This window comes from Ixodes scapularis, unplaced genomic scaffold (assembly GCF_016920785.2).
Source record: "Ixodes scapularis isolate PalLabHiFi unplaced genomic scaffold, ASM1692078v2 PGA_scaffold19__2_contigs__length_565841, whole genome shotgun sequence".
NCBI classification, from domain to species: domain Eukaryota; kingdom Metazoa; phylum Arthropoda; class Arachnida; order Ixodida; family Ixodidae; genus Ixodes; species Ixodes scapularis.
Window position 1 is genome coordinate 19,209 of NW_024609845.1, and position 72,089 is coordinate 91,297.

A 72,089-nucleotide genomic window follows, 5' to 3' on the forward strand; every position below is an offset into this window, starting at 1 on the left:
TACGAGCAAGTACTGTGTTAGACCGGTGTTCTTCTCTGTATACTGTCTGGTTTCAGTCAACAAAGTCACCGAGGTGATAACCCGCAAGGGGAGTTCCGGAAACTTAATTTAAAACGTCTAAGTGATGATACATTAAAAAAAACAAAAATAAGCTCGGGTTTGTACGATGCAACCCAGAACACTCGCATGCACATTTTCGCTCAATGGGACAGTTTCAAATAAGAAGCGAAACATTTAGCAACCGAGCGCTCTGCAATTCTATCATATTTTAACAAGCAAGAACAGCGTGGCATTTTAAACGCTTTCGCAAAGTTCCATTAACTCGAATGTAGAAAGCCTGGTACACATAGTGATGATATTAATGTATTGCGGGCTCTACTTAAAGAACACGAACCCGAAAGGTATACTGAGGAGCTTTAATTCGTTAACGAAAGAAACGCTTCCTCTTGGGCGAACAGCCTATAAAACGATCTGTGGAGGACAATAGCGTTACGCACTTTCCCCAAAAAAGATTGTATGAATTAACTACAATGGCTCAATACTCCCTAATTCATCAGAAATTGTAAAACATTATCGTGATTTCTACGCCAACATTTTTGGAAAAACGATACTAACGAAAGAAAAGGCAGAAGTTGGACAACTTCTAGCGCTGATGCCAACACTGGACGATACGAATCGAAAGTTAATTTAGGGGCCCATAACAATGAATGAAATAAAAGCCGCGATTAAATTTCTACTTAATGGCAGAGCACCTGGACTTGATGGTCTAAGTGGGGAATTTTATAAAAAGTACTGGGACATCCTATGTCCCGCCCTGCTGGCTGTATTCCAGGAAGCTTATAAGCAAGAAACTTTACCGCCTTCATTTTACTGTGGACACACAATATTATTACCGAAAACCGAAGATCCTGAAATGCTCAAAAATATTAAAAGTTATAGACCTATATCTCTCTTTAACGTTTATTTAAAATTTTTACAAAGGTGCTAAACGAAAGATTACACTCGGTAATCGAAAAGCTGATAGGCGAACACCAGACCTGCGGAATACATGCCAGAACTATTAAAACAAACATAAATGTGACTCGTTCAGTATGTGCGTATCATATAACAACGAAGAAGTGGTATTTGTATAAATAGATTTTGCAGACCCTTTTAACCGGGTGAGTCATTTTTATTTGCACGTCTTAAGTATGTCAACGTGGGAACGACACTTTTAGATGGAATGTAACTTTGCTAAATGAATTGTTCAAGACTGATAATCAATCATATAACATCTAATAGAATTCAAGCAAGATCCTCCGTTAGGCCAGGTTGCCCGCTATCACCGCTTTGTTTCGGTTTGTACTTTGAGCCGTTACGTTCAAGCATACTTAAAAGAGAAGGTATTCATTGGTATTCGCCTGTCGAGGCATAAGTCCTTGCATACCCAGATGATATCGCATTTATTTGTGCTGATAAAAAAAGCTATTGAAGACGCACTTTGACCTTACAGCACATCACTGTGCAGTCACGGGAGCTTGGGTAAATCCATCCAAATGCAACAGCTACTGGTATGGTTTCTGGGCCACAAAACCATCTATCTTTGCTAAAATAGCGTTGAATATGGACCCTTTTACATGTCTTGAAGTACCACTCTCACAAATTTGTGGAAGTGCATTTTTCTGGACCTCCATGACAGCAACTTTAAAAAGAAAGACAGACGCGTGGAAAAGGATAGAGTTGTCAATTTTCAAAACACCTAGTTTCCAAAATGTATTTCTTGCGTCCAAGCTTATATACATATACTTCAGTGCTTCACTGTGCTAGGATGAACGTCAGAAATTCCACAAGATATTTGAGGCATTCTTGTAGTGTTTGACACTGAAACCTATTAAAAGGGATAACCTTTTCCTGCCTCTTGTATTTGGTGGTCAGGGATTATGTCACGTATTGTTTCGCCAATTCGTGTCCCGATTCTTTTTTTCTTCAAAAATACCCAATTACAATATTATAAAAGGCATGCTCTAACTGCGTATTCAAAAAGTTTAAAATAACTTGTCGTTTCAACGGGCAACACGTTTCAGGGAACCCCCCCCCCCCCCCCCCGTTTTTTTTTAAAGAAGTAGTTGACGTTGTTAATTTCCTCAAAGATCGGTTTCTATTGGTATATTCGTTTAGTGTGTCGGGAGAAATGCATTGACGAGTATAATTGTAGAAATCAGGTTCCCGCCACCGTAACTGCATTACTCAATAACTCGTCAACAATCTATTTTAAACGAGTTAAGATGGGCGTACCTCATGATCCTCATCCAGCCAAGACGTTTTTCTTTAAAATACACAAATCCATCTTAACTGTAAAAAAAATACCTAGATGAAAAATTAATATTTCTGCCTTGGACAGTAAACTGTGTGGGATTTCCCTTGCTGCTACCCGTCTCGGAGAATGTCACAGCACACCGGTTCAACAACACGTAAACATTTAATGACCGCTATCGCCTGCGCCGCGATCCCAACAGCCCCCCGCGCATCCGCTGCGACGGCCTTTTATCAGCGGCGGAGCAACGCTCGCGTGGCCAGTTGCTCTTGGCCCCCTCGTGGTCAAGATGACCACTTATGATTGTCGGTGGGGCAGCCTGGGCCAACCGCTTGGAATCGCCAGGTTGCCCACACATCTCCCCCTTTCCAAAAACGAAAACAGAGGACGTCTTTGATGGTCTTCGGGGGGGCCTTCCTTCTGGGTCAACAAGGGTCTTCTCAGATGAGCGAGAACTGGTCCGACGTCAGTACTTCCGGACAGTACCGATGCAGCCATGGGGGGTGGTCTGATGATGGGAGCTGCGTCGCCGCTGTCTGGCACGAGGAACTAGAAATTAAAAACAACATGAGGCCATGGCGCGGTAGGAAAAAGTAGCCGCGCACACGAAAGATGCCTGTCCCACTGTGCATGCGGGAGCGCGGAACATTTCTCTTCTCCCCCCCCAAAACACCGAAGAGGGCATGAAGATAATACACTTAGAACTCGTGCTACTCCCGGTCGTCTTCACCGCCGTCTCAAGTTGTACCGCGGTAGAGACGGTGCGGAATCTTCCGAGAGGTGGTCCGGATAGTCGTCATCTGGAACCTGCGACACATCCACAAAACCCAGTTTGCTGCCATCCTCCCAGACGAGCAGCATATCACGTTGGGCGCCAGTGTGGGATTTCCCTTGCTGCTACCCGTCTCGGAGAATGACACAGCACACCGGTTCAACAACACGTAAACATTTAATGACCGCTATCACCTGCGCCGCGATCCCAACAGCCCCCCGCGCATCCGCTGCGACGGCCTTTTATCAGCGGCGGAGCGCCGCTCGCGTGGCCAGTTGCTCTTGGCCCCCTCGTGGTCAAGATGACCACTTATGATTGTCGGAGGGGCAGCCTGGGCCAACCGCTTGGAATCGCCAGGTTGCCCACAACTGTCGACTATGCAACAAGCCGTAGACAATAAAGCATTGTTTCATATATTGCACCGATGCATATTTATGCGGAGGGCAAGTTCATCTGCTTCTTGCGCAGGGGGTAGCGGTGGCGTCAGAACGCCGATCCCTGATTGGCTGATCGCGACCCCCTATCTGAGTGTCGTCTGCTCCTTTGCAACGTCGTCTGCTCGCAACGTCGTCTGCGTCTGTCTTACCTTTCCTGCGACTTTCAGAAGCGCAGAGGCCAGATTCACGAAACGATCTTACGCCAAAAATGCGCGTAAGACAAAACTTGAGAAAAAATTCGCATTCACGAAACAAAATTTTCGTACGTTTTGCGCAGGTTACGACGAAATCCTACGGCAGCTCCGAAGCTGTCTTACGCACTTCTTACCATGAAATCAGCATGGCCGACAGCGTCCCGGTCGCGACGACCCACGGACGTTTATTTTTCTACCTGCGCTTCGGACGCGTCCCGACTTCAAGCAGCAAGAAAAAATTAAGAAGTATTTAAAACAGACCACGACGAACAAGAATGCTGGATCCACAAACACCCGGAAAAAGCTCCAACGGCCACGATTCCACCGAACGCGACCGAACGAGCTGGGCAGTTAGGCCTAGCAGGCACTCCGCGACTCGGCGACCGTTTGCCCACGACCAGCTGGCGTGCTGAATGGAATATGCCCGCGCGACCGTTCTGAACCCTTCCCGTATTATACTTTGATCGCTGACCTCAATTTTAGATTAAGAGGACAATTTCTTCCTCTTCCATTTCTTCCTTGGTAGGTAACTTGCGGACACTAACACGCTCACTCTCGGTTCTAAGCGAACAAACCTGGGCGCCCCGGGACACCTCGCCAGTGAGTCCTTTGACTTCCCTCCTTGATGCGCGTCTGCAAGTTGTTAGACAAAAACAACGTACCGCTCCAGTTATTTCGTCTGCCCTCTCTTAAAGGCGAAGTCGAGTTCGCTCCGAAAGTCGCAGGAAAGGTAAGACAGACGCAGACGATGTTGCGAGCAGACGACGTTGCAAAGGAGCAGACGACGCTCAGATAGGGGGTCGCGATCTGCCAATCAGGGCTCGGCGTTCTGACGTCACCGCTACTTCCTTTCTCATGCGCAGAAGACGAAAATGAGACCACTTGCGAGGCGTATTCCCATGTCTAGGCCTAACAAAGTTCTAAAAGGGGCGAGCTTTGCGTAAGCGTAAATTTTTCTAGAGCCATTGGTCAACACGTTGTTGTCAGAGTCTCATGTATATAAATCAGGGTGTCGAACCGGAGCTGAACCGAACCGAAAACCAGAACAGAACCGTTATTTTTAGCCGAACCGGAACTGAACCGAACTAAAATCTTCGCCGCCATCTTGGAACTGAACCCGAACTGAACCGGAAAGAAATATAACGGTAACCGGTTCAAAACGGTTCACCTTAATTTTTTTATCACAAAATGAGTGTTTGAGAGTAAACTTTAGCAACTCCATTTATAAGTAGTGATCAAATTGTCATATACCGAATTGCAATGTATGATAAATTGTGGGTTTTCATAGCGCTTTTGTATTGACACTGCGATTAATCGTGTGTCATGTGGTCACCTGACATCATGGTGTCAAGACATGCTGTCAAATAATGTCACTTCACGTGGCCCCGCGACGTAGTCGCGTGACTCACCGCGTTAAGTCGACTAAAATTCAGAACGTGAATATAGTCCGTTGCTACTCAAGAAGGTAGGGCGAGGGAAAGGAAGGCCGGGAGCAGGAAGCAAGCAGAACGCTGGAGAGAGGAGGAGGTTTCCCCCTATCTTCTTTAGCGTTCCGTCTGCTTCCTCCTCTCTCCGCGCCCCGGCCTTCTTTTCCCTCGCCCTACCTTCATGAGTTGCAATGGACTATAGGTGTATTAGCGTTGTTGACACCGTGGCGTCACGTGCCATCACGACTTCTCGCCGCGAGTCATGGGATACCGTGACGTACTCGACTGTCATAGGCCCGTGTTGAGTGCTCCGGTTCTTGACAATCTGCATCGCCAAACATTCGCGTTTGCTCTTGTTCAATAAAAAATATGAGAATAGCCGAACTCTAACAATAAATAAAGTTCAACCCACGCGTTATTCTTTGCCAACCCCAGCGCGTGACTATGATTAACACTGGCGGTATGCAACTAGCGTCAGATTACATCGTCGTCTAAATAGCAAGTTGAGGAGGGGGAAGTGGTTTCTTTTCTTTATTTTTTCTGCGTCTGCCATTGAGCGCAGAGGAAAACTAATGGGTGTTTTTGCAAGCTATCAACGCCAGGGATTACTTTTTAGCGGTATTTACTGAAAGTACAAAAATTGTTGCATGAACAATTTTACATGTACACATCATTGAGACACCCAAACATGTTTTCGTTTTTGCTGAAGTGTCTGAGAAAGTTGTCCCGAGAATAGAAGCATTGAAAGGATTAAATGTGGCTTTTTAATCTGATGTTAAATAAAACTACAAGTGTGCACGGCAGGGATGCCTGAAAAGAACGATTCTAGTGGCCTTGAAGAGACAGCCGAAAGTCAGCACCCGCTCAAATTCTCGCAGCCTTGTTTAAACTTCGCAGTTTTTGGTTGCAAAATAAAATAACTGGACGATTACTCTTAACAAATTGCACAAATAAAATCGGCACCCCCAAACGGAGGAGGGAGTTCCTTAAAAATTAAAAGTATTCTCTGGACGAGCCTCGTCAAATGAAAAGGGGGGGGGGGGGGGGGGGGGGTTAAAAACATGCTGTGTTCTAAAGGTTCCTCTGCTCCGCACCCTCGGCACAAAGCGGTCGGCGTGATCTTGCAAAACTACTTCGTTTGCAAAATCACTCCTGCCAGAAAGGGCGTTTTTGTGGTGCCAGTCGCTCGCGCCGTTCCTCACGACGCTGCACCACGCGAGAATAATTTTTGTTTCTGAATACAGGGGTTCCACTGAGCGCGAACCTTCTGCAGCGTGCATTTTGCACCACGGGATATTATTTTTTCAGCAAGACGAAATCTCTGACCACTAGGCTTCCTTTCAGCTAAAGTCCAGACGCAGCCGATGATAAAAGCGCGAGCATGCGGCCCTGAGCAGTGCTTGCAGTGCACGATCGCGCGTGTTTGACAGGGATGCTGAAAGCCCGGAGCTCGTGCTTGAAGCATCGGCTTCGTCTGTAGTTAGGGTGAAACGAAGTATAGCATATAGTGCGATGACATCACGTGCAAACCATGTTAAACAGTTCAGTTTTCTGGTGAAATACGTAGTTCTCAACACAATATTTCGTTTCACTCTAAAGGGGTCATGAAACGATTTTCCTACTTCCTCCTTAGCTTTAATCCTCAACTCAAATGCGAATTGTGAAATCACGTGGTCGGGACATTCCTTCGGCACCGGTGCAATGACTCCTAGCTTCCACCGTGATTTTATGCACACCATAGAACTTGTCATTCCCCAGTGACAATAAGTTCCGTCAAACCACTCATTGGCCACGAACGCGCATCCAAATATTCGTCGACGGATTGATTGTTGACGATCGCATACGTCCGAGTGACGCAGTTCTCGTGTCCAATGCGTGAGCTGGGCTCTGCTGACGTCAGTTTGGCGCCGGTGACGTGCTTTTGGAACCGCGGATGTATCATAGTGAAAAGGCGGAGAGCTTTCGAAGGCAAGAACGTACAAAATAGTCCGCTATATTTTCAAATGCTCGTAGCGAAAAGCTGGCTTTTGACTTTCTAGCCTCTTTCTTTTGGCCAACTAAAGGATATGCGATTAGTAAAGTCCCAATTTAAAATCATTCATCCCAACCCAAAATTCGCTTCATGGCCCCTTTAAGTGCGAGCGTAGCAGAAGCTAAAAGAGCGGGCTCCGGGCTTTCAGCGTTCAAGTACGCGCGCACCTGCAGTGCAAGTGGTCAGGACCACATGCTCGCGCTTGTAGCATCGGATGCATCTGGACTTGAAGGGGCAATCGATTTGCATCCCTTTTGTTCAATTTGCTGTTTTGTTCTTTTGTTCAATTTGCTGTTTGCTAATTGCAAATTTGCAATTTGTAAAACCAGCAATTTGCATCGCTTTTGTTCGAACTAGTGACTGGGACACTAGCAACACATTAAGCATAAAATAAACAATAAATCTGGTGTATTTTGAACATAACAGGTAAAAGAGGATCAAAATTTTGAGCACATTTTCATTTTTTAATGACGTCCTTGGCATGAAGTTGAACAATTATAAAATCGAAACTACAAGAGTGTGCTACAACCGCTGAACGTCCGGCCACTAATTGTTTGGGACTTGGTTTGTGAAGGTCTGTATTTCTCAAATTTTCGACCCAACAAGACGGAGTTTCGTCAAACCTGTTTACGTTAAAAACATGCATCTCTATGTATTTCTTTTTGCAATAAGTCGTCCTGTATGGTATTATTAAAAAAACTATCATTTATTATATTTCTTTCTGCACATTTCGTGTATTTGCCTACAGGTATATAACGTGAGCACACAGCTATTTCTGGCATACCCCGCGGCCCGGTGTTTCACACTGCCAAACAGCAAACAAGAGAGGACGTTCCGCAGACTCAACAGATGGCGTATTTCCGAGTATCGTCCTCCCGTGTTGATCTCAAGTGGTTGTGGGAACTTCAAACAGTCGTATACATTGATGACAATAACAAACATTTTATTACTGCCTGCAGAATTGACAACATAAATAACGGGCCGATCAACCTAAAAATATACATCCTAAGTAAATGCGCCCCCAAATTATCTTAAATGTGCTCCGCAAATCTTTTCCGGTTTTATCCTCAGAGGCACGTGTATAAATGATTTGGGAGAAACTTAAACAATTGTATCAATTATTTTCTTTAAAGGGGTCACGAAACGATTTTTTAACTTTTTCATTTTAAGCTTCCCTTCTCAACTCACAAATCGCGCATTCTACCAAACAGTTCAAGAAGACGGAAAGGAGGGACTCCCCTCTTTCTCGGACTCTCGTTTGTGTACCCGGGACACTACCATTCTCCCCCTAGAAGATCAGCCCGTCGCTCAAAACTCGGAGAAAATTTGCTCTCCCCACCCCGTTTGCCCCTAAGCTGACAGTGCTGGGGAAGCTACGTGCTCCTTGGGCAAGCCACACTTGGCCACGTGATCACGCTCTCTCCAGTATAGAGAATGACGTCAGGTGATGAAAGGGAGGTGGCTGATTGGTCCCTCAAGTGCATAGCTTCTACCGCACTGTCAGCTTAGGAGTGAAGGGAAGAAATGAGGTCTCGGTGTTGTGTGACGTGCGTTCGGGCCCGGTGACGTGCTTTGGGTGTTGTATTCTCACTTCTTCTTTCATTGCCACTTCTTTGCCACATCTATAATTCTCGGCCACTAGATGCCACTTCGTCTTTCTCTCTTTCTCGAGCTGGGTCCTTGCGCCCTGAATAAACATCATTGGCCTGATGACGGTGGTTCAGTCACGACGTCCCTGCCGTTGTCCCTCGCTGGGACACGACATCCTTTTGGCGACGAGGATGGGATTGACGGCGAACGGCAGAAAACTCGGCAGCACCAGCTGCATCCATGTAGCGCTGGAACCGCTTGAACCATTCGTCCCAAGGTACCGGAGGTCGTCCAGGCGCATCCAGAAATGGCTTTGGTGGCGCGATGTTTGAAAAAGCCATCTTCGGGTAAGAGCGGATCAGCTTGCGACAATCTGACGTACTGGTCCGATCTATCAGGAGGCTGCGTCAACGTTCTCGGAGCTAGGCCTATGTCCGAACGCTGCGGTAAGGCCTAACTGCGCTGAGTCCAGAATTGAGCTGCGGCAGGATCGCAGATCGGCGGACCAAGGTAGGCGAGGACGCTCAGTCCCTCGACGAACTTGGAGGCTAGCAGGGACCGTCAAGCATCCTCGTCGCCAAAAGGATGTCGTGAAAGGAAGGCGCCCCACCTACAGTGGGGCGCCTTCCAAATTCACTGAGTGCTGACTACAAGCATCTTTTTGTTTCCGAGCTTGGTCACGCTAAAGGCTATGTACACAAGGTAAAAGTCCGTCTCTCTGTTACACCAGTACAATGCAAATTGCGACGGCTTCCGTTTACGGTTCGCAAGCAAGTTTCAGACGAGCTTAAGCGCCTTGAAGCAAATGACGTGATTGAACGTATTGACGCGTCTGAATGGGTGTCGCCAATCGTCGTAGTTCAGAAGGATGGAAAAATTAGGATGTGTGTAGATCTCAGGGAGCCAAACAAGGCAGTTGTTATTGACAGCTTCCCTCTACCACACACAGAGGAACTGCTTAATTCCCTGGTTGGTGCAACCCACTTCTCAAAACTAGATCTGGCTTCTGCATACCATCAGGTAGAACTACACCCAGATAGCAGAGACCTGACAGCCTTTGTAACACATGAAGGCCTGTTTCGATTTAAGAGAGTATGTTTTGGCCTGGCCTCTGCTCCTGCCACATTCCAACAAATGATGTCTAGAATTTTACATGGCTGTGAAGGTGTGCTATTCTACATAGACGACATCATTGTCTTTGGCAGATCCAGCGAGGAGCATCTTGCTAACCTCCGAGCCGTTCTTCAGCGTATCTCCAGTGCGGGGCTACGCTTGAATGACAAGTGCGTCTTTGATGTCAGAGAACTCTCTTTCTTGGGTCACCAAGTTAGCAGCCAGGGAATTGCTCCTCTCAAACAAAAAGTGGACACCATCAACCAGACACCAGTGCCAACGGACATTAGCCAGCTCAGGTCATTCCTGGGACTGGTGGAATACTATTCCAGATTTATTCCCAGACTTGCGACCGAAGTGGAACCACTTCGCCGGTTCCTGCGCAAAGACGTTCCATTCATTTGGGACCCAGAGGCCAACGAAAGTTTTAAACGGTTCAAATTTCTCTTGTCGTCCAGTCAAGTGCTTCAAATGTTCGACCCCGCCCTGCCGATAATCGTCGCAACAGATGCGTCCGCATATGGGCTTGGGGCTGTCCTCCAGCAACGAGCGGGGAAACAAGTCCACACTATTGCTTTTGCCTCTCGTACGCTCACTCCAACAGAACGAAAGTATTCTGTTGGGGAAAAAGAAGCCCTGGCATGTCTCTGGGCATGTGAGCGATGGCATAACTACCTATGGGGTCGCCACTTTACATTACGTACCGACCACCAGGCACTGATTGCCCTTCTGTCAACACGCGGTACAGGACATCGTCCGTTGCGCATCACGCGATGGTCCTCACGTCTGCTGATGTACCACTTCACGGTTGAGTATCAGCGAGGATCTGACAACCGTGTGGCGGATGCTCTGTCACGCTTGCCAGTAGCTGACACGGAAGGTGGGACATCATTTGAAGAGGAGATCGTGTCGTTCGTCACTCCTTGCGTGACAAAAGAACAGCTGCAGCAAGCCACGACAGATGACGCCATCCTAAGTCAAGTGATGGATTATGTAGTTTCATCCTGGCCGTCGCAGAAGTTTTTGTCCAACGACATTGTTCTCTTTTTTCATGTTCGTGACGAACTCTCAGTCGTAGATGACATGCTGATGAGAGGAGAAAATGTTGTAATTCCTACGACACTGAGAAATACACTGATTGCGATTGCTCACGAAGGCCATCCAGGAATCCTCAGGACCAAGAGTCGGCTCCGAGACCTCTACTGGTGGCCTGCCATGGATCGTCAAACCGAAAGTGTGACTAGAAGCTGCCCGGTGTGCCAAGCGACAGACAAGCCTGTCAAAGCTTCACCAACACCCTTGCAGCCAGTTCCACTTCCGGAGCGGCCATGGGCCAAAGTCGCCATCGACATTGTCGGTCCATTTGAACGAGCAGAGCCAGCATGCCGGTATGCCATCACTCTTGTTGATTATTTTTCTAAATGGCCAGAGGTTCAGTTTTGCCACGACGTGACAACCTCTCGAGTGATGACATTTCTGTCATCAGTCTTCGCTCGGGAAGGTTATCCAGGTTGTCTCGTGTCAGACAACGGGCCACAGTTCACGTCCTTACAGTTTAACGACTTCCTAAAAGACCGAGGCATAAACCACTTCCACTCGTCGGTGTACTATCCGCAAGCCAATGGGCTCGTCGAAAGGTTCAATCGAGTACTGAAGAGCTTCATTCAGCTCGCTACCGCTGAAAAGCGTCGGTTACAAGAAGCAGTCACCGACTACCTAGGGGTGTACCGGTGTACCCCACATGCCACAACAGGCCTGTCGCCAGCGCTCCTCCTCCACGGAAGGAAACCGAAGACGCGTCTCCATATCCTGGGTCTGTCACCTCGGGAATTTCTTCGCAACCCAGTAAAGGAGATGAAACGTCTACGAGAACGAGTGTGCCATCGGCAACAGTCAAGCAAGAAATACACTGACCAGCGACGAGGAGCCAAACGACCGACATTTGTTGTTGGTCAATTCGTTCGCTACCGGCTTCCAAAGAAAACGCGCTACGATAAATCCAAGTTCAGCGAGCCGTTGAAAATAGTGGAACGAGTTGGACGTTGGACATTCCGCCTAGAGGACGGAAGAGTCTGGAACGCATCCAAGTTGACCGCTGCCCTTCCACCCGAGAAACAGTCGACGCCCTTAAACACGTTTCAGCATCGGCCATCAGGAGGCCTGACAGTTCACTGGGTTCCTGAATCGCCACCTGTCGCGTATGACAGTCAGGTTCCTGCCCAGTGTACGCCATCAGGCGTTGTTGCACGGGTTCCACCGGTTCAGCCTAACGGTGATCAGGACACTTCCGATCGAAGATCCACCGGTAACAGGACTGTGCAGGGGAACATAGGTGCAACGGCTGCATCTAACACCGCCGCAACAGCGCCAGCAAACGAGACTGTTAGACGCTCTAGACGTGAGCGGCGGAAACCTGTGAGGTTTGGAGATGCTGTGTGAATGTTAGGCATGTTAATGTTTTGTATCACTGTGTGCGATTATGTATTGCTATTGGTCACTCGCGTATCCAATAGATTCTTAGAACCGGGCCCGGAATTTATTTTTGATAGTATGATTTACAAATGCCTATTGTTTAAAACGTTTCGTATCTTTTGTGTGTGTCAATTTTTGTACTAAGCTTGTAATTACTCCGTGTATATTATTATGTACAAACCGTGCTGATTCCTATTGTGGTTATTGTACATTTATTTATTATTGTCTATCCTACTTTGTATATTGCATTGAGTCCTATGTAATTTGTGTTGCATTTGTTTTGTTTCTTCTTCTTTCGTCTTTCTCTTTCTCTTCTTTTCTTAACGGGGGGGAAAATGTTGTATTCTCACTTCTTCTTTCATTGCCACTTCTTTGCCACACCTATAATTCTCGGCCACTAGATGCCACTTCGTCTTTCTCTCTTTCTCGAGCTGGGTCCTTGCGCCCTGAATAAACATCATTGGCCTGATGACGGTGGTTCAGTCACGACGTCCCTGCCGTTGTCCCTCGCTGGGACACGACATTGGGTACCGCGAATGTATCACAGTGAAAAGGCAAAGAGCTTTCGAAGGGGAGAAGGTACGAAATAGTCCGCTGTGTTTTCAAAGTTTCGTACCGAAAATTAGGCTTTTGACATTCCACCTGCGTTTGGCCCACTAAACGATGTGTTATTAGTAATATCCCAACCTAAATTCAATTATCAGAGCCCAAAAATCGTTTCATGGGCCCTTTAAGCTGATTTAAAGAAATTGTGTTCCTGACGCATATTCAACTTTTGAAACATATAGAAGTATCTTGCTTCTTTTATTTGATAAACAACAATTTTATGGGTCAGTGGGCTAGATGAAAACAAAGTCCACAGAGGCGCGTGGTGGAACTGTGATGATTGCGCACGCAGACCGTCAGAAAGTGACCAATTAAGTAGCTGTAATGTCGAGTAGACTATGAAATACTACTTCATTCCATTTAACAAAAAGAAATAACAAAGGTGATGCTTCTTTGCAAATTGAATTGACCGGCATCTTATCAAGAACAAACCTCAAACCCAAAGCTATGTCGAATATGTTCGCTTCGGTACGCGCTATTTTAGGCCAGATCCGATCTGAGTACGACGGTCACTCTTTTCTGCATGATTCTTCGCCTGCATCACGGCGCTGAGTGTGAACAATATTGGTCAGAAAAGCAAGCGTTGTGCTTGCCGCTCAGTGTTTCTTTAAAAGGTAGACTGAAAGGGGTTGTCCTAAGACGTTCCTGAGATTTTGAAAATATTTTTGCTTTTAGCTCGGTTGCGTCGTCATCATATACAGTATATTGTGAAACGTATTTTATAAACTATAGATTTCGGGATATATATGGCGCGTCCATTTTATGATTTCATGCACTGTAATTAATTTATAAGTGCAGGGCAACTGCAGGATTCGACTTTTAATTCTGCGACGCAAAGTTGTATGAATCACCCGTATTTTAGGCGACCCACCTGACCGATAACCTTTAGATTCAGGTAAAATATATGCAGCTGGGGTAAAAAAATAGATATTGAGTCATATATATTAATTTAGCTTTTCATTAAGTGTTTCATCAAAATTAAATGATGCAAGTTATTTTTGGTACCTGAAAATAAAAGTGGATTCTAGGAAAGATAAAAAGCTACATAGTTACTCGTTTCACACTTAAAATAGCGCCTATTGCCAAAGGAACGCGGAAAATATATTTTCAGTTTAGCGGTTCAAACCGGTTCGAACCCGTTTGAACCCGTTCGAACCATTATTTTTTGCTGCCCGGAACTGAACCGGAGCTGAACCGAAAGCCGTGAACCCGAACAGGAACCGAACCGATAAAAAGTTCGGTTCGACACTCTGATATAAATATTATACCCGGTTAGCACATGCATAAGACGCCGAATGTGGGGGTTGTGCATGACATTGTTGGGTAAACATGTTTTGGCAGTGAATGTGTAACTCTTTTCACATGAGGAATGTGTGTGTGCTCTGTTATTTTCAAGCTCTCCATCTATTAAAGAAAAGAAGAAAAAAAAACAGACCGGTGACCAAATGGGTCAGCGCACACCAGCTTGGAGCACCTGGAGCGAAAGCTCGCGCTGCAGAACCCAGAGATTCTGGGTTTTATCCCCCCTCCCCCCCTGCCCGTTTTGATCTGGATGATCATCGTACCGGCGTGCGGTCGTGCATAACTTCTGCGTAGTGCACGTTAAAAGGCCCCAGGCTAGCAGTTGTACCGCACTGGCTAAATTGCTCATTTATAGTGGGTAATATTGTAGCCATGTTCTGGCAGACCAAACGCCTGCTGTATAAACAACTAATGACTAATTTGTTTTGTTTCGTTCTGAATATTGTTTCTATATTAAAAAAAAAATAAGTCCATTTTATTTTGTTTTAAACGTTTATAATGAATAAAACGTGTGTATATATTTCATTTGCATCACTTTTTAAACAAAGACAATGTGACATCAGTTGTGGTGTCGTTTCGGTTTCAACTCTGCCCCGTGGCGCACATCTCAACTGGGGTTGTTAGGCCCACGTGCCGTGTAACACCGGAAAACTTAGTTGAGCTCATGGACAATTGGGAGATGCCAACGATCGTTGACTTAATGACGGTTGAGAGCGCTCGGATAACTACACTCTAAGAAAAAATGGAGGAAAAAGGTAGCAACGGCGCATTTTCCTCCCTTCTATTGACGCACCCCCAAGCAGACACGAGAAGAAGGGAGGAACGAGACGTTTTCCTCCTTCTCCAGGCAGACGGGAGAAAGCTTCCGCCCTCCCGACTCGTCTTTTTTCGGTTTCATTTTTCAAGCACGTCGTACACGTTGTTTAATAAAAGTTGTTGCGTTGATTGCGCTTCAGTGGCAGCGAAGGCCACCTAATTTTACCGCTAATTTTATCAAACGAGCAAACGAAGCCGCTAGAAACAGCGAAGTTCCGGAGCAGTGCCAGCAGCGCTACGTACAGTGGGCTAAGATGGCCATCTCCGGATTGCGGAACCCACGCAGAACCATGCGGACCACACGGGACGATGAGTCCACAGTGGATGTGTCGACGTTGACGACGTTATGGAAATCGCGGAAACTGCATCTTAGACAGGCAGGATTTGCTGCCGGGTGCTTGGGTTCCTTCTGTGCTGAGTTCGGTTCTGTTTTCCAATGCCGAGTGCCAACCGGCAATCAACGTGGTCGTGTATTTCTGCGTGTCTGCAACGTGGCAGCAACATCGCGGTGGGAGTGTTGTGCGTTCTGAACAGAATACTGGAATTATCACCGATGTGACTGTGTGTTCGCGTATCAGTGGTGTAACAAGATGACCTGTAGGACATTGATGCCGCTGGTCGGGCCGTGATCGGAAGGGGCAGGGTGTCGCAGGTTGGCATTCCGCTTTGCATTGAAGAGTTTAAGACCACTTGAGGGATTAGGTGCAGTCGATCGACGTGCGGATAATCATGTAGGAACGCTGGTCTGAACCTTAGCTCCTATTGTACAGTGGCTAAAAGACTGTCGGTTGTCTCCTCCCCGAGAGCGATTGCGCTCTGGGGAAAGGGCTGAACAATATGAAGCTATGACGAAAGTACGTATGTTTACAGTTTGAAATTTTAGCATCAGACAAAAATGGTAAGTAAAATGAACAAAAAAAAAGCTATCTTTTATTTTGCTGTTTAAATATACTATGGTTACTGAAGAAACTTCCCTCCAAATGGCGTCGTCACGGCGTAGCTCCGTACACTTACCACCTGCCGCAAGTCGTGCCTTTGACTGCATTCAAGTTGATCGAAAAACGATTTCTCTGCCCGTAAAGCATCACTTCCAGCTGAGTGAATATCCGCTCTACAGAGATTAATTCAAGACGGCAATTGCAGCCGCACACGAACAGCACAAATAGAATAAACAAACACTACGATATAAATATTTGCTACGACGTGCCGTGCGGGGAAACAAACGAATGGCTTCGAAGAGCATTGGAGCGGCTTGATTGATTGGCTTTCAAATAATTACGGCATGATCGAGCATTTAATTTGTATTAAGAGATTCATCCCCTGAGCCATTCAAAATACTCTCAGAGGTATGACATTGCTGGAAAAAAAGCAACATGCTGGGAATATTTTTCATTGCTTAGGCAGTCATCGAGAAATTCCGTACGTTCAAAACGACCAGAATAAAAGACGGAAACGCAGAGCTCGGGAGTAGCGTTTGGGTATAATGAAGGTTCCTGAAGATCCCGAAGGGCAATGGTGGCGGAAGCAAATGAAAATATTTTTTGTGTTGAACATGAATTGGGTGTTACCTAGCGCCACCTAGCCTAGCTACTTGCAATTACTCTTTTTGATCCTACCATCTGATTGCAAGCGATTTAACCTTCTTTCACGCTATGCGATAATTTGTGGTTACCGTGACACAGCGGCTTCGAGTTCGCTCTTTTGAGAGCGGCTTTTGGTTCCGCGTATTGGTTTACCATCCCCTCCGTGATCTGCGGTCGACGAAGGAATTGTTACTCGAGGAATAGGAAAGGTAAGACGTAAAGTGCACGAAGTAACTGGGTATCGGTTGTCGGTGCTTAACATCGCAGTGCTGACGACGAGAAGACTGAGTGTCTGCTTTAGAAACAGAAGTCTCTTTGCCTGCTGGGGGAAGCCGGCTTCGGAAATAAACACAGTTCCCGGAAAGCTCGTGTTACACTCTTATCTGCTGCTCCTCTCGTCCCGTACAAGAGATGTAGCGTCCTCGTTAAGCCTTATTGAGCTCGATTTGTTCGATTCGGGGCCGCCATAATGAGATGCAGGCGACGGAGGAACTTTTGCTCCTCTGCTTTAGGGATGAAAGTTTCTCCCTTAATGTAGGAGCATAGGTTACAAGGCCGTTCCTCCTTTAGGAAGGACTATAGACACCCTTTTTTCTAAGAGTGTCGGCTATTAGTGCCCGCCGATGTTCTCGTTACGAGCTGCCCTGCATACGGGGCCGTAATGATTATGAGCACGGTGCGCGATGGGCTCCACAGGTTCCAGTTGTCCGTCTACAAGAATCGTGATTTCACCAGTCATCTCGTGGCACGCTCCGAATAAGCGTGCTACAGGGCACTCCTGTTGATCGTGAACGCGGCCGTGCCGGGACACTGGATAACTTTGAAGAAAGCAAAGCCCACTGGCTCGATCAAACAGTCCAACAAGAACCTTGATTCACGGTCAGCTCGATATGCGGCCGTGAAAGTCGATCACGGTGTAAGATATATATAGGCGTGGACACACAGCACGGGGACCTCTGTGACGCGGTCGAAATGCGCATTTATGGAATAAAACGATGTGTGCAGATAGTGGTACTGTGTACAGCTACGCACATAGGTCTTTACTATGGAATACTATATATGACTAATTTCTAGGCAATTGTGTTTCATACGGTAAACGTTCCAGCATCATACTGTTCAGGGGTACTCTGAGTTTTCAGGTGCCTACTTCTACGGCTTTCTCCATTAGGTAGTTTAAAGGGAACACTGAGGACTACCCAAACAAATTGCATTTTCTGAATTCCCGGACTTTAGTCTTCACGGTATGCAAATATAAAACTCGCTTGTACAAAACAATCCACTACTACGAGGGACCCTAATGAATTGATGGTATTCAAAAAGTATCGCAATGCTTTGACATCGGAACTCAACAAAGCTAAATATAACTTCCACAAAACTTTATTTAATGACTGTGCACAAAAACGTCCAGATGTCGTCTGGAAATTAATAAATGAAATCCTCCTGCGCGGTACTCAACCAAATTCTATCAGAGAACTCCATGTCTATAGAATATTGATGCCTGGTGCCTCACTAGCTGAGTGTTACTTTTCTTTTTTTTTTTGTAAACTTGACTTTGAGCTTATATTGCGAAGCTGCAGTAAGCGACATATCTCAGAGAATTAGCGAAACTATGTTTCTTAATCCGACAAACGAGCATGAAGTGTTTCGCGTATTTATAAGCCTAAAAAAACGCGAAACTTGCAATATTGACGACCTTCAAATAAAACCAATTAAATTTATCCTTCATATAATAACGCCATGCATTGTACTCATTTTTAATTTTTGTTTGTCATGCGGAGAATTCTCACCAAAAATTAAACTTGCAAAAATGTCTGTGACATATATCAGTGGCGATAAAAATGTTCTGTCTAATTATATAAGCATTTCTGTATTGCCTGTTTCTTCTAAGGGACTCGGAAAGAATATTTTTGTCGTCTTGAAAGGGTTTTTTTCGCAAAAACCTTGTAATTTCAAAATCCCCATTTGGTTTTAGAAAAGGAAAATCAACCGAATTCGCTCTTTTATTGAAACAAAACAGTCATACTACAGTATATAGAAAACAAACGTTTGACACTTCTGATACTCATAAATTTTAGCAAAGCAACGCCTGAATCACAAAATACTTCTTGACAAACTATTCAGGTATGATATGCGTGGTCCATCACTTTCCATCTTGTCTTCTTACTTAAGTGAACGTAAAGAATCTCTAATCATCAACGGTAAATTTTCATCCCTCTTACAGACACAGTACGGCGTGCCACAGGTAGCATTTTGGGCCCGTTGCTCTTTAATATTTATATGAATGATCTTGTGAACAATTCTGAAAATGTTTTTTTTTTTCTTTTGTGCGGATGACACCAGTCTGCTCGTCAGTGACGGGGATCCGGATGATTTAATAACCAAACAAAAATTTAACAACGGGCTGAAGTTGAGCTAGTTGGTACATAATGCAAAAGTAAACGGTCAGCTAGAACGACAGGGACAAAACACAGACAGGGAGAAACAGAGACATACACACCGCTGATTATCAACTGAGATTTTATACATCTTCTTCATCACTTTGACCAAAAGATTTCCACCTAAAGTAATGTCAATAAATCGCCCAAAATCCTACATTACACTACTAAATTCAAATCCTAAATTAAAATAAATTAAATTAAAATTTATATTTAATTTTTATATATATTTTATATTTTTTTAATTTGTTTATTTTTTTTTAATTTTATTTATTTAAATTTAAATTTTCGTGGTAGCAAACAAATGCTCTATATATTAATGAAACATAAACAAAGGCAATTGTATTCAAATCATTCAGTAAACACGTAAATACAAGTGAAACTCTCCGTTTTGAATCCATTCGGATTGAATTTGTAAAAAGATATAAAATATCAGGTATTACCTCTTCGGAAAATGTATTGTGGGATCAACACATACCCCAGGTCGTTAGCAAATTGCGTAAAATTGTTGTTGTGCTTGCAGGTTGTTGAGCCATTCTCCCCCAAAAATTAAACCTACAAATATATCAATCGCGTTATCTAAATCACAAATATCTTATTGCCATATTCTTTTGAGCACGACCACAAAATCAAATCTTAACCAAATATTATTACTGCAAAAAAAAAAAAGAAAAAAAAAACGTTTTGCGTTTTATTGGAAACGTTCATTTCACAGCTCACGCAAAAAAAAATATACCTTCTTGATATAAAACCTTAAATATACATCGAATGTATGAGTACCTCTGGATTCAGACATTTCGTTTCTCCTCTCCTGAAATCATTACCTTTGTTAAACAAACAACATCGGGATTAATTAAAAACAAACCCACCATCCTCACCCGTCGCCCCAAGGAATCGAAAGTGTTTCCTTTCCACACAAACTACACTTTCCAGCCTTTAAAGCATAATTTACCCTCATCAAATCACGTAACTTTTGAATGAGAGGAGGATTAGTTCTGAAGCTTTGGTATCTGGTTAGAACGGCTAGCACTAACTTTTGAGGAGAGAATGGGCGTTCAACGATACGTGTAGTTCATCTTTAAATTAAAAAAAACAGGTTTTTCTTTTTTGGTAGAGGGACACGTTGTACAAAGTGAACTGTTTGTTACTGAAACTTGGTTCTCCCATTTTGACGTTAGTGAGCAGGTGGATGCGCGCTCCACGCATTCTAGTGCAAAGGCAAACGGTGACGAGGTCATGTATGTGCTCGCACACACATATGCAGCATATACACGTATACTCTCTTTCTCTCTCACAGACACACACACACAAACACACGCACATATCCAAAGGTCCACGTCCACACTGCGCACTCGTACGCGCACCTGCAGGAACTTCAAGCATTAAGAGAACGTGCCGAATAATAGACGTGCTGGTCTCAACTGATTCGACGAAAACCTCGAAGCATGAAGGAAGGAAATGGTCTGCCTCCCGCCACGAAAGTCACCTTCGCTGCTGCGGATGACGACGTCGTGGTGACGCTGGACGACATTGAACGCCTCGCAAACGCCAGCCTGAATCCGCGGTACTTCGTCTACTACAACTGTGGTGCAGAGCAGGAGCAGACGCTTCGGGAGAACAAGTCGGCTTTCATGAGGTGTGTGTGTGCCCGTTTCTTAACATGCTCCTCGTGTCTTTTGTGGGCAATTGATATTGAACATGGCGGTGGGATATGCGGAAATCGGCGTTATTTGACTGGGCTATAGGCACTGTGCATCTTTACCAGCGACGTATTTTTACGACTATAATTCCCCCCCGGTGTACAGTCCGCATGGAAAATTTTTGCCGGAAAAGAGCTGTTCTTCCTTACAAACTCCACACCTGGTGCATACAGTCGTGCGTTTACTTCGTTCTTGTCTTACTCCTAAGTATGGCAAGTCGTTCGTTCCTCGCTAAATAGCATTCCGTGCTAACTACTATTAGGATACCAATGTTAATACGTTTTCTTTTCATAGCTATTATTGTATGATTGTTTGTATTGTTGTAGCATAAAGGAAAATGAGCCTGAACACGAGCTTCTTCATTTCAGAGGCATAGCCTTCGTTGTTTTCGAAAGAATATAGTCACTTATTTACCAGTATCAATAATTGAGCACCTTGAGCACCCAGTCTGTTTGTGCTCAAGGTCGAGTTTGATTCCCATCGTCTACTTGATGCACACGAGAGCAATGACAACACCCTGTTTTTTTTTTTTTTTTTTGCAGAACAGACGCGTTTTAACAGCTGAACGTGTGCTAGGGAAGGGGCCAAAACAACGTTACTAAAACACTCAGTTGGGAAACTCGCCGTCGAAACCTGGGCCGCTGGCGTCCACCGAGACCGAGCTAAATGCGACAACAGCGCCACTCTTTATCATTTGTCTGTACTGTGGTCACCTTGAGCTTTTTGAAAGCCTGTTTTTGCGTAAAAACAAACGAAAAAGACTCTTTTTGTATGAAATTTATTGGAGTTTAGTACAAAAAGAGGGGCGCGTTATGTTTTTAAAATCTTTAGTTTGCAGGGCTTTGCGGCACAATTAATTTTGTGTTTATACAACCATGCCTCAGCGGGCCGTCCCGCCCTAGGTGCATTTTAAGTTCGGTACTTGAACGCGGCGCGTCCGCCGGGGAGACCGGCGTGGCACCCTGTAACTTCTACCGCTGTATCTGTTCTTAAAGCCGAAATAGATGTCACGTGCAGTTCCTCGAGGGGCCGCTGCGGGAGAAATGGTGGCGTTGTGTTCGTCATTACCTCGGTGCTCGGAGACTGATTGGGGCCACTTTTTCTAAGTTGTCTCTATGGGAGTTTCCCATCTGAGTGTTTTAGTAACGTTGGGCCAAAACTACCGTTATTTACGGCCAAAATACCATCAGCCGCCATCGTCTCCCGCTCGCCGTCCTCGGTAACCGTCCCATAGTATGTCGCCGTCAGCGTTGCTCTGTTTAATGTCACGAGCGGCCTTACCTCCAACAACAAACAACGAGTGCGAAAGGGACACCAAATACAGTTGAGAATAATACAGGAAACTCCGGGGTAAAATGGGAGACGGAAGTAGAAAGCGATCCTGGCGGTATGGAGTGGACAACTCGCCCCTTTCCCCGGAAATGAATCAAGTGGGTCTGACTCACTAGTGAAATTGATAGTCTATGAAATTTTCCCATTTTTTGATGGAGCATAGGGAGCATAAGTTCGTGATATTGGACCTCTTGGTATTGTGATGTCAAAATCAACGAGCTCGTTGTCAAAATGCAGTGTGTTCTATAGACCAATCAGGATTTGTATAGCCGATTTTGTACAATCTAAATAATTATTAACCTATTCTGAGCTTGTTGATTTATTTGTTTTATTCGTACCGAAACGTCCTATTAGATGCCCTTGGCTCCAAGTGACCATAATCGGCAATAGGCATCAATTTTTTATGAGACCGACTTGAACAGGCTCCAAGTGCCTAGAATTGATTGATAATTATGTGATTTTTTTGTTTGCTTACTCTTATGAACGGCTTCAAGTAGCTTTTCTTGGCTATTAGCATCTTCTTTGACCAGATTGACCTTAAATGGCTGCCAATGGCTATTGATAAGATAATTGACAATTATCGATTTCGGCGTTGGTGAATGCATATGGTTTCAACTGGCTATTATTGGCTATCAACCTCCACTTTTATATATATTTGATAGATATGGCTACAAATATTAATGAGTAATGAAAACTGAGCTATTTCTGTTTATAAACTGTGATGACTTCAGGGGGCTATTGTTGGCGATTAGAATATATTTCTGACCAGATTGGGCTCAACGGCTACTAATGGCTGTTAGCCAGTATAATAGCAATTATCTGCTGTCTGAGTGTTTATGAATGAGAATGGCTTCAAGTGGCTATCATTGGCTATAAGCACCTATTTTCGTATAGATTGACTGCAAATGGCTACAAACCGCTATTTGTAGATCACTATTGCTTGAGCTATTTTTATATTTACGAAATGAAATGGCTTCAAGTGGATAATGTTGGCTATTTGCATTTATTTTTCACCAGATTGAATTGAAATGGCTGCTGCTGAATATTGGTGAGATTATTAAACAATTATGTGCTACTTGGGTACTTAAAAATGAGTATGGCTTCAAGCGGGTATTATTGGCTTGTGCATCAAATTTTAGATAAATTTGATTGAAATGACTACAAATGGTTATTAATGACTATAATGTTGATAATTATGCGTGTTTTAATGTTTACTAACTGGAACGACTTGAAGTGGCTGTTGTTGGCTATTAGCATCTATTTCTGGCCAGATTGGCTTCAAACGGCTAGCAATGGCTATTAGTGAGTATAATTGCAAATTATGTGCTATATCAGTGTTTATGGATTAAAATGGCCAAAGTGGCTATAACTGGCTATAAGCATTTAATTTTATTGCAATGGCAAGATTTGGCTACAAATGGCTATTAGTGGCTAGTGTTGATAGTTATGAGCGATTTTTGTGTTTACCAACTGAAATGGCTTTAAGTGGCTATTGTTGGCTATTAGCATATATTTCTGACCAGATTGGCTTCAAATGGCTAGCAATGGCTATTAGTAAGTATAATTGACAGTTATGGGATATTTCAGTGTTTATGGATGAAAATGGCCACAAGTGGCTATTACTGGCTATAAGCATTTATTTTTATTGCAATGGCTTGATTTGGCTACAAATGGCTATTAGTGACTACTGTTGATAGTTATGAGCGATTTTTGTGTTTACCAACTGTAATGGCTTTAAGTGGCTATTGTTGGCTTTTATCATCTATTTCTGACCAGATTGGCTTCAAGTGGCTAGCAATGGCTATTAGTGAGTATAATTGACAATTGTGTGCTATTTCAGTGTTTTTGGATGAAACTGGCTACAAGTGGTTATTACTGGCTATAAGCATTTAGATTGGCTTAAAATTGCTACAAATGTCTAGTAGTGACTAGTGTTGATTCAAATGGCTTGCAATGGCTATTAGTGAGTATAATTGACAATTATGTGCTATTTCAGTGTTTTTGGATGAAACTGGCTACAAGTGGCTACTACTGGCTGTAAGCATTTAGATTGGCTTAAAATTGCTACAAAGGGCTAGTATTGACTAGTGTTGATATTTATAAGCAGGTTTCATGTTTACTAACAGAAATGGCTTTTATTGACTATTGTTGGCTATCAGCATCTATTTCTGGCCAGGTTCGCCTCAAATGGCTTGCAATGGCTATTAGTGAGTATAATTGACAATTCTGTGGTATTTCACTGTTTATGGACGAAACTGGCTTCAAGCGGCTATCATTGACTATAAGCATTTATTCTTTATTAAATTGGCTTGAAATAGCTGCAAATGGCTAGTAGCGGCTAGTATTGATAGTTATGAGCAATTTTAGTGTTTACTAACCGGACTGGCTTTCAATAGCTGTTGTTGGCTATTATCATTAATTTTTAACCAGATTGGCTTCAATGGGCTAGCAATGGCTATAGCAAGTATAATTGTGGATATTCATGAATAGTCATTCATAGCCATTCAATGGATATTCATGAATAGCTATCCATAGCCATTCAATAGATTTTCACGAATAGCCATTCATAGCAATTTGAAGCCACTCTGGTAAAAAATAGATGGTAATAGCCAAAACTAGCCACATGAAGCCATTTCAGTTTGTAGACAAAGAAATAGCTGCTAATTAGAAATACTAGTCACTTTAAGCCATTTGTAGCCAAGTCAAGCCGCCCAGGTCAGGAACAGATGATTATAGCCAATAATAGCCAATGCAAGCAAACCAAGTCAAGAATAGATGCCTATATCCAATAATATTCAGTCGAAGTCATTCGAACCTATACAGACTCCAAGTGCATAAATTGTAAATAATAGTTGATGATTGCCATGTATAGCCATTTCAAGCCAACCTAACAAAAAAACATGCTAATAGCCAATAATACCCATTTAAAGTCATTTGCAATCGTAATCACCAAAATAGCATAGAATTGTCAACTATATTCACGGATAGCCATTCGTAGCCATTTGAAGCCAGTCTGGTAAGAAATAGATGGTAATAGCCAAAACTAGCCGCATGAAGCCATTTCAGTTTGTAGACAAAGATATAGCTGCTTATTATAAATACTAGTCACTTTAAGCAATTTGTAGCCAATTCAAGCCACCCAAGTCAGGAACAGATGATTATAGCCAATAATAGCCAATCCAAGCCAACCAAGTCAAGAATAGATGCCTATAGCCAATATTATCCAGTTGAAGTCATTCAAATCTATACACGCTCCAATTGCTTAAGTTTCCAGCTGATAGACATGTATAGCCATTTCAAGCCGATTCGGCCAAGAACTGCCCATAGCCAATAATAGTAGACACTTGAATCCATTCATATTCAAAACATCATGAATACTATGTCACTAATTGTCACTAATGTTCATTCTGAAGCGATTTAAGGCGATATTGTTAAGATTATATGCTATTGCTAACAATAGCAACTTGAAGCCATTTTCATTCATAAGTATAGAATAGCAGAATATTGTGACCAATAAGCACTAATAGCCATTTTTTGCAATTCAAGCCAACCAGGTCAATAACAGATTCCTATAGCCAATAATAGCCATTGGAAGCCAACTTGGCCTGCATAAAATCAAATAAGTCAAAATAGTGACTGATCATCATTGATAGTCACTAGAAGTCATTTGGACCTCAAATCCGCCATATAATTTATAAACATGATGATATAGCCAATAATAGCCATATGAAGCCAAATCAGTCTGCACACAATCAGGTAAGTCGAAATAGTGACTAGTAGCCATTGATAGTCTCTAGAAGTCATTTGGACCCCTAATCTGCCATACAAATAAAAATATGATTGTATAGCCAATAGTAGCCATTGGAAGCCAACTGAGCCTGCATAAAATCAAATAAGTCGAATTAGTGACTGAGAGTGACTGATAGACACCAGAAGTCATTTGGACCCCAAGCCCCACAATCATATACGCAACAATAGTCACATTAGGCCAACTCATTCTGCACAAATCAGGTAAGTCGAAATAGTGACTAATAGCCATTGATAATAACTAGAAGTCATTTGAACCACGAATCTGCTATAAAAATAAAAATATATATTATTTTATAGCCAATAATAACCATTGGAAGCCAACTCAGCCCGCACACAATTAAATAACTCAAAATTGTTACCAACAGTCATTAATAGTCAGTATAAGTCATTTGAACTCCGAATCTGCCATATAACTTTACATATGAATGTATAGCCAATAGTAGCCATTGGAAGCCAACTCAGTCTGCACACAGCAAATAAGTCGAAGTAGTAACTGATAGTGATTGATAGTCACGGAAGTCAATTGGACTCCAAATCTGCCATATAATTTATAAACATGATCACATAGCCAAGAATAGCCACATGAAGCCAACTCAGTGTGGACACAATCAAATAACTCAAAATAGTGGCCAAAAGTCATTAAAAGTAACTAGAAGTCATTTGCACATATCTGTCACGTCAAATTTTTATAAAAAAGCCAAAATTAGCCATTGAAACGACGCCGTGTTGTTTGCACACCGGTGGCGTCGCTGCGTTTCCATAGGGGCTAAGCCTTTTTCTTTCTTTACTTTTGCTCAGGTAAGTTCGCTCTTTGCAAATTTTACAAACAAAAAGCACCATCTGTGGGCAACGCTGCACAAAGTCGTAGCGCAATAGGTTAAAGGGGCCCTCCGGAGATTTCTGCGATCGTCTGTTTATGTTGTTATATTGCGTAGTAGGTGCAAGTTAATATGTATACAAAGTTTTAGATTACAAAACCATTTATTAAGCAGATGGCAGTCGAAATATATCGGGACTATTTTCTCTAGGAAGACAATCCCCCATTCCCTGCACATCGCTAAAACTTGACCAATGGAAATGCTGCATCTCGCGGTGAATGCGAACGTTGTTATTGCGACATTTTTTAAGCTTGTTGTAAATTAGAGTTTGAGAAAAACGTAAACTGATTGTGGTGCGGGGAACATAGTCCACAATTATCGCTCCAAAACCAGCGAACTATGTTTTCTCCCCGCAAGCCTGTTGCTATGGGGTGATGCGTCGGATTGTCTGCTTCCCGGGGCGTCTGCAGGCGTGCGTTTGCGGGACACGTGTTCCTTCTTCTCGTGGCTCCGGACTCCGAAGCCAGCTTTGCGATCCTTCCACGTCAACGAGTCAAACTTTTCCTTGTCATCTGTGGGATGCGACTGCGTATTGCAGTAGCAGCGCGACGGTGCGGTGCGACGAACGACGACTGCCGAGCAGAAAGGCCGGGTTCCTTGACGACGGTCCGCGCGTGTTCGAAAGATTCCTCCATGGGTCGGCGGTAGGCCGCGTTGGTGACGCGCAGTGACGCCGGAATCCTTCGCTTGCTATTGGCTGACGCGTAAAGAGATGCCCCTCCCGTTTTCCGGGGTCATCTTAGAAAGGGGAGCGTGCCGGGGACTTTGATAGCAATTTTATTAGGGAAATCCGCCGCACATGACCGTAATTTTATGATATTTGGCATCCTTAGGGCCTGTAGATTGGGTTACCGCCATAAAGAGACCATCGCAGAACGCTCCGGAGGGCCCCTTTAAGAAACCGAATTTTCCGGTGGATTTAAAGAGCCTGGCGTCTCCTTGTTTCACCCTGGAGAAGGTATTGCCGGAGTGCGCTCGTTTCATGGAGAAAAGCGCCCCTGTATGTCTGAACCTGGGTGTATGATAGTAGGCAGGTGGGAAAAGGAGTGCCGATTGGGCGACCTCATTTTGTCCCCGCTTCAGGAAGGTTCTTGGAACTCCACATATGGCGCCACGCAAAGAAGAAAAAAATAAAAAAAAAAACACAGCCGCATTGAGTTTGCAGGGAACGCGACCCACTGGCAATTTTTTTATTTTGTAAACTGTGTATAAACCACGCAAGTTTAATGGAGCAAGCTGATAACATATCTAATATATAGGTTCTCTGTGGACCGTAGTTTTACGTTATAAGTTTGAAACTTCACTGAAGACACTTAAGACTGCTTACGTGTAGGAATTGGAAAGCATTCCTACACGTAGCACGTTTTAACAAGCAGCGGGCCACGTCTTCCTGTTTGCACATGGCGCTCCGGCGTTGACATCACGCTCCCCGACTACGCAGGAGCGGCGCCCCCGCCGGCTCCACGGCTTCCGTGTCGAAGCAACTCCGTTGCTGTGCTTTTCTTTGCGTTTTATTTCTTAGGCGGATCCGCTTTGTCTTGAGCGGCACGCGCTTGATGACGTACTTTTATGGCCACCTTTCGGGCACAACGCCGACGCCTTTTTGCGTAATGAGGCAAGTAAGGCTTGCGCCTTATTAAAAGATAAATATTCGTCCCTTCCTCACGCACCGTGGCCTTTGCAGTGGAAACGCACGATGTATTGTGTGTTGCTTCGCGTTGATGCTTCCCAGAGGAACTTGGACCGCATTTTATGCTTCAATGACGTGGACATCGTCGCGTGTAGCCTCTCTGAAATAAAACCCTGCCAAAAAGGAGCCCACGAATGGGTGTGGAACACGAAGTTTGCATCTGTAGCGGTCGCACATCCCAGTTTTGGCCTTGTTATTTGGCAACTCAAGATCAGCTTAGCAATGGAAAACCGTGATCTGTATCATACTCCGATCGTAATACAGGGTTCACTGGCAAAATGAGGTGGCGGAGCATTACCCACAAAAAAGAACGGTGTTTCTCTTTACTAGGGACGTAGCCAGGAATATATTTGGTGATGGTGGTGGTGGAGGGGGGGGGGGTTATGATTTAGGGTACGGAGGGTGACAGAGTTGTGGGGTAAAATGCATGTGCATATGATACGATTGACGGATATCGCAGCGAGCTTATAGGGCTGAAGCTACTCCTTCGTTTCACGAGTCGTCGCCAGGCCGCGCCATTTTTCGCTACACCCTCAGAGCGACGCTAGCTCAACGCTTTCCCTTTCACATCTTTTCCGCTGGAAGGCCTCGCCTGTGCTGGAGTTGCGTAGTGACCCTAAAGTAGCGAATACACGCACGAGCAACCGAGGGTTTATAGCCAGTAACTTTTCTGGACTTGCGCGCACAGGTTACGCCTGCGTCCACGGGTGCTAATGGGCGTCGCGGTGAGGAACACGGAGGTGACCCTACTCGGAGACCAGAAGCTCTCCCTCCCCGTGGGCATCTCGCCCACAGCAGCTCACACGGGAGCCCACCCGGATGGTGAAGTGGCTACCGCAAAGGGTGAGCAAGCTGCCGTCACCGAGACACTTTTAGAAGGCTTCCTCCGAGTATCGCACTGGATCTTTTTCTCTCGTAATTCTACAGATTTTCCGACTTCGTTATATAGAGCTTCCACAATGAACCCCTGCGCTTTCAAACGAGCCGTAAATCGGCGACTGAACGTTGAAATTTGAAACTTTCACCGAATATGCATTTAGGTGGTGACTATTACTCGGTGCAACTTCAAGACGTTTCTCTCGTTCTGTGGAAGATGAGACGAACAAACTTGCCAAGGTCAACAGAGGACGCGCTCACAGACGGCACAGTTAGCGATGGTTGTCATTCGTGGCTCCGTTTCCCGCTCTAGGTGCAGGAAGCAGATGTCACTCTCTGTGTTCAGCTCACTGCGCCCAGCGGAAGATGGTGGGGCGGCACTCAGTTCGCCGAAAAACCTTTTAGGGAACGCCTACTTTTCATTGAAAGTACCTTTATCGAATGGTCGGCCGCCGCGAAGCGGCGTTCACGGGTGGGCCAGGTGGGCTAACATTTTTTGCAATGAGCCGCCGCAGACTGTCGCCGCGAAGCGGTCTGAGTGCAGGCGGGGAGGTGGGTTAACACAGGCCCCAGTTTTTCGGTAAAACGTGGATTCGCCCAAATGACCGTTGTTCGGTAAAACGTCATTCGCTCATGTGATATGGACCCAAGATGGCGCCATACGTTACAATCATCACTAACCCCGTCGTTTGCGAACACGTCAGACGTTTTTTAGTTTGACAAGTTTTTTAGTCTCATTTTTTGCATAAAGAGAGCTACGCCTTGAATATATTCACAAAGTCCACCGCCTAAATGTACATACGGTGAAAGCTCTTTATGTGCAGGCGCCGATATTTACGGTTAGTTTAGAGCGCAGGTATTCATTGTGGACAATCTTTTATACTCCATCTTACGAATGTATACAGTCCAGCAGATAAAGACGCAGGCATGTGAGTCTATAGACTAACGCGCCGTTTACAAACAAGCCCACACGAGGCAGGGGCATTGCACCTGCGCAGGAACCATATTCGCGCCAAGCGTGCCCCTGGCAATAGCAGCGCCCCCGCAGCACCGTGACGTCAGTGTCACGTGTTTGTATATACAGCCAATACCACCTATAGGAGACAAGGCCTATGACGTCATTGTTAGTGGCACCCCGACCCACCCCAAGCGGCAAACACGTTGAAGCTCGACTAGAGCCTCCGCAAAGCAGCAGACGCGTCCGTCTTGGCGACGCGTACCGCTCGATGTGACACGCTGCAAGATGCGCTGGCTGCGATTCTGACGCAAGGTACACTCATAGAAGAAAGGGTTTATGTAGTCCTACCCATAGGGAGGAACGCTCTTAGCCTATGTTCTTTCAGCTGTGCCACACACCCTCTCTTTGCTGCTTCGCTCCTGTTTAACCCTGCGAGACATGGAATAGGCTTTGTTCGGAGCCGAACACACCACCTGAACTCCTTCCGTCCAGCAACCTTTTTTAACTCGTGGGTCATCCCATGAACATAGGGCGCTAGCACCACCGCATGTCGAGTTTTTCTTTTCCTTTGTAGTTTTATACGTGCAACAAAATCCGCGCTTGATGATCCTGGAGACCTGCTCGCAAATCGCTACCAGGATCGAGGCTTGTGGAACAGTTCACAAGTTTCAATACGCCCTGTGTGAGAAGGAGGTAGTCTACCAGATTCCACTGAGATACGACCGAAATTACATTGGACAAACCGGCTGATGCATCAACGATCGGACGAGAGAGCACGCTAGTGAAAAATCTGTCAGAAGGAGGACATTTCTTAACCCAATGTCGTGCATATCAATGTTCAGCACTCTTCTACAATGTAAACATCGTGGCAAGGAACAGGACAAAACTGGGACGTGAAATCCTGGAGGCCCTTGCCATTGAAGAAAAAGGCGGTGAATGCATTAGTGCAGCTTCTCTCGCGCTACACAAGAAAGAAAAAAAGGTCTCTTTGGGACATAAATATTCGGTGAAGTAGGAAGGAAAAACATGAAGAAAAGAGAATATTTCCTCGTGTGGGGTTCCTAGTAGAATAGGAGGAAAAAGAAAAATCAGTTGTTATTCCAGCGGTGAGTATGTTTATTCTAGTGCAGCTGGCCTTAGCTGAAGTTTGAACCAACTAACTCGGCGACAACATTTCTTGGCAATGCAGTAAAGAGGAGGAGAGCCCGCGCACAGCTTTATTCAGCGCTCAAAATGGGAGAGGGAACGCGTGCCTGCACCCTCCACTGCACTGCCAAGAAAAGTTGTCGCTGACTGTAGCTCAGCTTAAGCCTGTTCCTTCAATGCGCCTGCATCCAACGAAGCGGCAGCTGTGGATGCGGGCGATCCGGGGGAACAATGCGGACTGCTCGTAAAGTCGGCTTTCATAGGAATCTCGCGTTTACAGTTGCCCCTTCAAGGTGTAGAGAGCACTAATGTAGCAACCCAATTGTATCTGAATTGTGGCACCACTTTTCGGTGATGATTGTATTTATGAACGCCGTGCGTAATAAACGCGGGGCGTTTTTCAACTGGCACACTATAGGCTGGCGGGTCTCCTCACTCTCGGCCGCCCCGGCCGCTCGCGCCTGAGCCCCGTGCTTACGGGCTCTGGCGCCTGGCTGTTACGCGACCACTTCATGGTGTCCGAAGCATGGTCGGAAGTTACTCCACGATGCCGCTTCTGCCAGCAGCCTCTGCCTTCTCGCTCCGGGCTCTGCCGCCGTTCAAGTTCGACGAAGCCAGCCAGTGACCTGTCTGGCTCCATTAATTTGAAGATTACTCTTTTGCATCGGGCCTGTCCGCCGTGTCTGAAGAAACCAAAGTGCGCACCGTCCTATACTGCCTGGGTCCCCAAGCTCGCGTGGTCCCTTCGTCCATCGTGCCAGATGACGAGGCCTGCAGCTCGTATGCCGACATCGCAGCAAAGCTCACGGGCTACTTCGTGCACCCCATCAACTAGGTGTACGAGTCGAGTCGCTTCCACAAGCACAGGCAGTTGCCGGGCGAGACCATCGACGAGTTCTTTACTGCGTTGCATAAACTCGTCAAAAAGTGCGACTATCCGGACCCGGTGGTGGAGGACCGGATTGTACGAGACCGGTTCGTTGTTGGGCTGAAAAACCCGCGCCTGTCCTATCACCTTTGCCAGAATTCGAAGCTGACGCTCCGACAAGCGCTCATGCTGCTTCGCCAACACGAGGATGCGGAAAACAAGAGAAAACTTCAAACAACGTCTTCGCAGTCAAGTGCCCTCAACGTTGACGCTGAGTCGAAAAAGCCAACCAAGATGGCGCCCGTCTCCAGAGTTTGAGAACTTTCTCGAAGCCGGCACCACGGCCCAGCCAGCCTCGTGGATCGAAGGTGTCGTGCGACTACTGTGGCAACGCACCGCACTCACGTTCCGAGTGTCCTGTCAGGAGAGCTACGAGTAACCGTTGCCGAAAAACGGGACATTTAGCGTCCGTTTGACGCTTGGAAACGAAGCGTCTCAGCCATATACAGTTGCACTCCGTGGAATCACCGCAAGCGCCCGGCCGGTACGTCGTCGTACACGTCAACGGCTGCCCCCTCCAGTTCAACGGGAACTCCGGCGCGGACGTTTCTGTCGTCCACCGCTTTTTTCCGGGACGTCCTGCCTCGTTGGACAAACCCAGGGGCGAGCAACTCGTCGGTCCGGGACGCTGCCGTCTCAACCTTCTCGGGACGTTCCCGGCTACCCTGGCATGGCGAGGTCGGACAGTGCACAAGAAGCCGTACGTCGTCGGCGGCGTAGACACTCCTCTGCTAAGCAACGCTGCGATAGTCGCTCTCGGGGTTGTCGACTCCGTAACCGACGCCGACCTGCTGCAGACGACTCCGTCGCCGTCCGTTCCGACGCCGCCTGCTGCCGCTGCTCCACTATTCGCGGAAATTGGTAAGATGCCGGACGTGTACCACATCCGCATCAAACCCGGAGCTGTGCCCTTCTCGCTGAGCGTACCAAGAAGGATTTCAATTCCTCTCAGATGGGTGGTGAAAGACAAACTCGACAATATGGAGAAGGAAGGCGTCATCCGTCGTGTTGAGACACATACGGCGTGGTGCACCGGCCTCGTCAGGGTACCCAAGGCTGCGGGTGGTTATCAGCTCTGCGTCGATCTAACCAAGTTGAATCAGGTCGTTCTCCGGGAGAGGCACCTGATGCCGACCATCTACCAGTTTCTGGGACTACTGAGGAGGGCCATCGTCTTTTCGAAACTCGATGCGACGTCGGGGTTTTATCAAGAGCATTTCCGAAACCAGCCAATAATATACAACGTTTATCGTGGCCTTTGGGCGTTACTGCTACAGACACTTTCCCTTCTGCATCACCTCAGCCCGAGAGGTGTTCCAACGCCAGATGCCACGTATCCTCGAGGGCCTCGACGGGTGTGTCAACATGGTGGACGACATCCTCGTTTTCGGCAGAGACAGATCGCAGCACGACGCCGGACTCGACGCCGTCCTCAAGAAACTGCAGCAAGCGGGCGTTACGCTTAACGCGCCCAGTGTCAGGTTGGCGTGTCGTACCTCAAGTTCCTGGGTCTGGTCGTCAACGCCAAGGGCATAGCACGTACCGGACCCAGACAAGGTCTCCGCCATCACGAGTATGCGATCTCCAACAAATGTGCACTGGGTGCGACGCCTCCTGGCGTCGCACCTAGTGCCTATTTGGGAGCTATCCGGAAGCCTGACACAAGAACGATAAAGCAGCGGGTCGAGGGTGAGAACATACAGCAGGGGGGACAAAAGGCAGCCCTGGCTGATTCCCCTCGTGACCGGAAGAAGTGCAAGAAGCCACCCATTTACCTGTAAATGACTGGTTAACCCACTGTAAAAGAACTGCAGTAGACAAACGAACACGTCCGGGAAGCTAAACGCCCACAGAACCTCGAGCAGAGAAATGGTGTTGGACCCTGTTAAATCCATTTGCCTTATCAAGGGAAACATAAGCCCCCACAGATGGGTGAAATTGACACAGACGAAGAGGTCGCGTGTGAAAAAAAGGACGAAAAATTTTCCTTCCCCGCAAAGAACATGTCTGAACTGGCCATACCAAGTGGGGCAAAACTGAACACGGGCACGAGATAAGTAGAGACTCCACCAACTTGTAATCCTCGTTCAGCAAGGTGATTTGACAGATAGCCACGTTCCTTCGGGAGGAGAATTACACGACCCCGCCTGAAGGATGGCGGCACTTCACCCATCTCTAGGAAAAAAAATAACGAGGTGGACTAAAGCCGGGGTCACACCGCTTATGCATCCTTCAAAAGACAGTCTCCATTCAGATTCGAACGCGAGTCACCGTGACGTCCGTGCTTCGAATGCCGCACGGCAATGAGTTCAAGGAAACAACTTGGCACGCGGCATTTGAAACACGTATATTACGGTGACCCATGTTTACAGTCTGTCAGCGAGGATGTCCTAAAATGTAACGTAAAACTCGGCTGGTAAGGAGATTTCCACATGCTGCATGCAGTCGAGTAGCGAGGAATTATTTTTGGGGGGTGGGTGGGTGGGGTAGGGGGGAGGGGGCTGAGGTGGCTGGGATGTCCATGATTTGGGGCGCGGAGAGGGGAGGGGGGTCAAAATTCATGTGTATATTATAGGAAGTATTCACTGGCGGCCATAGCTGTGTGCACGACTGTTGAGCGCGTGCTGATGGCGAGCGTCCACAGCTCTTTTGTAACGTGCATCCCGCACCCTCAAGATTGCCGGTCATAACAGCCTATTAATGTGGGCTCGTTCAGAGCATGCGCTCTAGACATCACTCACAAATATGGCGCCCAGTGAATGCTCCTTATTAGCGCCGAGATATTTCGGTGGCGCCCTCTAATGGTGTCATCCGTGACGTCATGACTGGGATTTGCCTCGCCGTGATGTCACCAGTTGTTACCCTGGCTACTTACCACCGGGTGCGACCACGAGTTCGATGGTGTGTTTAAAAAGCACCGTGGAAGCTAGAACCCATCGCAACCGGAACTAACACCGTCAAAGTTGACAATCTGACAATGCTCATATGCCCATGGTCTGGCCAATCGTGGAAAGCTGACCGCAGCGACGCTTTTGGTCGCGCACATTGCTAATAGGGTCGGCTAAATGTTCGGGGGCGCCCCCCCCCCCCCCCCCTCCCCCTTCTCCCTTAGCTACGCTGCTGCCTGCATGCTAATGCTGAACTTTGGAGTGGTAGCCAGGCCGCCAGAAAGGTATAGTACGAGGCCGGTCGTGCTCCAACTCCTCGCCAAATCTAGGCACGCACTTACAGCCGCTGTAGGTTTGTGTTTCAACGGTTGCTCTCAGTAACTTGAATGGATGCAATGCAAGCGAGCACTGACTTAATTTTTATGCAGTGCTTAGATGCACTACTTCGTCAACGGACCAATCGAAATCGAAACCATGCCACTCCCCTCTATGGCCAAAGAGCTCACATAATGCAACGCGCGCATTGTTGCATTCAGGGATTTTTGGGGTCGCCTGTTTCAAAGAAACCAGTGGTTCTAACAGAGGGGACCTTTATCAAGCCGTTACCGTGTTCAGCGTACCGCACTTCCGGAGCCTTTGAAGCATGCTTTTCAGCGCGCGCCCAGCAGTCGCAGTATTACCCGGGCGCGCGCTTAAAAGCTTGCTTCAAAGGCTCCGGTAGTGCGGTACGCGGAACACGGTAATGTATGTAATGTATGCACAAAGTGTTTAGAGGCCATTCTCCGGCAAAACTTATCTCGGTGGTGTCAGTCGACGTGTGCCGCGAGCCGCCGTCCGTGCAAATTCGAGAAAACACCACCACAAACAAATGCTCTGGATTGGGGCATTTGGTGCTGGGTGTCGCCATTTCGTTGAACCTATTCGAAATAGATCGAGCGAAATTTCTCCTGTCAAACTTATTTACACAAACACCCTAGTACGTATAACCATTCGTTTCGTCCCTTTTATCTTCTAAGTAATTTTAATTTTAAAATTGCCTTCAAATGCGCTCAAATCGATCAAAACGGTCATTTTTATGGATTTCAATCAAAACCTCTAGCGTATTCAAAGGAAAATCTAAGGCCTTCATAATGATCTTTAAAAAAAATCAGTAACTCAGGTTTGTGTAGCGATATTTGTCCATTGAGGGACGAGCGGGTGAATCCCCCTTAAAAAAACTATTTTTGCGTTTACATCTTTTACACATTCGAAATCATTAAAAAAAATAAGACCAAATAAACTACTTTCTAAATGATTTGTTTTTTAAAATTTGAAACCTTCGTGTAGAAGCCACGCTACACTGTCCATAAGTCGAATTTCGTCGAACTTCGCAAAAAAGTTCAAAGGTTCGTCGAAGCAGTCGAACCTCGAGGTTTGACGTCGAATCTGAGGTTCGACAAAACTTTGCGACATTCCTAGTGAATGCGGCGGGTCGCATTTTTCGGAGGCACAATGGGGGATAGCGGGTGTATCAATGGAGCGCGCGTAGCCCCCTCCCCCCCCCCCCCCCCCCCCTAACACAGCTGGCGGCAACAGTCTGCGGATGGCTCATTAAAAAAATATTAACTAACTTGGCCCACCCGTACACGCTGCTTCGCGGCGCCCGCCGGCGGCCCAAGCCCCGCTGTACCCCATTGCCCCTCCCAGGTGGCCACGATGCATGTACCGGAAGTCGACCTTTTGAAGCGTTGCAGAGGATGGACGGTAGGGTGCTGAAGACACGTTTTATGCTCGTTCACCGTCATTAGGAAAAAAAAGGAAAAAAAAAAGAAATTTGTCCATTGCTTAAACTCGTAACAAAATCGAGCGACACTGGCGGCGCATACTACACTCAAATGTTGCGACAGCGGTTGGGACAAAATGCCAAAGTTTCGAGTCACGCAGTCAAAGTTGAAAGCTAATAAAACAACAACAAAAAAAACTTTTGAAAATGTTTATTAAAAGAGAGAACACAGCGAGCAAGTACTCTAAAGTGCGTCTTGGACGCATCGGAACGCGAACAGGGGCACGCCAATCAAAGGGAAACACAGGCAAGGCAAATATATCGCGCGATGACTATGCAGTGAATCTCACGCCCCCATTGGTTGAAGTCGAGGGGAAACAAACGAACGAGGGGCGCAAGAAGCAGATGGACTTGTAAGGTGCGTAAAATACCTATCTTCTACCAAACATTTCATTAAAAAAATAATTAAAAAATCTGCTATGATTTTCGAATTAGGTAGCGTTACATTTTGAAACTTTGCCGTTTTATCTTAAACGATAGCGCGACAGTAGTACGAGTATTGGACGATGTGCACGCAGCGAGAAGTTGAGGGAGAAGATAAGGCCCGGTGAGAGTGATCACGTACACGACGGAGTCCCTGCAGCTGCTCCTGAGCGGAAATTTCGGCCTTGACTTCCTCCTTTGTTGTCACGTGCTTGCTCGTCTGGTAGGATAGTAGTGCAGGGACAAGGCGCCTTTGTCTCTGCACGCTCCTCACTATACAATCGGCGCGAGCAAGACCGTCGTCCGTCCTTCGCCCAGGGCGAGCAGTGGCGTCAGGGCCTGCCGTTCGGCGCAGCGAACGCCAGCGTCATCTGCTCGTCGTAGCCATGACTGCTTTGACTTTGGAGAAAGGGGAGAGGAAATACATCGACGGGCACGTTGCTTTCTCTCGCGTTCCAACTGACGGGGAAATCGCGGCTTAAATGGCGTCTGCTCCGGACCCAGGAGAAACTGCGGCGACGGAGTTTTGCTGCACGCGTGATCACCCTCTCTCACCGCGCCTCATCTCCTCCTCTCCCGCAATTGCTCACCGCGTACGGTTTTCTTTTCGGTTCGATGCACCAGGGTCGGGCTAGAGTGAAAAAGATCACTTTCTTGCGGCCATCACACGGGAAAATTTTCTCCCTAGCACCGCATCACGGTTGGGTCGCTGCGACCTCACTCCTGCTCAAGTGGAGCTCTAACCTCTCCTAGGGTAACTAAATGGCAGAAAGAGGGTATCTTCTTTATTTTTTTTTTCTTTCGCTGTCAACTCCTGATTGGCGGAGAAGAGGTCACATACGCCAAATTTGTTTTTCGCGCTTGCGGGGAAGCCGCCTTGAGGAGCACCGGGTTTGTAGGCGGTACGTGTATTTGGCCTTGCGCTCGCGAAACGCCGATATTACACGGAGGTATAGCGAGTAGGAAGCTTCATAAACCTTCGGACATTCTGTGTTAGATATGCGTAAGTGCGTAAGTGGCCTTGAGCAAGCAGGCGACACAATGACCACGACGACCAAGCGCGCGATCGCGTGCTTCCGTACTTTTCCCGCAATACTTGAAGCAACAAATTCGAAACCGTTGTTATACTCTGCTAAGTAAGCAGAGCATGTACGGTTACTCTTAGCGCCCCCTACGGCGCTGTATCTCCTTATAAACAGGCACCAGCCCCCCCCCCCCCCCCCCCCTTTTATGCGGGTTTATTCATTCCAGGGCCCGAATTGAAGCAATTTCCAGACCACTCAGTGCCATGGACCTTGAGGCCGCCTGCCTGCAGAGACTTACGCGGATCACCTCTTTTTCTTCGTCTTCTCAAAAAAAAAAAAAACTGTTTTCTATAAACAAGCGATTACTTAAAAAAAAAAAAAAACTAATCAACGCACTAGGGTCGTGTAAGATGAGTACATTAGAACACATTTTTAATCACTGTGGGCAGAACAGATCTCGAGTGTACTTCAGCTAGTGTTGGAAGGGGTACCGGGATCGCGGCCCAAAAATCCCATTGTTGCTAAGCGAGAGCAAAGGCCGCGAGGAAGGCCTCTTTCCCGTCCAGCCGTGGGTGAACACTTTAAATTTTGCGAGTGACTGAAGATCTAACCTTACTGCTTCTTGATGTCTTCGTTACCAGCTGCACAGAATGCGAGGACCGTAATGGTTCTGAGCACCTTTTGTGGCACCTCCATCGAAGACGTCCGGAGCGCGGTTCCCGATGGGCTCCGCTGGTTCCAGCTGTCCATCTACAAGGACCGCGACTTTACCAGGAGTCTCATGGAGCGCGCCGAACAAGCGGGCTTCAAGGCACTCGTGATGACCGTGGACGTGCCCGTGCCGGGACTCTGGATAAAAATGAGAAAGGCAGCGAGCAACAGGTGGGTTGACTGGTGGTCAGCTCGGTGTGCGACACTGAAGGTAGTTCGGACGCACAACCTTCGGAAACGATGCAAAAGTTCTGCACGACCCCTCGGTAAGAGTCTAAAGCCACACTTGCCCATACATCACACAACCGGCAGTCTGCAGACATGCTTGAAGATGTATGAAGCAAATGTGCTTTGAACATTCTTGATGCGCGGATAATTTTGTCATCATGTCCGCAGCAAACACCGCGTCTTTTTGTATGATGCACGAGCAGTGTATTTTTGGAACCTCACCAGTGGGAATACTGAACACTCTCCTCGTCGCTGGGTGATAGAAAGTATCGAAGAACTCCCTTCCAAGGGATGGCGCTAGTGTACTCGCCACGCTCTGTAACGAAAGCCTGCTGCTTCAGGATGTCTGGGTGAGGTATTCCCGCTGGTATATGGTGTCATGGTTACAATGTGTACACTGAAGGTATACTGCATCTAACGAATGTTTGCAGAGCGGAGGAAGGCACGGGCGTGTGAGCTACGCTCAGTAGAAGGCTCTGTTTGAATAACTCGCGCACAAAAGACATTTCTCAAGGCTACGCGCTCGTACCTATACATTTGTGAGCACCGCAGATGTTAGCGAAGTGGAGTATAAGTAGTGTCTCAAGGATATGCATAGAGGAATCCAAACTACCGTGCCGGAAAAATTTTTCAGCCCAGTTCTTTAAGTGGGCTTTAATGTTCCTGTGGCACTTTTCACTAACAAGAGATTGACGGTTCAGGCAACACGGCTGAAATACTCCAGGCTGTTGAGGATAATTGTCTCGCTGTTGATCTGCGGTCGCAGATTGACACGCATGTTGTTTCGATAATGTCGCGGACATCGGAAAGTTATGCCGAGACCATTGTAATGAGGATTCGCAAGAATGTTCAGCTGAAGTGTATTTCCCATTGGTGGCGGATTTAGACGCGGATGCATATCTATGCTCGCTCTGTCGACAAAGCACGAACCGAAAATAGACCCCACATTCACCGAAAATGCTTATATTGTTCATTTGGATCTATGCCCTTGATTTTTTTTGTCTAGAAGGAGTTCAATTTTACAAAATGCTTTGGAGTGAGCGCAATATCATGGGTGATATTGCGAGTAACTCATTCTCTCTTCGTTTACTCAACCAGCTAGGTCTCTTCCTTCTTTCAGGCCACTATCCCGCAGCGAACACATTCAACAAGGCGGTTTTTTTTTTTGGTTTTTTTTTCTAGCTAAAAAACAAAACAAAAAGAGAATAAAATGAGTGACTCAAACAACCATCCATAAATTAAGGTCTGAGATCCGTGGCAATGCCGAGAAAAAACTCACGTCTCGATAAAGACTACTGAATCATTTAACGGACAACGCTAACGCAAAGCGACCTGATGTAGTTTTCGAACCGATTTATGTTGTTGTTTTTTCTCCAGCATTATCACCGTATTGGGCGCGCCCGGGATGCCCCGTGCGGAAACTTGGAATGGCCTTTATCGCGATGTTCTCGATGCCTCCGTGACCTGGGATGACGTCACCTGGCTCAAGAGCATCAGCAAGTTGCCCGTGATTGCGAAGGGGATTCTGACAGGTGCACACGCGCTTCTTTCTGTCATTTCAAAAATGTCGCCTTCTGTGAGCCAGGCGGAGTGTTCAGTACTTCGCATGGTGTAAGAAGCACATTCAGGGGATGTTTCAATCCGCGGCGACAAAAACAAAGGGAGTGGTCAGATAATGTCAAAAGCTAGGGCTCTACAGACAGCTTAAGAAATCGAGAATTTGGCAAGTTTCGAGCGTCCTTTATGGTATTATGGTCGCTCCGCAACCAGCCCGAGAGCGGTATTCGCCAATAAGAACGCAGAAAAAGGAATTATGAAGCAAGGCGTTAGAACGTATCTAAACCCGCCTTGCATTTATAATCTGTCGATGACTCTATAGTGACTGATAGCTTTAAGACACGCAGGTTGTTTCTTATAAAATTCCTAGCTACGTCAATCTGATTGGCCGCGAAATAATATTTAAATTCTAGCGACTTGCCAAGCACTTCGTTTATTAAGCTCTTCGTAGCAACAGTTTCGAACTCGCGGTGCACCAATGAAAAAGGCATTGCAAAAATAAGATTAAAAAAAAAAGCGCAGGCTCAATAAAGCATCAGTTTTGGTGGTGTGGACACCCAAAGCGTGCACAACTATCGGTGAATGCGCATGATGAAGCGGCATTGCGTGATCATGTGAAGAAACCGGCTCTAGAAGGGAAGAAACTGGCAAAGCTGCGCTCATGATAGACTAGACTTCATTTCAGATTAAGTCAAGACGCAGCCGACGTTACAAGATAATGGGACCAATCAAGCAGGGTCAGAAGAGCAAGACACTGGGCCTTTCTCTGTTAGCAATGATTGACCACGCAGAAAAACAAGGCGAACACAATGATTGTGCCCTTTTGACGTTTTCTGATTCGTCCCATCAGCTGGTAGCGTAGGCTGCGTCTGGTCTTAAGGTAAAGCGATGTTCTGAAAATTGGTCGAAGGACAAAGGATTGCCAACCATAGGTAAACTCGAACAGAGCCCAACCTCTGCACTGCGTCAATCGGGCCCTTCTTCTGTGGGTCTGGCACTTTTTTTGCGCGCGGATAGATGGCGCCAAAAAACAGAGACGCCTGCTTTGGAAACATTACCTACGAGCTCAATCGAATGGAGGGTAATTGCCCAAATGTCTTTCTTATGCCATGGTTCTTGATGAATTCTCTCTACCAACAAAAGGAGAGCGTAGCCGCGATATCTTAATTCCTAGAGGCGACGCAAATGCCCTGTGGTTGAGAGGAGCTTCCCGGAGCTTTGCAGACTTTCCCAGTATAAGAATGCAACCAAACGAGGCAATGAAATAGAACACCGATGTGTCTTGAATTTTTTTGTGTAAGAATACTGTTTTTACAACACAGTTGTAAAAACTAAGAAGAAGGCTTCGTTTTAGGGTGCTCTCGTACACGCACGATCAGGCACCCCACTTCGTGGAGGGGTCAGACAGCGAGCTCTAGTTTCTTGTTACCTGTATGTAAAGATGCATTCAATATCTCTCTCTTTGTCCATTTTTCTTTCTTTCGCGAGCACTCGTAGTATATTCGAGAAGTACTCTTATGCAAGGCACAGCGGAGGTGTTCTTGTTTTCTCAACGAGATGAGAAAGATGCACAGATTTTAATTCATTCGCCTTCCCTACACTCATACTTTTTAAAACAACACTAAAAAAAAAAAGGTTAAAACGAAAATTTCAAACAAAATTTATGGGGAATTGCTATGCAATATTGTTGGATACCTGAAAGGGTCTTGCATCAAAAACGTTTAGAGATAGTCTGAGTTTCCAGATGCTAGACGCCCACGTTTACAGCGCTCATCGACAGATGATATAACGCCTGGCATATGTATACATATTCCAGGCGTTCTATGATCTCTTGATAGTTGTTCCTAGAATGAAGCGATACCACCGCTAATCGGGCTGATAAACCTAACGATCTTCCAGAGCCTTCCATACTCCCGAGCTTCTTTCCCTCAGTGCGCACAGGTGGTCGACCTCCTCCACGCCTCTCTCATCCTTCCTTGCTTACCCCTTGGGTCACATGACCTCCCCATTAACCATTCAACGTCGAGCAGCCCACTCTCCCTCTCCCAACCGATAACGATGATAATCAGTTTCGAGCCGACGCGGCCACTCTTTTATCCAGCATTCACTTCAGTCAAGGCTTCACGAATTGCCCAGCACACTAGCCAAAGAACGTTTCACGTTAAAACAGCTTGGACTTCACTGAATCAAAAAGTTGCCCTCAGGTATGCACACTGCGGCGTAGGCGGTCGTCGTGTCTTTTTGTTGTTACGTCGTGAACGGGTTTTGCTAATTTTTCCGAAGTTTTCTTGAACGCTTCAAACATTCCAGCCGAAGACGCCGAGGAAGCTGTCAAGCACGGGGTCTCGGCCATCTTGGTTTCTAACCATGGTGGACGACAACTGGATGGCGTCCCGTCAACAGTATGTGTCAACCATACTCTTATATAAAAAAACAATTAGCTAGTAAATTTTGCATCCGATGGCAATAGGAAATGAATCTCTTAAATATATGAGTGAAACGTTTGCCGTTGCTGAAATGCGTCGGATGAAGTAAGATAAACAAGGTATGTTCATGACGAAAAGGGAGACGGTATGCAGGACAAAAAATACTCATAAAGCAAATTTAAAAAATCAGGAAAATAAAACATGAGGAACGCATGCGATGAGCTGCACGCGGTGGTCGTCGCTAAAGTCGTCGCCAAAGAACGTAACCCTATCAACTGCCCATGCAGTGTTGTACGTATTAAAAATAAAAATAAAAAAATGGTCACACGGCATTTTAACAAATACTGAGGTTAGTGATGCAAACTCATCTGATCAGGTATCCCTTATTAAGGGATAGGTGTGCGCGTTAAAACTTTATTTCTAAAAGGACGCCCCGTCCGCTAAGAAGAGGGTCTGATGGTCCTCGTCACTCTGCGATCTTGGCTGTTGACTGGACGTAAGCGACCAAGGAAAGCCGTAGAACTTAAGTGTATTCAGTGCGCAACCGAGACACGGATGCAAAATTTGCCCAAAATGTCGGTGGTAATAACATCGCAGCTCGTACAAGACTTTTCACCGCCTTCATTTATTTTCACCCTCTATGGGCTCACACTTGTGACCACACACGACGTGCGCTGTCCAGTTCTGCATGCTTTGGGTCGTGACAGAGTTCGACTATAGTCGGCGACAACATCATCTTTTCTTCGTCATAAGCACACCAGGCAGTAGCAATAAGAGCTTTTGTAAGCTCTTCACCGATGAACGCAAGCGGGAACATTTCTTCCTATCTGTCTTTTTGTAGCGAGGACCTCCCCTGATTCTCCACTTATCAATTCGGTCATTTTCAGCTGCGAGTGCATGCAAGAGAAATATACCCTTTTCAAAGCCCCATCAAGCAACATTGGCGGTAGCCAGTTCTTGAGCACGAAGCCCTCGACGGTGTTCGAGTCCTTGCCAAACGCTGCCGCAGCACTCGTGTCCAATCCATGCTCAGAGAACGTATAAAAGCAATGTGGGAATGGGATAACTGGCGCAACAGTGACTAGATGACGGGCGTTCCTGAAACAGAGGTCCACTATGAAGGGAAATCGCGATCGGAGGGTTGTCCTCGTGGATTCGGAGAGGATGAGGGACTGCACCCCGTGTCCCGTTTGGTGCGCAGATCGAAGCCCTCCCCGAAGTCGTGAGGGCGGTTCGGGGTCGTGTCGAGGTCTACGTGGACGGAGGCGTGCGTCGAGGTACGGACGTCGTCAAGGCGCTGGCCCTGGGAGCCAGGGCGGTCTTCGTCGGACGACCCGTCCTCTGGGGGCTGGCGTACAACGTAAGCTATGCTCTGACTCTATCTAAGATTCGAACGAAGTATGCTAGCTTTGTTTGAATATTTTTACGTCGTGTACAGGTATGTCAACTTCGTTTGAAAAAAAAAAAGACGTACCAGATAATCTAAGTGGCTCCTCAAGTTAAGTTGAAGCTGTACCGTCGTATACCTCTCGCCGAAAATAAAGGCGTACGATTTTTTTGCTTTTTGCACGATCTGACCCGGATAATGTTCGTGCGCCAAGTTCCACTTCTGCGCTATATCACTGATATCCGTGGGATTTATTAAATGCGTGTTCCTCCCGCACGGACGATATAGGATGGAGCCTGCGTGGAATATCGTCAGATTCGTGACACACATTGCAGGGTCAAGCCGGCGTGAGCAGGATGCTGGAAATACTAAGGGAGGAGTTGGATCGGGCACTCGCGCTGATGGGTGAGCCTGAACTTCATATCTTTCAAGTTGCATGGGAAGAAGTATAGGGCATGTCACAAGCGCATCTGACGTTTAAAAACGAGCCAAAAAAATCGGCGCCTGCGCATGGAAAGTTTCAAGGTTCGCCGAATATGTACTGTGCAGGTCGGTTTTACCATGTGAAAATTTAGGCGTAACTCTCTTCCTGTAAAAAAAAAAAAAAAAAAAAAAAAGCAAAAATCATTAGAGTAGCAACCTTACCAAAGTCAATGTCGAGCGCTAACGTTGTGCTACGCAGAGCACCGAATTAGTGACGCTATTCACGTGTAGCGCCATCTCCCGATAGATGCAGCGAGCAGATAATAGGGAGTTTTAGTAGATCGTTTTCAAAGGCCCGCTACCACTACGGGCGCGCGCTTCGGAGCATGCATCGAAGTGGCAGCGCTAGCTCCCGCTATGAACAGCGCGGCCCGAAAACACGATCTACTAAAACTCTCCAGTATAGTGCGTCTTCTTCTTCCTGCGCCTATCGGGGAATGACGTCACAAGGTAATATCGTCTGTGAACACGCCTGACGTTGACTTTGGAAAATTTGTTGCCCTTATTTTTAAAAGGAAGAGAACAAAGCTTTAAAATTTTAGACGCTAAAACTGACTTAGTACACAATCGGTGAAAGCTCGAACTTTCCATGTGCAGTGACCGATTTTTCTGGCTCCTTCTACAAGTCCCACTAGCTTGTCCCACTTACGGGCCATGCTAAGAAACTAATAGTGCTGAAGAGATTTTGAAAATACTTCTCACTCGTGTATATTAGTTCAACAAGACACTGATTTGAGTTTCTTTTTTTTAATAAATAGGACCCCTCGCCATTCGTTTTTCACCACTTTTCTGTCGTTTATTAATGCCTTTCCTCTTTGCTTTCCGCTGCACGCTTCCGTCGCCTTGTTTCTGCGGCAGCTGCCAAACAACGCTTACGCTCTTCCTCTGTCTCGGCCTGGGTCCCTAAACTCGTCAAACACAAATTTGGCGCCGAAGTTGACGGAGCGCACCGATCGGCCAATCACAATGATGACTTCGCGCTTTTTTCGCCGACGTCCAATCGGCGCGCTCCGCGAACTTTCTGCTCAAACTTTGTGTTTCACGAGTTTAGGGACCCCGACGTCACCAACGCGTGTCCTCGGCTTTCTTCCGTCGTCGCTCTTCAGTACGGTCAGTCATATCACTCGTGAAAAGAACCATATCCATCACCGGTGCGGCAACTGACCTGGCCAGTATTGCAAAACGGCGCAGCGCCTGCCCGTCCCTGGTTCGACGCCAGCTGTGCGACGCTCGTATTGGACTGAAGCGCTGATGTCAGCACACGTCAACCTCTCTTTCTCTCCCCGCCGCCGTGGTGAGACATTGAATCTGTAAACACGATACCTGCAGAAAGATATTAAGGTCTATACGTTATAAGTTATAGACTATTTCCATACTTTTTAAACTGATTTAAAAATTTGTTTTTCATGGTATATTTTATATTAGGTACCTAAAACGCATTTGTGTTCAGCATTCTAAGGGCCCATAGATTAGTTTACAGTATCTTATAGCGAAGATTTCTAAAGTAGTGGGGATTCTGTGCAATCAGCAAATGCTCAGTACTCATTACTGGTTAACAAACTGCATAACTTGTAATCGATTACTTTTAGAGTAATTTTGTAATAATTTGATTACATTTCTGGTAAAGTGATCGCGAGAGTAATCTTATTATTTTTGAATGTAATAAAATTTCTCGTAACTGGTATATTCCCCCTTCCGTTTCTTGACGTCCTTTATTCGTACAAAGTTCCTACCGTGGAATTCCCGGACCAAATCCCCGACCGCAGGATATTTTACCAAGATTGGTGGATTAAGAAAATAAGGAGTTTATAGTTCGTTGATTTTAATTCACAACTGGAGAACAATAAAGACCCGATTTCAAAGCTGCAGAAAACTCTGTCGTTTCGAAGATCCGAAGTAAATGGAGAAGTACCGGTTACTTTTTTTTCAAGTAATGGCCAACTATTTTTTTTTTGTCTCAAGTAATCGAGTGATCTAATTACGTAGTTTTTTAAGCAAGAATAATTGATAGACCATTTCCGAAATTCAGTCTGGCCACTTTGACCACTATCATCATCTGAAAAATGGGATATGTGCCGTACTAATGGCGGCCTTCTGTTTACTCATGAAGGAACAAGAGGAAGATACTTCTAAGGCTGTGGATTCGAGGCCTGTACATTCGAAACTTTAGCACGTTGCGAAGCAGGAATTGAATGAAAGAGCTGCGTAGGCGTTCATTTCTATAAATCGGGCTCAGTCAATCTGTTAGTAGCCGAGAACCCACTTGAAAGCTCCTTCATATATAGAACTTTATAGAGGCATCTATCTGAGATGGCGCTTCGTTCTGACTGGTTGCATCGACACTGAAAGAGATGATAGAGAACTAATTGTGCGCCGTTGACTTGCGAAAGTGACGGTGCGCGATAAAATACTGCGGGCTACAAGTTCATTGCCGCCATTCAATACGGCAAGAACTAAACCGCCATTTCAGCCGCCAGATGGCACTCAACTTCGGAAAGGGTCTATTGTACTCGATTACGTTTTTCGGGTAACGTGTACAAGGCTGGCTGTCAGTCACTCGAACTCTCAAACGTGATGAGGGCGGGGCTGCAATGAGAGAAAGACAGAACCAAGCTTGAAACGAATCACAGCGTACCATATACGCTGCCTGAACCCTGCTCATAGCATTTGCTTAAAGACCGACGTACAACCTCGGTTTTCTGCAGAGAAGATAATCGTCCTAGAGCTCCCCTCTCCTAAGTTGCGCAGGGAGACAAGTCGGTGCAAGGGCAATGTAAAACTGGCCAGTGAAAGAGAGGAAGCACGGAAATATGACTGTAAAAGCATTAGCATAAAATTGCAATTTAAGTCGATTTTTTTTTAAAGCAGTTTCGTGTTATTAGCGTAGGCTGTCGAACAAAACATGCGCCAATGTTTCACTTTCCAGAAAATCGATTGGCCGCGCATGAGCAGTGGTGAGGGCGAACAGGTCATTGTTTATGTGTTTAATGATAATAAAAATGAGTTTCATATGATCCTCTAAGGCCGCGGTCACACTGAAAGTACATCCAACAAAAGACATTCTGAAGACACTGTTTGAGGCCTTCCTTGTGTGACGTCACATTAGTCATACAAACACTGTATGCAGAAGCTTGAGGCGTGCCTGCAGAAGATGACGTCATCATGTGTGCAGCTAACGCCGTGTCTTTTGCATGTTGTATATGAGCCTGCGTGGCTACGGCTTAGGTCTATCAACTTTTTTTTTTTTTTTATTGTGCCGCGCAGGCTGTTCTTCCGTCGATCAACTCCGGCCCGAGATGGTTGTCCACCAACAGTACTACTCCGATCTCCTGAAAAGACCGCAGATGCATCCGTGACGGTGCTGATAGAGAAGAAGTGAAAGCTCGGGGCTCGAAATATTTGTGTCGTTGAAAGAGAATAATAATAATAAAAAAAAATCTGGAACTCAGGTTTTTGTTGGATCTCCTCTTCTTCCATTTTCGAACGTCAGCACAGAATGCACACAAAGAAAAAAATCTTTCTTTTCGTACCCCGAGAAACGTTGCAATACGGCGGAACAGACAAAAACGTCGCGAAACGTGCACTTGTTTAGCTGTATAGTCTTCGAGAGCTTAAGAAACATGGGAGTGGCTTATTGTGTCTGGTGTTCAATGATTGGTTGTTTTGGCGTAAATATCGGCTAATGTCGCAACTTCATTGGCTGCGGTGCAATAAGAGGATCGTGACTCGCCACGCCCTGCGTTCCTTAAGCTGTCAATGATAATTGATAGACCTGGTTTGACGTAAATAAACATTTCATAAACTATGATCTTACAGCTTCATTTTGTCTCGTTTTCAGAGGTGCCAAAAGATTGAGTGGTATTGAATTGGTATATCCACATGTTCTGCAGTAGCCTAGTTTATTCTAGAAAGCCTGTCAAATCGCGAAAGAACGTGACAGCTCTAAAGGGGAAAGGATATCAGGGAAGAGGGCGCTCTCCGGGGGCCTGTCAGGCAGCACCAAAGAAAGCCCTAGCGGTGAAATCCGGAAACACGAAGGACGCACACTCCTTTTTCCTTTGTTTCTTTCGGGAAATGACACTTAATAGAAAGGGAGAACCAAAAAAGTGAGACCACATTCGTATCCGCTCCCCATTTTTTTCATTTTGTAGCGCCGTGACCGTTGTTGATCTCAGCCGTGTAATCGGCCGCTACCGCTCAAAAGAACGCCCTGGCATTAGCACCCACCACAGATTCGCGGGTAAAGTGGGCGTATGGTTGTCCCATGAAATGTTCCCGAAGAACTCGCTGCTCTAGCGGAGAGCAATAAGTTGAGGCGGTGGACGTCCATTCGAAGTTGGTTGGTTTCGCAGCAGACAACAATCAGTTCCTCGGCTCTGTTACACACACGCTCCCGTGACGTGGTGCCACGTATTTCGCTCAGACGCTCTTATTGGGTCGAAAGGGCCGTAGCCTCCACAGTTCACTGAGTTATCGTGAAACGGTAGCAGAGTTGCTCATTCAGCTTCGGCAGGTGGCCGTAGCGCCGGCTTTCCTGCACAGCCCTGGATGCTTTGCTCATCACGTGACTGAAATCGGGCGATTAGCGGCGTTGCGGCGCATGGAAAACAAAAAAAGGAGGAGAAGGAGGCGGAAGCAGGGGAACATATGGCGGGGCGCGTGCAACGTCGGCAGAGCGACCGTAGCGGTTGCGTTTTTACACGGCACTGGATGCTTTGCTCCTCACGTGATCGATCTCGGTGAATAAGGGCGTAGCGGCTTGGAGAAACCAAATGCGCAACTCTACTCTATCCCTTCGGGGGAGATTATTGAGTAACTCTAGGGCAGTGTTCCAAATCTTACCCAAGTAACCTGTCTCCTACATCAGCAGGTAATACTACTTGACATCGCGACTAAACGATACTACTCGGATTGGCTTCATCTTGGGCTAGAGCACAAAGAAAACATCGCAGCGATGGCAGAAAATAGAAGACAATCTCTTTTGATGGTGGAGAAAACACTCGAAGAGACGATAACATTAACCGCTGTGAAGTTTTTCTTTGACACTGATGATGCTGTGTTTTCTGAGGTGGCTCCATCAAGTCCTTTTGTTCGCCTTCCTTTTGGCCTGTACATTGAGATGAAAATCACTTATTCCTTTTAGTTAGAAATCCAAAATTTGTTTTTATTAATCAGCGTGATCGCTTTAAGTCTAGTCCAGGCGCCCTAAACGCAAACGTTCCAGGCGTCGTAATTTGCACCGATTACGTTTGGTGGAAATCGCTTCCACACAGCGTAGCGGCACAGCGCAGGGGGATTTCTTAACAGTGACAAGTAACTTACAATTGCTTTTACCAGACAAGATCACAGAGAGAACTTCCAAACCGCTATATATTTATGGTGGAGGGAGCTGGGGTGGGGTCGTTGACTGGTCAGTTACATAAAAGCTTCGAAGCCTTCACTGCTTTACAGGCGCACACACTCCGGAAAAAAATTAAACAAAAAGCTTCACATCATTTATTGCATTCAAATATTTTCAGCCTTGAACCTACAAATACGAGTTTTCTCCAACGCCGAGGTCGAGGATGCGTAGAAGCTCCTGGTTACGCTCGCACTCTGATAAATGGTGCATGGTCCGGAAGTGGTGCACAGTCAAGTCCTGCTTTGAAACAGCGAATCGAAATAACCACACATATATGACTGCACCTCAACCTCTGACCTTTCGAACGTCTGCCGCCAAAGCCAACGGAGCAAACGAGCTTTGACGGCAGTGGGCGCAGCAAGCAGACGACGAGGAGAAGGCGAACAGATCACGTGACATATTTACTCGATTTGATCCGACGTTACCCCCCGATCGAGGAGGGTAGCGTGTGTAATTACTCTTGAGTAAACAACCCGCTTCTGGAACGCGAGTTCTGACGTCATAGAGTAAGCGCGAGAAGTTTTGAAACGCCACGGGTCGAAATCTTTACTCCGAATTCGGATCGAGTAAATTTTGGAACACAGCCTAGGTGGTGTGGCGCGACGCCAAATGTTCTGGCGTCACCACCCAAAAATAAGAGACGCGTGCCCTAGCGGTGGGAGCATAAATCTTGCACTTTCCCTTGTTTTGCGGAGTTGAATCTAACCGATTTTTGACCTCCAAAGGTGTTTTTCCGTTCTTCAGCACCACACAGAAAGAAAAGCCCAGCCACCGTGCCCTATGTAGGGCGAGGCCCAATCAGGTGAGGTTGTACTACCCAAAATGGAGCGCCACAGTTTGTCAGACAAACCCAGCAGGCGGACAACACATGAAAAGTGATCTTCACAGCTTTCCCGGCTCTTTTGATGCAGCTTTTCGATTTTCGACCTCCAAAGGTGTTTTTCCGTTCTTCAGCACCACACAGAAAGAAAAGCCCAGCCACCGTGCCTTATGTAGGGCGAGGCCCAATCAGGTGAGCTTGCACTACCCAAAATGGAGCGCCACAGTTTGTCAGACAAACCCAGCAGGCGGACAACACATGAAAAGTGATCTTCAGAGCTTTCCCGGCTCTTTTGATGCAGCTACAGACTCACTGTTTTAACGGGAAGGCAAGTTTTAGTCTGATTTCTTACAAAACAACCCAGGAATGCCCGTGCCGCGTGGGGACTGCCGCCCACACCTCCAGAGCAGAAGTGCACCCGAAGCACAACTACCGTTTCGTTACGCAACTCCTTGCCCCTATTCCGCCAAACCAAAAGATTTAGACTACGGGAACGCTGCCATTGATTCCATCGGCTCGAAACGCGGGCGCAAAACGAGGAAGCTTACGGCAGAATCACCTTAAGAGAGAGCACAGTCTGCGAGTGCATGCAAGAGAACGGTCGGAGTTGCGCCACCGCGCCGCCAGGGACATTGGCAGATATATGCATCATAAGCAAACTTGTACGCGGTTCAACTATTCTACTCAAGTTACTCTAGTTTAAGTACTTTTCACGCTAGTTTAGTAACTTTCAATTACATTTTTATTTCGGTAATCAGTAGTTTACTTTAATTACTTTTTCTGAGTAACTTCTACTCAAATCACAGATTACTTTCGAATTTTAGTGGTAGGAATGCTTGTCAGCACAAATTGCTGCACAAAAAGAAATAAGATGTTGAAAGATCAGCTGATATTTGCAATGAGGGGGAAGCATGCGGCATAGGCTGGAAGGGGTGGGGGGGGGGGGGGGGGGGGGCACTGCGGCGGTTAGCGGAAGGACACGTCGCCAGTGAGGCCGAGTAACTGCAGGATTAGCGTCGAAGACTGGCGTTTCTTTGAGCCCCGAAGCTCACGGGGACTTGATTCATTTGAAGAAAGGTCTGGTCCCGGCTTCTCCTCAACGCAGGAACTCTCGCCCACTACTGGAGGTGTACCTACTGCATCCTCACTCAATGGAGACAACAAAATGCAGCATCCACTCTGAAGCTCATCTGGTGCGTCGGATGTTTGTATTGTACTCGAAGAATCACGTGATCAAGGACAATGCAAAAATGACCTCTCTCTCTTCGCGTTGCCTTTCCTGTCAACAAATCCGAAAGTGCTAAGCCTAGTTAAAATGAAACATTCGCAGTACATCATTGACCAAAAAAACAAAAAAAGTACAAAACAATTCGGCACGCAGAAGCAGAACCAGCTATTAAAGCATTTCTGTGAAAACACAAGCTTCTTTTCATTTGGCCAGCAGAATTTCGCTAACGGATCGAAATTTATGTACTTTGTTGTTACCATAAAAAAAATATAAAAGTAACTTCAAAAGTAATTCGCAACTTTTTTACGGTAGGTATTAATTTACTCGATTGGTTGCCATTTGAATAATTTCTACTCTACTCAAATCTATTTCGAGGTCAATAATCAGTAACTTAATTACTTTTTTGTGTAACTTGTATATGCCCGATAATAAATAAGTCCAGAGACGAGGCAGATTGCATTAGTGACCTTCCTAACACGGCGGCTTTCATAAACTGGCGGATCCGCGGGTTCCTCAGATTAAATCCAATTTATCGACGGATTTAACGCTTTTTTTTTATAAAACAAATTTAGCACAATTATAGTGGCATCTAATGGGTTTCAGCAACATAGTTATCGCAGATTTTATTTTTTGCGTGTCTTAACTCATTAAAAGCACCCTGCGGGTGCGTATATATCCCATCTCAAAAATAGAGGGCTTTAGAATAGGGGGCCCAACGCTTTGCGTCCTCCGAAGAGCCTGGGGCGTCGCTATGCGCAGGCGCAAAAGCTCTGCGCATGCGTAGTGCGACATCACCTCGGGAGACGCAAAGCATTGGGGCACCGGCTGTACTCTTAAACTCTATATTTTCCGCAGGCGCTGGTGGCTTTCGTACTGCTCTAAAGGAGGAAAAAGGGAAGGGGGTGTCGCCGAACGGCATTTGGGTAATTTAGGGGTTCCGGGCCTGAAAAGTTTCCGCAACTTTCTGGTCTACGTACAGTATGGACAAAATCACGTGAGCCTAGCTCAGTTTTCAACGAGAGGAACACATATCAGCCGCTGCCTAAAACGGCTATTTTCTATTGGAAGCTCCCGAAGATCGGAATAACTTTTTAATCAGATGGCGTCACGCTTTGAAAGATTAGGGAGTTTTCGTAAGCCGCTTTCCTCCTTGTGCTAAGCTATCCGCAACGAAGAGACTGGTACTGCGCCTACAGCCTTGACTCAAGAAACCCGAATCTCGTAGCGGGTTGCGGATCGCGCTGCGGGACGGCGGAAACGATCTACGAAAACTCCCTAACGTCATCTCATCCCAAACACTACCGCTACGTTCGGCCGGAGGATACGGCAATGTGTACAGGCCAACGCGCTTTTTCCAGCCAAACCCCCCGGAGCTGTGGCAAAGGCGCAGTTCCCACACGAGGTGGGACCTGTACCACTTGATGTGGGTGCCAGAGTGTGCAAGCACATTATGAATGAATGAATGAATGTTTATTTTTCCGTAATCAACCGAAATGGAGACAGGGACTAAAGGCTCAAAGCCTGACAAAGGTCTCTGTCCCCAAAGCAGCGCTTTCCAGCAGCACACAGTTTACAAAGTTAACGCTTAGTATTAAACATTATATTCATTTTTTGAATGTACTAGAAAAACAACTAGTTATTACATACAAATTCAAATAATAAGGGGTTATCACTGCCCACCATGAGTGTCCTGATATCCCTTTTAAATTTACTAAAATTGCTATTAAAATTTATGTGGTCTTTAATGTTATTCAGAGCTTTACTGACTTGATAATCCATTGTTTGTGTTCCATAATTTGTACGCGTCTAAGGGGGCCGCCTATATGTGTGTCAAAGAGGGTATGCATGCGTTACGTCACTTAAATCCGTCACATATAGTTTCTGTCTCTGAATCAGTTGTAATAATTTAAAATAATAAATCTGATTGACCTTAAGAATGCCATATTTTTTAAAAAGTGGTGCAGTGTGCAAGTCTTGTATTTTATCCTTATAATTTTCAAGTAAGCGCAACGTTTTTTTCTGCAGTGTGAGCAACAAGTTATAGTTTGTGGTCGATGTCGTGCCCCACACTGGAAGACAATAACAGAGCCTAGAGTAAAAGAGCGAATAATATAAGTTTTTCTTTAGCCATGTTAGTATAAGGTTCCCTATTTTATATAGACATCCAACCGACCGTGAAAGCTCGGAACTTAATTTATTCACGACTGTGTTCCAATTTAGCTCTTGATTAAACCAAACTCTCAAAAATTTTTGTTCGTGAACTTGTTCTATAATTTCATCTTTAAAATGTATAACTACGTTGATACTGTCGCGTTTGTTTTTAGGTGCAAATAGTATATACTTCGTTTTTTTCGTATTTAAATCTAGCTTGTTTGCTTGAAGCCATGTAGCTAGGTCGGCAAGATAGCTATTTGTCAATAGTTCTAACTGGGCTTTGGATGAGTCTGCAAAAAATACGCTGGTGTCATCCGCATACATAATAAGCTCATGAGATCCCGTGATTGCTGTAATATCGTTTATATGTAGAAGAAAAAGAAGGGAACCTAAGATCGAACCTTGTGGGACTCCGCATTTGATTGCCATTGTACTTGAGACAATGTTATTAATTTTAACAAATTGAAATCGATTTTCAAGATAATTTTTATGACAGCCAAAGCTATTCCACGTATTCCATATGTATGTAGTTTTCTGACCAGTATGTCGTGTTGTATAGTGCCAAACGCTTTACTTAGGTCTAAAAAAATTCCCAGCGTATTTAGTTTATTCTCAATATTGTATATTATTTTGTCCTTTGCCTCTACGAGTGCTTGCTCCGTGGATTTACCTTTCTGAAATCCATATTGTGATTTGTTAATCACGTGATGCTTAGATAGAAATTGGTCTATTCTGCTTTGTATAACGCCCTCAAATAATCTGGAGAATATAGGCAAGACCGAAATTGGCCGAAAATTTTGTAAGTATTCTCCGCCCCCTTTGTAGACAGGTGTAACTTTAGCGATTTTAAGTTGCTCAGGAAATATACCAGTTTCTAACATACAATTTATGATGTGCGATAATACGTTGCTAATATCTTGGGAAACCTATTTAATATTAACTGGTTTAATGTCGTCGATGCCAGCAGCTACATTATTTCTTATTTTTGTTATTAGTGGTTCTATTTCATGTGGGGTGACTGGTGATAACATTATCGAGTTTGTTAAAGACGTCGTGCTAGGTGTGTCGTAATATGCTTGCGTATCTGCAGTACACTCGCCAACTTTTACAAAATGCTCGTTCACTGCGTTAGATAAGTCCAAACAAAGGTTTGGATCCGATCCCGAGCCCGACGAGGGACAGCTGGAACGCGGCCCTCCACTGGAGCGATCCGGGAAGCCAACACTGGTTAGTATAGAGAGCGACGCTGATGCAAGCCGGGATTGAAGCGCCGGACTAGGGGCACCCAGCCAGAACTGATTCCTCGATCAAGATCACCTATTTCTTTCTAGTCCCCCTATCCCCTTCTTTTTTTAAGATAAAAAATGTTTTTACCAACTACAACAACAACAACAACATGAGGCCTGGGTACTGCAAGTCAGGGTTGGGCAGTGTCGCGATACAAATGTATAGCGATAGCATTTTAGAACTACATTTCGTATCTGCATTTCTGTATCGTAATACTTTTTTTTTTTTCACCAGCATCTGTATTCCTGTCTCGAAATACATATGGAATGTTTCTTTCTATTGCGATAGAATCAGGACGAAATGTATTTCGTTACATTTCTTGAGAAATACTTACCCCCCCCCCAAAAAACAAAAAAAAAAAAACAAAAAAAAAGAAACATATAAAACCAAACGCTTTTTTTATTTTTTTTTTACTTTTGAGGGCACCAGGGTCAAGGAGATGCCGGGGCATTGTTACTATGCTGACCAAGGTTCCTTCCGGTTCTCCAAACTATTTTTCTATGCGTCCTCTTCTCTCTTCTGAAAAGTGCTGCGTAGTTGGGGATTTGAACCAGGTGGCGTGCCAGGAGTGTAGTCAGTAAGGGCCTTAGTAGTCAGAGCATCTTCTGCCGCAGGTCCTTAGCTAGGAATTTCTTGAGTCATTGATTGCTGGCATCCAATGCCCACTGCTAACCGTCTCTCCTGCCTTAGCGTACACATTACACCCAGCTGGCAAAGCTGAGTCACAGTCCGTTGCTGCACGAGCCTGCCGGTGGTTGATTTGAAATAGCAGCATCACTCACGCAGTGAAGTTCAACACATATTCGAATGCGTCTGCAGCTGCGCCCATAATATTGCACAGCTTAAGGGTACGTCATCAGCCGATGTGAACGTGACCCGTTGCTCTGGTGATCCGAAACCCAGGAAGGAGGCCACACGTGGCCTCGCTGTGCCGACCCAGACTTCATATACTTGCGACTCGTCTCGAACGCGCGGTAGGGCTCGCACCTGTGCCGGCAATATCAGGTCGCAATCCACGGGGTCTCTGTTTGGATGATGCTAGGCGAAACTTCAGGACTGCAATTCATGCGTCGGTGGCGGATGGTCAGCAGGAAGGACCTTCACAACAGGGATGCCACCGTATAGTTTTCTCAACCATAATGGAAGATAAGACATGTGTTCCAGGATGCTTCAGGTGGTTCACTATTCTCAAAAATGCCAAATGACACTGCCTGCACAATCTTCAACGAGGTTACCTACAACGAAAGTACGTACTGTTCTTTCATACAGCAGCGCGGTAAAGTTTCATGATCAAGGCCACACCTACAAGTAAAGAATACTAGTTCAGTCCACCGGTGACTTCACGTGATCAATGTTGACAGGGGAGTCCTTATTGGACAGGGGCGTGGTGACGTTTTGATGGGATTTAGGGTGACATTGAATTTATTTCGAGGTCGAAGTCGTTTCGCATCTTTCGTCAGACAGACAGGATGTCAGGGAAGGGACCGCGGTCAGTCCTTGATCATTGATGGAATGTTTTTTGAGCTCATTGAAGACTCCTCTTCGTCCGAAACCACTACCTTCAAGGCAAAGTGCCAAGCCTACGGGAAAGTAATTTCGTGATCAAAATTTTCCACTTAAAACTTTAAGCTTCATCTCAGTTGGCGTCTCAAACAAATTTGAAAAATGTATTGCAGTATCAGTATTTCTGTATTTGTAGCAAGGCATGTTGTTGGTGGTACAAACTGTTTGGAGGGAAGAGCGCAAAAAGGACGTAGGACGAGGTCGAAGAAACACACAGACAGGGCGCCGTCTGTGTGTTTCTGCCCTCCCTAAAATCCATTCCTGTATTTGTATATCCAAAGACTTTTTGCCTCTATTCAAAATGTATGTCCGATAGGTATCGCGCTACATTTTTACAGATATATTTTAGTATCAGTATTTTAGCTACTATTTTAATGTATCCCAGTATTTGTAGTTCCAAATGCATTTTTAAGAATTTCTGGCTAACCCTGCTGGCGAGTGCAGAGATACCAGACTCGCGAGGAGCATCTGCGCCACCAGGGCGGTGAACAGGAGGCGCTTCGGTCGGTTGCTAGTCAGCGCGGCTGGTAGCCAAAATGGGCAACTTTGGGAAGGTCTAACCACCGAACGATTGCTCGCGAGCTTTGCGTCGGAGTTCGGCAGGGCACACGGACTTTCGTGCTCGAGATCGGATTGACGACCATGAAAGTTTGTTTTTGAATATATCATTGGGGTGGGGTTTCACTGTTTTACTTTGAACTCTTTATAGGCCTCCAAATGCGGCCGACTAGTTCCTTGATAACTTATACGATCATCTTCTAGCCCAGCATCCGCGCAATGTTATTGTAACAGGCGATTTTAATTTGTCCGCTATCGATTGGAATCAACTGGCCTATGAAAATTCCAATTGCAGTGATAGAATCTTAGACATTATGCTGGCTTTAAACCTTGATCATATTGTTTGTGAGCACACTCGTGAAAATGCTCTTTTGGATCTCTTTTTTGTTAGTCAAATGTTTTTCACTGGAGTGCTTAGTGTTGAACCTAGTATCTCGGATCATTGTTTGTTGTCTTTTTGTTGGACTGCTAGACACGTGGGAAGTACGCGGAATCGTTCTCTTGTGAATGTTAAAGGCTATGAACGAGCTAACACTGTCGACATAATCGATTAGCTCGATGATGAGTTAAATATTAACTCCGAGCAAAGCGTTTGGGGCTTGTGGAAATGTTTTAAGGAAGCTATAAAGTTTTCCATCGAACACTTTGTCCCTTCGAGGAAGGTACGTAATAAATGCCAAACCCCTGGATAAGCCGAGAAATTATTCAGATTAAGCGAAAAATAAAGCGGCGTAGAAGACAACATAACACTGCGTCAGAGTACTTCCAGGAACTTCAAAAACAACTCGTGGCTGAGGTAAATTTAGCAAAAACACGCTATATTAATATTACGCTTCCTGAGTTCATTAAAAGCGACCCACAGACATTTTGGCGTTATCTGGAATCAAATGAAGAAGTGTTAACAAATATTAAAGTGGATGAGAACTTTGTGACCGAGGGTAAGGAAATAGCGAAACTTTTTAACCAATATTTCCAAAGTGTATTTATTCCAAAAGATGACAACGGGACACCAGCCCCTCCTATAAATTCTCTCGAGGTTCCTGTAATTTCAGTCAAAGGTATCTTGTCAATGTTGCGTAAACTGAAAGTAAAAAAGAGTTCTGGTCCAGACGGTCTACCCGATGCATTTTTAAAACGTTATGCATTGCATATAGCTTAATTTTTTACTAAGATTTTTCAAGTTTCCTTACTTACCGGAATAGTGCCAGATGACTGGAATAGAGCTCGGGTTGTACCGATTCACAAGAAAGGGGATAAGTTATTGGTGTCTAATTATAAGCCAATATCAATTACTTGTAGTTGCTGCAAGTTATTGGAACACGCCGTGGCCGGTTATACGAAAAGCTTCTTATCTGAAAAGCGTATCTTATCGCCTAAGCAGCATGGATTCAGGAGGGGAATGTTCACCTTCACGCAACTCGTTACGTCTGCTCATGAATTTCTCGCGATACTCGAATGATTCAGGGAAATTGGATGTTCTTTTTTTAGACGTCTGTAAGGCCTTTGATAAGGTGCCGCATGCAAAACTGATTTATAAGCTCGAACGCATAGGACTTCATTATTCTTTGGATAAGTGCATGCCTACCTAAGAAATAGATCCCAATTCGTTGATGTTAACGGCCATGTTTCAAATGTTCTATCTGTCACTTCCGGCGTGCCCCAAGGAAGTGTGTTGGTATCATTACTATTTGTTATTTATATAAATGATCTAACCAAAGTGTTTTCTTTGTTTGTTTCCATAAGATTGTTTGTGGATGATTGTATTGTTTTTAGAGACATCAACACTGCTGACGACCATCCTGCACTTCAAGAATCTATCATCGAAATAGAGCACTGCTGTGAAGCTTGGGATATGGATTTGAATATTGAAAAAAAAAGCTGTGCTTCTAAAAATTACACGAAAAAAAACATATAAGCTCATTTGAGTATCACCTTCACAACATTGCCATTCCTGAGGTCACCAGCTATAAATATTTAGGTGTTACTATTACTAATCGTTTAATTTGGTCTACACACATCTCAAATATTTCCTCTAAAGCTTTCGCTAAATTGTGTTTTCTAAGGCGAAAGGCGAAAGCTCAAACACATTCCCAGTAGTGTTAAGCTCCTCGCATGCAATACGTTCATCAGGTCAAAACTCGAATATGCATCAGTCATTTGGGATCCCCACAAAAAAAAGAGATATCCACCAGCTTGAACTTGTACCAAGAACGGCAGTTAGGTTTATATTTAGTAAATACAATAGATTGGACTCGTCTACGGAACTTATGAGGGATAACCAAATACCACCTCTCGATACACGTCGGAAAATGAGTCGTATTTTATTTCTTTACAACATCCTGACATCCAAAGTAAGCTTAAGTCAACGAGGTAGAGGGCGTTAGAGTGATAAACTAGTATACCGTTCATCAGGCAAAAGTGACCCCCAATTTGCCGCCGCCATATTGTACCATTTTGACCACTAGACACGTGACCAGGCCAAATCTGTGACGTAACTAGACCAAATCTCTGGCGTCAACGATAAGATAGCAGCGCCCAGTGCGTGTCGGAAGCGTTGCGGGCGTTGATCGGAATGTGTGGATTTCGTGTGCGGAATTCGGTTTTTCAGGGTTTTGTGTGCTCTCCCGCGTAGGAATAACGTGAAGTACGAGGGAATGAGGCTTTTCATTTTTTTATTTAATTCAGGGTAAGCCAGATTCGGTCCCGTGCTTCTCGTACGGGCTCGGATCTCTACCGACCGGTGCTGCTTCGGACATCGCTCGGTCGTTCGAGTTTAATTCAAATATCCGCAATCGTTAACGACGGGAGCTCCTCGATAATCGCTGTGTCTAAGGATACGTCGAACGCATCCGGAACGAGGAGTCTAAAGGTATGTAGGACGTAACCAGAACGCGGAGTTCTAACGGTACGGCGGACGTGCCTGGGCAATTTTCTTAGCTCGACGGTCAAGATTCGCATTTGAGGCACAGAGGGAAGTGTTAAAATCTCCGAACTGCTCTGTGCTGAGCTAACTACGGACCACGTCCCTACGTGATCCGTAGCGACGTGAAAAAGACCGACGGCGGTCACTCCGGGCGGAAGGCGGCTCCCGCCTGCCGGGTGCCTTCTGTGAAGGGGCGACAGTCGTGTAAGCAGTACTGTACCAGCTACTCTTATAGTTATGTTGTTTTCGAGCAGGTTCCCGATCACTAAACCCGGAAAACGCGTGCCTAACTTTCAAAAGGTGTCTGCCAACCTGGAAAACCTTGAACTCCCAGGGAATTTCGGATCAACTGGGAAAGTCAGGGAATCATTCAAAAAGTGGGCTAAATAAGGGAAGACGACTAGTGAAAGCGGCATGGCGGTTGCTCGTCGGCACAGCCATGCTGAATGACATTGTCGAAATATCATCCTTCGACTCAAAAACACAAGGAATTTGATCAAAATAGTCAGGGAAAAACTTGGAAAAGTCGGGGAATTTGAAATCAGTAATTTGCTAGACACAATGATTGATTTTCTTGACACTCCACGCGTTTTTACACACGACAGGCGCACGCCAGTGTATCACACGGCGGCCAGACCAAGCGGCTGCCAGCCACTTATGCAAGGTCGATAAGACGCAAGCGTGGAACGCTTTCGGACTGCTGCAAATACACCAGCGGGAGCGTCCGGCCGCAGTCCGACTGCCTACGCTAGGACACCCGACACAGACTCCACGTCCTGGGTACGTCTGACGTATCTTTAGATTTTGCATCCCAGGCACGTCAGCCATATCTTTAGACACAGCGCCTGATAATAGTAGTGAATAGGGTCAGGTTCAGTGCGCAAGTCACTTTATTACACTCGGAGAGCAGAATTCCATTCCCGTTTCGCAGGTAGTTCCACAGCTAGGCTTGCACTTGAAGACTGTGTTGCACTCTTTCATAAAGCAAGCTTTGCGGGACCCCTCCGCCTTTGTGCACCCATTCGCAGGTCGTGTCGCCTTTGCTCACGTAACTCCCGCAGGTCTAGCGAGTTCCCGAGCCGCTGTAGCCCCGGCGTCGCTCGGTCCAGACGAGAAGAGGCTCACGTTGGTCGTCCAGCAGCACACTGAAGGGAAGCAAAGCTCGCAGCCTCCTTGGTGCACGCAAGACGAGGCTGACCAGAGCTCCAAGCTCTTCTGACGCACATGTGCACTCCTATGAGACAGGTGTCACACCCCGATTCCTAGAGATGTGGTCGCACTGGCAGTCTTGTTGGTCCTTGGGGGCCGTCCAGGAGTGCCAGAAAGCAGAATTCCATCCTTCTTGCGCAGGTAGTTCCCCAGCTAGTCACTTCCTTGAAGACGACGTCGCACTCTCTCTGGAAGCAAGCTTTGGGGGCTCTTGTGCGCCCATTCGCAGGTTGTGTCGCCTTTGCTCACGTAACTCCCGCAGGTCCAGCGAGTTGCCGAGCCGCTGTAGCCCCGGCGTCGCTCGGTCCAAACGAGAAGAGGCTCATATTGGTCGTCCGGTAGCACACTGGAGGGACGCAAAGCTCGCAGCCTCCTTGGTGCACGCAAGACGAGGCTGAGGAGAGCTCCAAGCTCTTCTTACGCACATGTGCACTCCTATGAGACAGGTGTCACACCCCGATTCCTAGAGATGTGGTCGCACTGGCTTGTTGGTCCTTGGGGGCCGTCGAGGAGTGCCAGAAAGCAGAATTCCATCCTTCTTGCGCAGGTAGTTCCCCAGCTAGTCACTTCCTTGAAGCCGACGTCGCACTCTCTCTGGGCGGAAGCTTCGGGAGGCTCTTGTGCACCCATTCACAGGTCGTGTCGCCTTTGCTCACGTAACTCCCGCAGGTCCAGCGAGTTGCCGAGCCGCTGTAGCCCCGGCGTCGCTCGGTCCAAACGAGAAGAGGCTCATATTGGTCGTCCGGTAGCACACTGGAGGGACGCAAAGCTCGCAGCCTCCTTGGTGCACGCAAGACGAGGCTGAGCAGAGCTCCAAGCTCTTCTGACGCACATGTGCACTCCTATGAGACAGGTGTCACACCCCGATTCCTAGAGATGTGGTCGCACTGGCTTGTTGGTCCTTGGGGGCCGTCGAGGAGTGCCAGAAAGCAGAATTCCATCCTTCTTGCGCAGGTAGTTCCCCAGCTAGTCACTTCCTTGAAGCCGACGTCGCACTCTCTCTGGGCGGAAGCTTCGGGAGGCTCTTGTGCACCCATTCACAGGTCGTGTCGCCTTTGCTCACGTAACTCCCGCAGGTCCAGCGAGTTGCCGAGCCGCTGTAGCCCCGGCGTCGCTCGGTCCAAACGAGAAGAGGCTCATGTTGGTCGTCCGGCAGCACACTGGAGGGACGCAAAGCTCGCAGCCTCCTTGGTGCACGCAAGACGAGGCTGAGCAGAGCTCCAAGCTCTTCTGACGCACATGTGCACTCCTATGAGACAGGTGTCACACCCCGATTCCTAGAGATGTGGTCGCACTGGCAGTCTTGTCGGTCCTTGGGGGCCGTCGAGGAGTGCCAGAAAGCAGAATTCCATCCTTGTTGCGCAGGTAGTTCCCCAGCTAGTCACTTCCTTGAAGCCGACGTCGCACTTTCTCTGGGCGGAAGCTTCGGGAGGCTCTTGTGCACCCTTTCACAGGTCGTGTCGCCTTTGCTCACGTAACTCCCGCAGGTCCAGCGAGTTGCCGAGCCGCTGTAGCCCCGGCGTCGCTCGGTCCAAACGAGAAGAGGCTCATGTTGGTCGTCCGGCAGCACACTGGAGGGACGCAAAGCTCGCAGCCTCCTTGGTGCACGCAAGACGAGGCTGAGCAGAGCTCCAAGCTCTTCTGACGCACATGTGCACTCCTATGAGACAGGTGTCACACCCCGATTCCTAGAGATGTGGTCGCACTGGCAGTCTTGTCGGTCCTTGGGGGCCGTCGAGGAGTGCCAGAAAGCAGAATTCCATCCTTCTTGCGCAGGTAGTTCCCCAGCTATTCACTTCCTTGAAGCCGACGTCGCACTTTCTCTGGGCGGAAGCTTCGGGAGGCTCTTGTGCACCCTTTCACAGGTCGTGTCGCCTTTGCTCACGTAACTCCCGCAGGTCCAGCGAGTTGCCCAGCCGCTGTAGCCCCGGCGTCGCTCGGTCCAAACGAGAAGAGGCTCATATTGGTCGTCCGGTAGCACACTGGAGGGACGCAAAGCTCGCAGCCTCCTTGGTGCACGCAAGACGAGGCTGAGCACAGCTCCAAGCTCTTCTGACGCACATGTGCACTCCTATGAGACAGGTGTCACACCCCGATTCCTAGAGATGTGGTCGCACTGGCAGTCTTGTCGGTCCTTGGGGGCCGTCGAGGAGTGCCAGAAAGCAGAATTCCATCCTTCTTGCGCAGGTAGTTCCCCAGCTAGTCACTTCCTTGAAGCCGACGTCGCACTTTCTCTGGGCGGAAGCTTCGGGAGGCTCTTGTGCACCCATTCACAGGTCGTGTCGCCTTTGCTCACGTAACTCCCGCAGGTCCAGCGAGTTGCCGAGCCGCTGTAGCCCCGGCGTCGCTCGGTCCAAACGAGAAGAGGCTCATGTTGGTCGTCCGGCAGCACACTGGAGGGACGCAAAGCTCGGAGCCTCCTTGGTGCACGCAAGACGAGGCTGAGCAGAGCTCCAAGCTCTTCTGACGCACATGTGCACTCCTATGAGACAGGTGTCACACCCCGATTCCTAGAGATGTGGTCGCACTGGCTTGTTGGTCCTTGGGGGCCGTCGAGGAGTGCCAGAAAGCAGAATTCCATCCTTCTTGCGCAGGTAGTTCCCCAGCTAGTCACTTCCTTGAAGCCGACGTCGCACTCTCTCTGGGCGGAAGCTTCGGGAGGCTCTTGTGCACCCATTCACAGGTCGTGTCGCCTTTGCTCACGTAACTCCCGCAGGTCCAGCGAGTTGCCGAGCCGCTGTAGCCCCGGCGTCGCTCGGTCCAAACGAGAAAAGGCTCATGAGTGTCGTCCGGCAGCACACTGGAGGGACGCAAAGCTCGCAGCCTCCTTGGTGCACGCAAGACGAGGCTGAGCAGAGCTCCAAGCTCTTCTGACGCACATGTGCACTCCTATGAGACAGGTGTCGCACCCCGATTCCTAGAGATGTGGTCGCACTGGCAGTCTTGTTGGTCCTCGAGGTTCGTCAAGGAGTGCCAGAAAGCAGAATTCTATTCTTCTTGCGCAGGTAGTTCCCCAGCTAGTCACTTCCTTGAAGACGACGTCGCACTCTCTCTGGAAGCAAGCTTCGGGATGCTCTTGTGCACCCATTCGCAGGTCGTGTCGCCTTTGCTCACATAGCTCCCGCAGGTGGCAGGGCAGCGAGTTCACTCATGAGCCCTATTCGTCCCCCAATTGAGGGTCATATGAGCTCTATGAACCAACCTTGCCATGTTGCTTGTCCATCTCTGGCTCCATTCTTGGCACTCTTTGCTCGTTAAGTCATTGTCTCTAGTGATGAAGTTACATGGAGCCTGCAGAGCTGTTTTGGGTGCAGTTTTAACGACGTTTACAATCCCCAATTCCCTTGAATTGTGTTTTTTCTGCGGTAAAAATGGATTTTTACAAATAATCTGAACTGTTCAAACCATTTGATCACCGTTGTATTTACGGTCCGTAAACATAGCAGACGTCTTTTGGCGCGCGTCTTTTCGGTTCAGATTTCGACAGCTCGTCTTGCTTCGCCGCTTTGCTAACCGAGAAAAATAATCAAAAGACCCTAAAAACAAAGCCATGCCGAGTACCTGCGCCGATATCGGTTGTGCCAACAGGGGTAGCCAGGACTTGGGGATCTCGTATCATAGGTAAGTTTCTTACTTCTTGAAATCAACCTGGTCACACCGTTCGTTTTGCTGGCTATGCACACATGTTGAGACTGTTCGACGTGGCGTGCATTTCTCTTCCGTCCCCTCGCGCGCTAGAAGATCCGTGGCTCGCCTTCCCGCACACATATATGGTGCTCTACAAGGAAAGCAGCTTGTATGCTGATCCCACTGCCAAAACTTCACTTAGATTCATGCTTTCCGCAGGAGGAAATGTGATTCCCTACAAAAGTATGGCATTCTTATTGCTAGTTTCCGAGAGCCGGGCGATTTGAATAAATAAGCATATGCCTTAACCTACTGTTCCTCAGAGTGACTCAAAGAGGTGGTCAGTCTGCAAGACACCAGATTCTTTTTCATTTATGCACTTGGAATGTGCCCCAAACAGTCGTCACCAAATGGCTTGGTACATTTCTCTTTGCATGCAAAAAGAAAGGTTTCACAATTGCTTCTTTATACCATCACAGGTTCCCACTGAATGATCCGGAACTCCTCAAGGCATGGATGGAGAAGCTGCCCCGCCGAGACTAGAAGCTCAGTAGATGGTCCAAGTTGTGTTCACTGCACTTTGCGCACAACTGTTTCTACCAACTGAACAATAAGACGTACCTCATGCAAGGAAGTGTGCCAACGGTGTTCAGCTCTCCAGCAAGCAAGACAAAACGGTGACCTCGGAAGCGATCAAGATCGCAGTCTGACGAGACCTTCCTTCTGTGCCAGCGACCGAAGCACAGGCATAGGTATGAATAGAGCAAGTTTCATTGCAGTAGATCACAATATTTTTATTTGCCTCAAAATCATTGTTGCAGATGCATTACATGAGGGGGATAGGTTCCATGGAGCTCTAATAAACTAGCATGCTCTCTGTTTGCACTTGACAACACTGCACATAAAGAAAGTGTCAGTACAACAATGAAAAGGTAAAATTACACATGATGCAGGCTCCAGTCTTCAGGTACTTCGGGCGACTAGTTGCACAATTTGCAAAGGTGTGTCTTTTGTATCTGAAAGTGGTGGTCAACTAATCACTAGAAAAGTGGCATCTTTGGGATCAAGTTGATAGGTTTGAGTAAAACATTCAGGTTCTTTGCAACACTTTCAACCACCACCATTATAAAAATACCATGGCATGCAGTATGCTTTTTACAATCATTCAATCATAAGTGGGTTCCGTGTTTTCAGTATACACTGATATACATAAAAATATGACCTCCAAATGATTTTTCTTGAAATCTGCAAAAACCGAAAGAACCCGAATTGAGCTTGCTTTGAAGAGAAATTGCACTTTCCACGGCAGGGAACCTTTATAAACAACTGTACTTTTGTTGAACCACAACACCGACCGCATTGAACTGTCCGCGAGGCTGCTCTTTTTTTTCGAAATTGTTTTTATATGCTCCATTTAGGAATGAATAGTGCATATAGTGTTGCGTTTCCAAGAAAAGCCACAGATATGCATTTGCTTCTACCACATAAGCATCGTTAAACTCCGATTTTTGGTCGATATAAGAAATAGACACCGAAAAACTCAAAATTTGAGAGAACAAATAAGCACCAAAAAATCACCCCCATTTAAAAAAAAAAAATAGAACTACGAGGGCACCTCAGCTTTCTTTCGTGATGTGAGAATGCGTGAGCATTACCTTTGGCCGAGTTATATTGACGTCAATGAGCTAGGTTGACGCAACGAATAGCACACTAGTTTTACGATCATGAGAGCCTAGGTTCGAAATTGGGCAGGGGGTAATTTATTTCTCGGTTTATTTTTGTTTGATCACGTGATTAATAAGTCACATGACCAAAATGATAACGTGAGCAGAGATGTTTGTTTTTCTTGTATTTTCTTTAGTTTTTCTTTTCCCTCGGATTGCGTTGCATTGGTCACGGCTTTTGGACACAACTTTTGGTTACGGCTTTTGGCTGCACCCTTTGATCACAGCTCTTTTTTCGCTCACTGAGCCAGGTAATACTCACAAATTAAAAATACCAAAAACATGGAACCCTGTTCATAAGCCAGAACTCCCAGCACCCTCTATTTGTGGGTCAGTGCCACTTCTGGCCCACGCATGAAAGGTGTGGTCACATATCACACTGCACTGTATAACCTGCCAAGAATGCATGCCCTGGCACACAGTCTTGTGGAATACAGGCAGTCTTGAATGTCACCGCTCGTTTTTCTGCTGACAGGTCTCACCCTCCAGAGAGGCAGCATAGATCGACGACTGATCAGCCAACCCCAGGAGAGGTCCAAGCTGCCACTGGTTCTGGAAGCAGTGTAGAGCTGGTTACTTCCCCCACTCAGGCTAAGACGTCAGAGACTCCCCCTGAAGCTGTGTTCATGCGACGCAACACTTCCTCCGGTGACCACTTGTACGCAGCTGTGTCACCACGACTGCACAGGGTCCTGGCCACGAGTAGGCACAAGCTGCAGAAGGCGAGGAAACTATTGAAACAGGCAAAGAAGAAGATCAATCGGAAGACGGCCAGGATTAGGAAGCTGAACATGCCGCTCCGTGAACTGAGGACACGACTTCATAAGCCAGCAGTTGACATACTTGACAATGCATTCACCAACACAATGCGCAACCTGGTCTTAAAAAGAGTCAGGCACAACAAAAACGCATGTACAGAGGATGTGCGCAAGTTTGCCCTCACGCTCCATTTTTACTCGGCAAAGGCATACAGCTTTCTGCGAAAGCACGTCAAGCTACCGCACCCAAGCACTCTGCGGAAATGGGCGGCGGTGGTTGATGCACGACCAGGATTCACCCAGCAGCCGTTTGACAAAAGTTGCACAGGAAGCCGAGAAGGGACCTCTTTTCGTCAGCCTGATGTTCGATGAGATGGGAATAAAAAGACAAACAGACTGGGATGGCAAAGAAGTCGTCGGGTACTGTGACCTGGGTCACGGCATCATCCGCAACGACTGCGTCACCTTTGCAAAGCACGCACTTGTATTTTCGGCGGTGGCAGTCAACCGAAACTGGAAGATCCCCCTGGGTTACGCCCTCATCGATGGTCTTGACGGCAACGCTCGCGCCAACCTGGTACGGGAGTACATCATTAAACTGAAGGATGCTGGAGCAACGTGTATAAGTGTGACCTGTGACGGGACGAACTGCAACATTACCATGCTCACAGCGCTCGGAGGGCGCTTTGCTCAGCCGATGAAGAGCTGGTTCACGCATCTATCGGACCGAACCAGCAGGGTCCACGCCGTCTTGGACGCCTGCCATATGCTAAAGCTCATGCGAAACCTGCTGGCCGAGAAAGGGTGCATCAGAGATGGGGCAGGTAAGGTCGTGGCCTGGCGGTACCTTGCGGCCTTGGACAACCTGCAGCAGCAAGAAGGCCTTCATGCAGCCAACAAGCTCCGAAAGCAGCACATTGACTTCGAGAGACAGAAGATGAAGGTGTCACTGGCAGCTCAAACCTTGAGCCCGTCCGTCAGCTGCGCCTTGCTGTTTTGCAAGGAAAAGGGTATCCAAGGCTTCGAGGGTGCTGAGGCGACTGCCATGTTTGCCGCAGCAGTCGATGATATATTTGACCTGACGAACTCATGTCATCCAATTGGTCGTGGAAGCAAATGTCCCATTCGTGCCAGCTACCAAGTCACCATTCTGGAAAGGATTGAGCAAGCTTCACGCTACCTTCGAGCCCTGTAAGACGTAACGGGCAAGCCGTTGAGCCAAGGGGCAAGGAAGACTCCAGTCCTCGGTTTCCTACTTGTCCTTGATTCCATCAAAGGTCTGGCAGAACACCTGGTCTGGAGCCCCAGTCCGCCACTCAGGTGCCTGCTGACGCGAAAGCTCAGTCAGGACCACCTTGAGCTGTTTTTTGCCACTGTACGCAACAGGACGGGTAACAACAACAACCCCACAGCGCTAGAGTTTCGGTCAGCATACAGAAAGTGCTTGCTCGCCAACGCCCTGCCTTCTACTTGCGGCAACTGCAAGGTCGACGGCATCGAGACGCTTCTCGTAAGCTCGTCGGCGCAGCACCACCAAGATCAGAGAAGGGCTGAGGATGCAAGAGGTGAAGAGGCCAACAGTACTGTCTCCTACAAACCGCTTTCAGAATTCGCCGAGTGTGTTGTACAGTATATTGCTGGAAACGTGGCAGTCAACTTTGAAAAAATGACCAAGTGCCCAGAGTGCTCTAAGATCGCACTTCTTACAAGAGCCAAGTGCGACCTTATACTGATCAAGGATGCTGGTGGGCTCCACAGCCCCTCACAGGATATCCTGGGCTTGAGCAAGTTAGCGGAGAAGGTGCTTCGTAGGCACTTTGACAAGGCGGCCAAAGGAGGTTGAAACTGGCTACAAAGACTGCAGGCAGAGGCAATGGCCATCATCTTCATGACCCCGCTGTTTAAGAGCTTTGACCACCTCTTCCTGGCACAGACAATTGACAACCAGTCCCACTGCGCAATTATGATCAGGACAATGCTGGAATACTTCTTCAAGCTGCGAATCCACCACATGTGCCGTCAGCAGAGTGCCGCAGAAAGAGGTCGCACCGTCCGACAGTTCTTGACGATGTTGGTAATCTTTCGCGGGCATTGATAAGCGTCATGGATCCACTGCAGCACCAAGGCATTTTCACTCAAGTGTCAGCTCTGTGGTGAAAACTGCACCCAAAACAGCTCTGCAGACTCCGTGTAACATAATCACTAGAGTTGATGACTTAACGAGCAAAGAGTGCCAAGAATGGAGCCAGAGATGGGCAAGCAACATGGCAAGGTTGGTTTATAGAGCTCATATGACCCTCAATTGGGGGACGAATAGGGCTCATGTGTGAACTCGCTGCCCTGCCACCTGCGGGAGCTATGTGAGCAAAGGCGACACGACCTGCGAATGGGTGCACAAGAGCATCCCGAAGCTTGCATCCAGAGAGAGTGCGACGTCGTCTTCAAGGAAGTGACTAGCTGAGGAACTACCTGCACAAGAGGGATGTAATTCTGCTTTCTGGCACTCCTCGACGGCCCCCAAGGACCAACAAGACTGCCAGTGCGACCACATCTCTGGGAATCGGGGTGTGACGGCACCATGACAGAACAGCACACGACATAACAGCACGCGACAAAACAGCACGGTCAAAACAGCACGCGTCAAAACAGCACAGCGTCAAAACAGCACGGCGACAAAACAGCACGCGTCAAAATAGCACGCGACAAAACAGCACAGCGTCAAAACGGCACAGCGACAGAAGGGCACGTGCCAAAACAGCACGGCGTCAAAACAGCACAGGGTCAGAACAGCCCATCAGCAAAACAGCACAGCGTCAAAACATGACATTGACAACATAACTAGGGTTCGGCGTTTTCGGTTTGTATTATTTGAAATTCCACGCACTTTTTTTCGGTTTTTATTCCAAACAAAAGTTTTCGGTTTATTGCGGTGAATATTTGTAGACTCATAAACTTCTCAGTTATATTAGGTTTATTGACGAAAACCAGTATACTAACGAAAATGCAATAATTAAAAGCGTTTGTGTAAAATGCATATTGAGTACCACGTACAGGTCTTCTTATTTGTTGCCGTCTTTGGCAGCCGACGTGACCTGTTCTGTAAAATGCACTGGGGCCTTATCGTATCTGACATTATCGTCGTGTGCTCGTATTTGTGCACAGGACGAGCATGAGCTTCAGTACCACTTCGGTCGGAGAGGCAAATATCAAAATGGAGAAATTAGCAAGCATTGTACTCTGTGCGTTTTCCCTCATTTTCACGACTGCGAGAGGTGATAAATTCGCGCCAACGGCAGAAATGACAATAAAACACTCGTATTTATGCCCTCCTCTAATAGACGGAAGCTAGGGGTGTTAAACAATGCGCAGCATCTACGGACGCTCTTGATTTTCGCTGTTTGATTTCACGATTAAACTCTCTTCTTTTAACGAAGAATTCGGCACAAACCTCTATCAGGTGAAAAACCCAGATTTCGTCCTGAGGACCCCTGTGCCCC

The 72,089-nt window shown here is 46.6% G+C and overlaps 1 protein-coding gene across 1 annotated transcript; it reads left to right on the forward strand.

Moving 5' to 3' along the window:
- The first annotated feature begins 20,440 nt into the window (after positions 1-20,440).
- On the forward strand, positions 20,441-48,790 carry LOC115308245 (hydroxyacid oxidase 1). The gene is made up of 8 exons (XM_040210108.3): positions 20,441-20,708; positions 29,171-29,325; positions 39,190-39,430; positions 40,865-41,019; positions 43,355-43,446; positions 44,672-44,830; positions 45,193-45,262; positions 48,605-48,790. The coding sequence occupies exons 1-8, from the start codon at positions 20,518-20,520 to the stop codon at positions 48,694-48,696; spliced, it is 1,155 nt and encodes a 384-aa protein (XP_040066042.1). The 5' UTR covers positions 20,441-20,517; the 3' UTR covers positions 48,697-48,790.
- Positions 48,791-72,089: the final 23,299 nt, after the last annotated feature.

Excerpts from the sequence above, each read along its gene's own strand:
- LOC115308245 (XM_040210108.3), top strand. The coding sequence starts at position 20,518 with ATGAAGGAAGGAAATGGTCTGCCTCCCGCCACGAAAGTCACCTTCGCT. Across the intron at positions 39,431-40,864 it reads AGAAAGGCAGCGAGCAACAG|CATTATCACCGTATTGGGCG; the intron begins GTGGGTTGACTG and ends TTTTTTCTCCAG. Across the intron at positions 43,447-44,671 it reads TGGATGGCGTCCCGTCAACA|ATCGAAGCCCTCCCCGAAGT; the intron begins GTATGTGTCAAC and ends TTTGGTGCGCAG.